This window comes from Fopius arisanus, unplaced genomic scaffold, assembly GCF_000806365.1.
Source record: "Fopius arisanus strain USDA-PBARC FA_bdor unplaced genomic scaffold, ASM80636v1 scaffold00024, whole genome shotgun sequence".
Lineage (NCBI taxonomy): Eukaryota > Metazoa > Arthropoda > Insecta > Hymenoptera > Braconidae > Fopius > Fopius arisanus.
In genome coordinates, this window is record NW_011887763.1 from 660,250 (window position 1) to 719,504 (window position 59,255).

A 59,255-nucleotide genomic window follows, 5' to 3' on the forward strand; every position below is an offset into this window, starting at 1 on the left:
GACCACTTCGACCAGGGCGACCACTCCCCCCAGGAGACGGCCTGAAATTCAAAAATATGAATTATTATCATCGAAGTTGAGATATTCGACATGTGGAAATAACTCAATCCTTCCGTTCCATAAGTTTATTAATTATTAAACTTGTAGATGGTATTTAGTTCCCTCAACTCTTAACGAGTCATACTTGGGGTTCGTCAACGCCTGCATTTCGAGCCTCTCCACAAAGTTTTAATGAAGCTCTTGCGATCAATCAAAATGGGAAATAACTTTGGCTTATCAATTTTACAATATCATCCTCTCGATACAGAATTAAACCCAAAGGATTTATTTATTATTTTTCCCGATAAAATCCTCAATTCCAATCCTCGAAAACATTTAATTGTTTCAAGAGAGAAAACTCCGCGACAAAAAAGATTTCCTAGATCCAAAAAAATATTCCTCTCAATTTTTAAACTCCTGCAATCCTCTGATGAATAATTCTTCCATAATAAGAGAACCTTTCTCCTCAGCGCTTTATTTCCCAACGAAAGAGCAAAATTATTTATCAGGAAATTTCACAACTAAAATCGACAAGAGGATGTTTTCCTTTATCAGAGAAATTCTCTTTGTCAAAATTAATTTATTCCGTTAGTGTCAATAAACTTGTTCATTCTTTTCACGTGAAATATTTTTTCTTAGCCGTTGATAATTTAATTTCCGCGAATGGCAGGTTTTTATTACAATTCCAAGTGAAATTCTCCACCGAAATGTCGAAATATGAAAGAAAGCGGTGAAAAATTAAGATCCAACGAGCGAGATGAATTTCTCAGTTCTCGCAGCATCCTCTGGAGTATCTCGGGTTCACGGGGTGTGGAAGAAAAGTTGGTAAGAGGTGAAGCAGAAACACGGTGAAAGATCGATGAGGGCTTACCCAGTGTAATATGTTACTTGGCGGATAGTCTCGATAGCGCTAACTGGCCACTAAGTGAAAAATCTAATTTCTTTAATTTTTCACCGTACTGTCGGATTACGTTAGGTCTATAAATTCACCAGTGATAAATTATCGACCATCCATTGCCAATTCAATTGAACCCATTTCAATATTGAATTCATTACTCCGTTATTATTCGTTATTATTTTCCAACAGCAACCCAAAAAAAAAAAAAAAAATAAACCCTCGAATCGCGTTATTTTCAAAATGTTTATTTTAAAAATTACTCAAGTTATGCGTAATAAATAATAGAATTATGAAAAAATAATGTGATCGATATCGCATATAAAATTGATCTTTTGAAAACTTGAATAAAAAATTCAAATGTAACAAAAAGTAAACAATAAAAATGGGGAAAAAAAATTGTAAAATCGATTTTGACGACGAAGTGGAGGTTTCCCCGACGTTTTGAAGATATTCGATGAGCAGCGACGGCGGAATTGAAGAGGGCGGAAGGGTAAGTCTCGGATGAAGTGGTTTTTCGCTTGAAATTTGTGCGTTCATCGATTGCCCTAGGAAGGCCAGTCTGTACACCCGTCTTGAAGCTCCACTTTGCCTCTCGATTAGTCAATGAATGCCTGATGCCCTTCCAACATGATGTTCCATCACTCGTGTCTATGGCCCTTCATTTTTCCCCCAGGGTAGCTGCACCAGACGTGGAAAAAAAAATTTTTTTTGTCCTCCATCCTAGACCAATGGACAGGGAATTTCAATTGATGGTACTTGGAGTCTTTCAATACGCCGGGATAATACGCTTGACGAAATCGAGAGATGCCTGATAAGGGATGGGATATACAAAAGGAGTCTTGATGGAGGAGTCTGGTGTCACTGACGTCTCTCTACCTTTCTGTCAATCGGGACGAGCGACTTGAGGATCTCAACGAGAAATTATTCAAATCCCTGACGACCTGGAGGACACGGTGTATTTTATTTCAAAGGGTTCGAATAAGACTCAAGGACCATCGATTCCCTCTCGGTCTCACCAGCTTGTCAATTCCAGAAATTAGTCCAGTCCTTCCACAAATTTCATTGAAAACAAGTTCAATTGAAGTTGAATGAAACTTCTCGACTGGTTCTTTCGATTTTAATTTCCAGGAATGGGAAATTTCCAAACTTCTCGATGAGTCCTCGGCGTCTCGGGGAGATTTTTTTTTTTTTCGAAATAAAACGAGAACGTTTTGAATTCTGCAGTTGATGGCGCAGTGGTTAACCAATACGTTTCCCATTCGTATTTCCAATCGAAAATCAATCTTACGTTTTACTCGAACTGAATGGGGGGTGGGGTGGGTTTGGGGGGTGGCGAAAAGAATCACAGAGGTTGGGAAAAGGTGGGTTTTCCATCAATTTTAACCGAGTCCTCGGGTTTGCATTATTCAAACGCCGTCTTGGTGGTTTTCGGTGGAACTACTTCTTGCTTCAACCGTCAACCCGATCGGGATAACTCCTCCCCAAGTCTCAGTACCCCACCGGCTTTCAACATTTTCAACGGGCCAAAACAACGGGGGCATTTCCTCTGTCACTCCTTTCTTCCTCTTGACACGTTCCACTCGCTGACATTCCTTTTAGGAGATATTCATTATTCCTCGTGTACATTGTAATTTCAGTTTGGGAGAGAATAGGTGAATAACCTCAGCATTTTCGGAAATGGCTGGTGGTGCTTGCTAATTTTTTTGGAACACTTTCAACTCGAGGGAATTTCATCCAAAAAATTCGTCGAGTGGGGAAAAAAATTTGGTGAATCTCTGTTTTTTTTATCGATTTATCTCGTAAACTGTCGATTTAGCGAGGAAATGTTAGAAGACCTTTTTTGGAGATCATTAGATTTTCGAGAAAAAAGGTCTTCTGGTATTTTTATTTCAAATCGATAGTTTTTGAGATTAAACCATTTTGTTAAAAAGTGAACGATATTATTTCGCATGTGCCTTCAGTAAAATTCTGTAAATTTATGTAAAAAGTTCGTGGAAAATAGAACAGCCGATTTAATAGTTTTGAGATGAAGTTTTTTAGAAGAGAGATGATTCACTTCATAAAAGAGTAATGGGAATATCCCGTTTGTTCCACCGGTAATGAACCTAAAAATTTAATGAATCCCAGAGTAGAAATTGAAGCCATTTCAAGCTCATTTTCCCTTGGGTTTAATAATTCAAGAAGAATCGCGAGGTTAGACTCGTATTGTTGTGTCCCTTCGAAAGTAAGGATAGTATTCTCCTTTCCATCCAGAAAATTCATTCGCAAATGTTCCGAAAATTAATTGAACATCCACCAAATCCCATATCCGAAAATAGAACGACACTCAAGCAATAACCAATTAATTAAACAATTTTGGACTATGGCTAAACCATGAAAGGACATTCCCCCGAAACCTAGAAAATCGATAAAATTAAAGAGAATATCGATTGATACTCCATATCTTCCCTGTCGTCTTCCCAGTGTCTCAGCCAATAGCCTCCAATCACTTGAAAGAGAAAAAAAGCCTTTGGTGATCAATAAATGAATAAACGACAGGCGATAAACCGTGAATATTCCCATTCCTTTCGGATTTCTCTTGACGCCCAACGCATGGACAATCGAAAAATCCAATGTCGAATGCGCGATCGTTACATTTTATACGAGAGCTGGAATAGGCTACTCTTTTGCCCACGCATAAAACACAAATTTCCATCGGTTATACTGCCGAAGAGATGCTGCATGTTCCGAGTCAAGTGTCCGTTAAATACGGAATGATATCCCAGACAGACAGGAACTTTATGACATTGTAAAAACCTTCTCGCCCGAATCTCTAACAATTTTGTTACTTTTTTTTTCCTCCTCGTCCTCCCTCTCACCCTTCATCTCTCACTGATTCCTGGCACTTTCCATTGTATCCTCCTTTCACGAGGAGACGACCACCAAACTCGAAGCTCAACTCCACAATAAAATGGATTATTCCCCTGTGTTTACGATTATAACCATATCGTCTTCTAGTTCTTCGCCTTTTCGTCGGGAGAATTTTCGCAGTTCTCTCGTGACATTTCTCATATCGGGAATAGACTTTACGGCCCACTTCTGTGATATGAGGTCCCGATTGGCTTCTGGCATCAATTCTGGGATGAGAATTAACGACACGAAGAATTCAGTGACGAAGGGGTAAAGGTAAAGGGTAATAATCGATTCAAGTTAATAATATCTCCTAATGAAAATGTTATCTCTCTCAAAATCGGAAATGTGCCGCGATAAATGGAAGATAAAGTCGATTATTTTTCATTTCTCCGGGAAAATACTTTAAATTCGTTTCAAAGGGAAAATCCCAGGGAAATATATACTATATATATAGATCCAGTTTTTATTGAACTGACTTTTATGAAAATCGGAATTTTTAGTTGGAAAATTTCGATAAATTCCCTCCGAGCGGTTTAATTTCCCCAAAGTCTGAAAAACTCTGGAATCCTATAAAACTTGAGGGCTTTCCCTTCAGCTGGAATATCGTCCAGTGATGGCATTTCGAACAGACTGCATTATTCAAGCCCTCCACCCAGAAATGGCGCCTCTCGGAGGGCAACCAACCGTGTATTTCTCCCCCTCAGGACGATTGTAGGTGTCAATTTGTTCTCTATCCACAAATCCCCGAATCACCTCTTTCTCACACCTTTTCCGGTGAGACAGACAGATTGCGTTCGAAATAGTTCTTGGGGAATAGACGAGACTCCTAAAGTCCTTCGGGTGGGGTAAATTAGACTTCCAAATTATTGAAAGCAACCGCCGAGGAAGTGGCTCCACTCTTCTTTAGTAATGGCGATGGAAAAAGGTTAGGCCACTTTGAGAAGATCTGAGATAACGCTATATTCGGAATCTTCTACATCTACCCCAACGGCTGGACATCGTTTCATCATCAATTTTCGGGGATGGGTTTTTTATCTGGGAAAATAGCCCGGGGGAATTCCGGTGGTGTCCATCCGATTATTTGAGGTCTTCAAATAATTCTCATCGCTAGAACAGCAATGATGGCTAATGACATCATTAGGGTACCATCGGGATGATTTTTCCTGTTGGAAAACATTACGAGATTGGAGGATGTAAATGACCGCGTGAAGGCGATAGTGTAATCTGAAATGAATGAGCATTTCCCCTGAATTCCATTTGATGGTCGTCTTGTGAAATTTAATTAGTTAATAAATGAGCGGTGAAAGTCACGTGGGGATACCTTTTTTTTAGTGATAAATTAGATAAATTGTCGAACGTTTCAGATTTGTTTCAAAATTTCGGAGAACGACTCGATCTTTCGTCTTACGTCAGGCGTTCTAAATTCGGACTGAATATTCACCCCCGGGAATTAAAATGTGAACCATAATTTTTTTTACGAAGAAACCACAACGATTTGGTCTATAAACAAAAATACTGAGTTGATGCTGCCAGATCTATTGATTAAACTCGGAATAGCGCGGCATCCGCAAACGTTTCATCAAATCCTTTGAACCATCTGTTCCAAAATACACAGATAAACAAAGAATACTCCCAAATTCATACGAAAATAACAAAAACATGGAGCGGTACATTCGTGTGTTGATCGTGTGTGATGCAAAGCGAGGAATTGCTGGAGCGTGAGGCACACAGGAAAACCTCGTTAGCTTTCACTGTACAAAGCACAAAGTTTAAACTAACGCCAGTGAGAAACTCACGTCAAGTCGCTTGAAGTGATTTCCGAATTGGATGGCCATTGCCTCTGTATTTCTACGGGCATATGCCACCATGAGTATCAACATCTCATGGTGAAAATTGTTTACAAAATTTCATTTGCCAAGTTGGTTGGCACACATTTACAGCGTGTAACGCTCGGTGGTTATGACTCCGGTGTTTAGACGATAAATTGCCAGCACTAGTGCTAAAACTGTTGGTAAGTCAATAACGCATTCCAAAAATTTTACCTGCCATGGAAATTTCGAGAAAGTCATTTAATCGAATAATTATATTAACAATATTCTTTGAACTTCAATTTTTGGCTCATCAAATCAAATCTATGGATTTTTCAAAATTTCCATTCCTTGCCGTTCCTTCACTAACGGGAATTAATCGAGAATAAAAATTTCGATTCGAGTAATAAAAGAAAAAAATAGTAGCGAAAATTTGACTAGATAAGACGCAACGAATATTTTTTCCCCCGACATTTTGAAATAGACGAATGACTCCACGGATAACCAATAGAAGTGTCTCTATAAGGATCGGATAAATTCAATTTCAAGATAAAGAAAAATACCAAAGTCAGAAAAATAGAGATACGTGAGGCTGAGTAACCCAGATATGTATCCTACCCTCACTCTCATCTCATTCGTTTTGTCTATCCCCCAACCCAACATTCACTATTACACCACTGAGATAGAATAGTAGAGGGATTCGCAAGAGACACACTTGCATTGGCAAAGTTAGTTTTATGCCACCATGGAGGAAAGACTCAACAATATATAAATATAGAGTGAGAGGGTGGAGTGAAAAGGTTGATGTGCAATCAGACCACGAAGGAAACTCCAGAAAAGAACGAGAGGATATCGATATTCACGCATGCTTCGATATTATTTCGTCCCTCCGCAAATATCGTATGGAAAATTCGTCAGGGGGGGGGGAGGGGGGACGAAAAAAAATAAATAAAATACATAACGGAAATGGAGGCTGTCGGAAAAAGTGCCACAGGGGCTTTTAGTTTTTATGTGTGAGCGAAGTTACATCAATTTAGTTTGCCTTTTGCATGTGTGCTATACCTGCTGAAGCAAGAATTACATAGGGGTAGAGAGAGGGGGGATGAGGGGAGGGCATATGCTCGCCGCAAAATGAAATATGTATATGAACGGGATTAAATTTGAGAATGGATATCTGCGCTTGATGGCTACTCACTGTGTTAGGGAAATTTTCACTAAAGTTGTGTTTATCAGAGGTATTTGACGGATATGTATCACTTGTGTTAGCAAAACTACTGCAGAAAATGCGTCGTGTTTTTCGCTTGCCAATGAAGCCATTCAAAAAGAAATTTTTCATTTTTTTGTGTTAAATCCACGATTTCACGAATTTTTTACTCTCGGTGCACATGTTTCTTCATTATTTTTGGATTGTTTGTTCACTCGACGTGTTAAGGCCTCAGATTATTGGGGGTTTTTGAAGGGCCTCGATATATTTGAAGATATAATTTGTCCTCTCATCGCAAGCTAATATTGATATTAAAATTCAGGGATATACGCGAAGTTCACGCAGTCTTTTAGAAGTTCTCAGTGAGACCCTGAAACGATGGGATTTTCTCCAGGATTTTAGTTCTACCAGTCACATGATCCTGGAAAAGCACATAGGGAAATGCGCACATCTCTCCGGTACCGACTGACTTTTGCAACGTACTTCAAACGAGGAAAATGGCACAGTGAGTAACAAGATGAAGCTGCGTTTCAATAGCAAGTGCACTCTGAGAACTTTATGCACTCGTCGTAAAGCTAAACGAGTGTTTCGGATATGCTGGGATACTTTGGGTGTTATGTATTCTGAAATATGGGGGCTGATAAACTTTTTAAATCGCTGGGATTAATATTTCATGAACTCCATCGTATTTTGTGTTGAAGTCAAATTTTTGCCGATGTGCATGATTTTGCAAATGCGAATTTTCTTCGCAGATATTTTTCATCGGGTATCAGAGGGTCTGTTTGTCCTGGAGAATAATTGTCACCAGGTAAAATCAATCGGTTACGCATGACACGTTTTTCACCATCGACTGGAGCCTTTTCTTGGCGTTTATGTCAGGAATTTTCGCTCCTATCTTCAGGGTACTGACGGCAGGTACGTTTTACAAAATGAGAGACGTTGCTTTTTACCATGAACGAGTGCAATATGAACAATGAAGAGTTGAAATGTAGAAAAAACTTGGGGTGAAAAAATTCTCGGGGTCACGAGTGTTAGTCGGTTCTTTGACACGTGTGCGACTCGGCGCGAAGTGGTTGCCAGAGGGAAAAAAATAATAAAAAATAGAGGAAAAAGGCGAACGGAAAACGTGAATTCCTCACCGAACTTTTGTACAAACCTCGTAGACATTTTTTCATCTCATTCCTCGCGTCTTGCTGGCTCCACACATTGGCAGAAGGGAATAATATTTTTCCAAGTGAATAAATTCCACGAAAAAAAAATTCTACGCGCTCTTTCTACAACGAAAACAATTTTTCCAGCGAGCGGTAGAGAAAATTGAGTTTGTACCTTCACCGTCGGCAGAAGATATTTTCGGTCCAGCCTGATCTTCAATTTTGATCTTCAGAAGTTTCAAATATATTTTTCAAATATTCATCAATCGATATTTCACTATAAAAAATTTTTCTTTCGAATATTAATCGATAATGAAAAAACAATCATCGCATGTAATTAAAAACTCAATTACACAGATTGTCAGAAACATTTAAATTAATTAAATCGATGTTCTATCGTAATTGATCGTTTTCCATTGAAATTTTCCTTTGAAATCGATTTTTCTATCGATATCGTGACCTCAAACTTATACAATTCCAAAGTTTCCTTGCGGAATGGCCATCGAAAATCATATTTTCTCACCACTTCATTCTCCCCATGAATAGCCGTGGATGTTATCCCGAAAACATCATCAACAGTGCTGTTTTCTCCAAGTGCAGCACCAACGAGGCACATCTGAAACAATAAAACGCCAATAAATATTAAAAAACAGTGAAAACTCCATCATCTCCACTGCTTCATTAATCCGTAATATTCCCGTATATTTTCCTGCGGTAATCCTCCCCACCGTAGTGCCACCGAAAATAGATAAAAATTGTAGAAAACAGAGAGTTTTCGACATTGAAGTCGTCAATGTCAAAATGATTCAATTTCATTATTCTTTCACGCTACGTACTGTTTCACGAGTGACACGAACGAGATTGCATGCAACTCGAATTGCAATTGCCGGGTTGAATCCAATTTAATTGTCTTCGCAGTTGGCTGGAAAACAGACACTTTTCGTATATTCACCGCAAAAAGCGTTATATCCACGAGTTTAAAATAACGAGTGCATTCCCTCCGGTGAGTTAACTATTCTGGTCTCGAGTAACGAGTATACGGATAGACTCTAGTAATAGAATGTTTAATTTTCCTCATCTCACCTGAAATATGGAGAATTTCTAATAAAACATTCATGTTTCATTCAAAATCACCCGCTATGGTAATCCATTAATCATCAAAATCACGGGATTGGAAGTCGGCCAAGTTTCCGCGCGAAAACATTACGAATGATAATTGATGATAAATTGGCGAAATATATCTTGCCAAATATCTCAAATTTTTTCAAATATTTATGTTTAAATATTAATATTCAATTGCGACAATCATATATACCGCTCTTCAAGATGATCCCGTCCATCAAAACTTGATTAATTAATCAATTCCCTACCTAATTACTATAATTTAAAAAATCGTATAAAAAATCGTAATCGTAATCTATACAAAAAAAACATGTAAATGTTTAATATTAATAAAAAATGCATTTTTTCTGTGCACAAGAAAGAAAAATAATTTCCTCCAAAAAAAATTGACTGAAATTCCTGAAATATCTGTCTAAATTTTTTATTCAAACCGATCTCCGCAAGTTAATGTGGACCGGAATTTATCCTTCACTAAAAACCACTAGACAATTGAAAAATCTCAAAATAATAAATCGTCGTAAAAACGCCCTGTAATCAAAAACCGAAATACCACAGACCGTTACCGATTCTCATCCAGCAATCCCGGTGTAAAATATTTAAAGATTTCCATTAGATCCCCATGAATCGAGCTATAACCGATAGTTTGTGAACCCTCGAGGGATCATTAATAATCCCCGATGGTGTTCATGATATATCCCAGTGTATTTAGTTTTAGAATGAAGATTTCAAATCTAGATTGGGGGTACTATTTAATGAGGTGTCGAAGCACCAATTGGTGCTCTCAGCGATTTCTGCTCGCCTCATATAATTCCCATGTTTGCACAGAATCGCGTGCCACGCATGCGGCAATCAACACGCCCGCTGCGTTTTAATTAATTTCCACGTAATTAAAGGGATGCATTCTGCGAGTACGTGCTTGACGAGTATTATTTTTTTTGTCATCGGTCTCTTTTTTTTTAAAACCATCCTCAATATTATTTAGCCCCGGGGAGTACTGGCCTCCGGGCGGAAGTCAACCTCTAATGAAGATGGGAATTAATAAAGAGGGAATATTTAAATGTTTTATTCGGTGAGTTGGGGAGAACGGATACTTCATTGATTGGATCAATTTCAATTGTGTAGTATGAAATTTTCTTAACCAATTGATCGTAAGATAATTTACTGAGAGAGGTGGAAATATTGAGATTTTTTTTTCCCTTCGTGTAGTTATTGAAAAATCGAGAAGGCAATTTATTCATCACAGATATTGGCACGTTGTTAATAAAAAAGGTAAAAATTCGTGTATAAAAAGCGGCGATTTAACCGGAGATATTTATTGAGTCGCCGGTCACGAAAGAAGTGGAAGAAAGGTTCTTTGGACAGTTCCCCACGGTGTTTCCGGCACTTGGACTTCTGCCAATTTCGCTTGCCATATCGTTTTTTCTCTCATCTCATTCCCTTCGAAGGAGGAGGGAAAACTTACGCACGATCGAGTTCACGGTTGGTCTACCACTTTTCCAAAAAAAATGTGTGCAAAGTTCTGATGAATGTAGAAATAGCGAAACTCATTTGGCTAAAAGTTATTTCCACTCTGTCGCCGGTTATTGTAATCCCGGGATTTACCATTGACGATTGGATTCAGTGAGTTTGGGATTTTTGAATCCATTTGTAAAATTATTCCAGTGATTTCTGACTGCAGTCTTTCCATCCACTGGCTGGCATATATCATCTCTCTTTTCAGTACGGGACATGCCCATTGGCTCAAAACTTTAACGGTTGAAAGCCGATATCCGGTGCCAAGTGACACTGCCATCCGGACACACCAGAAAATACACATGATGAGAAATCGGTTACCCAGTCACTCAATCTTTGACTTTTTCTACCCTTTCCGAGGGTCATCTTAAAGTAGAGTACAGTGTCATTGTTGTTCAAGACACGGTGACGTTCGTTGCAAAGAAATTATTGAAATTCAATAATTGATCAATACCAGATTTTTATAGGTCATAAAAGAATAGCCTGATGTACTCTTTGAAAATCTCTGCTTTAAAAATTCCTCTCGATTTTTTTAACCACGGAAATGACAAATAATTGGGGATTTTTCATTTCATTTTCAGATAACAATAGAATCCCAAGAAAATTAGATTAAATTAAAAATCCCATAAACCAGAATCGGAATATATCAGTAATAAATATTTTTCCTTTTATCCGCATATTAATGAACGTTTGCTTTAACTATTTTATTTATTTCTCAGACTTGCTAATTAATGGGAGTCATATACTTGAGATCCATTTCATGTACCGGGATGAGGGAATATTCAAACACTTCATCAAGAAACAGATGTTTTCCATTACAAGGTAACAACTGAGAACTGTGTACAGGCTATTGCGCTTAATGCTGAACCCTTATTTTTCATTTGGACACGGGTGTATACAAAGCGCGGAATCTGGAAAATTCGTGTAGTTTTGTTGTTTTGTACTGAATATAGAAGTCAACTCGACTCTTAACGCTCCACGAATTACGAAAACCCGGGCTTTCGAAATGTTGACGAGCGAGTTGTTACGGGAGAATTTAAACTCATGAGGTCTCCAGGTGTACTCCAATTATCATTACACTTGATTATTTACGGGTTTAATGAATACATCTCGTATGATGCGACATGTGTCGTTGAGCATGCGGTATTGTTTAAAAAATACCGAGCTTGATATTTTTGTTCTTTTGATTTTTATTCTGATATTATATCATTACCGGTTATTTTGTTAAATAAATAAATCCGTCTGATTCTCGATCGAATCAAGTTCTGATTGTCCAAATTTTCTCCCTGTTCTGGTAAAAGGAAAAAAAGTGGAATCGACTCAATTAACAAGTAAAATTAATCATCAACAGTTATCATGTAAATAGATCATGATCACGAGCACACGGTGGCACGACACAATCGTATTTTCATAATGGGCGGAGTGAATCACAATTTATGTATATCCTCATGCCCCTGGCCAAAACCCTGAGACAAGGACATCATGATAATTTCGAGAGCCGGATGAACTCCCTTTGAGCTCCGTTTATCCATCCAGACGAAAGATGTTTTCTTTAAATTATACAAATGGTACTTCATTAATCTTTCGTTCTAAATATTTGGGTTCAATTTATGGGGTAATTAGGGAGTTGTCTACTCGGAAGAAAAAATAAACGTGACATGTCGGAGTTATTAATTTTAATTGCAAACATGACTGTAATGCGATAGAGTTACTGGAGCGGAGAGTAATTTTCAATTTGGGGGAGACAATGTGTACACTCCTCGCATTTCTGTCAGCACTATTCCGCAAATATTCACTTTGCAACTGAAACATCACAACGAAATTCAAGGAATCACTAGCGAAGAGGTACATCTAATCAACTCTAGTTTCGCAGAGGAAAAACTTTTTATTTTTAGGGACGTCGCCTTAATTTTCTGGAATTTTCCGAAGGAATCTCCGATAATTTTCAGTGCTCTTCAACAAAGTTGTTTTCTTTTAAAAAGGTGTCCGCATAATTTACCCTGTTTTCCTAAAAAACAATTGGTTTTTAATAACAAAAAGTCATTCATTTCCCCTTGAGGCCATTTTATTTCGATAAATAGATATTTCTGGAACGTAAAAGTCACTCATCGCATTTTATCACTCAACAACCGACTGAACATTTTCCCCGGCTCTCGAAAAATGAAAAATCACGGTAATAATTAAATTTGTCATCCTCCAGCGATAATCTCTTCGATAAAACGCCGTGAGGGAGACCCCCCAGGTGATGGCCTGCAGGTATTAAGCCCCTGGTTACCCTCATATCCGAGATTGGCCTCCGAAAACGCCAGCCCCACGAAAAAAAATATTTCTCATCAATCAGTCCTCGGATGATCGATAAATTATCATGAAATTGTAGACAATCGTTCCCCGCTGTTATCTCCCGCGTACGTGTTATTTCCACTGAAAATAAAAAAAAAGCCCACGGGGTGCCCACCCCCGGGTTTCCCAGTGCATTCACAACAAAAGCCTCAGCCCCAGGCGCGTTTCTTTTTTTTTTTTATCCCATTTCTGACAAAAATTGATTTTCCATTGGATTCTTTCTCGGTGGAGATGAAAGAAGAACAAAGGGGGAATAAGGGATGATAAAACGTTGCCAAGTTGGCCTCGTGTTTCGTGCATGCGCTCGGCTAATTGGATATTTGCATATCGCATTTCCATTCCTTTAACGTTCGACTGAACTTTTGAGTGAGCGATGCAGCCCAGGAAATTGAAGAAAATTCACAGGATAGTTGAAATGAGAATAATAAAAAATTCAATTCATCGCTCCTCTTGAAAATATTTCCTTTCGTATTTTTTTTCTAATGGAGACAGTGGAATAGGACGGGTTCATGGGCGAGTGGTTGTTCGTTTTCAAACTTGTGATTAAATGAAAAGTGAAATCAAACCATAAGTGCATTTTCATTCTTTGTTCAAACACCCGTGACAACTGTCAACCAAAAAAAAAAATTTAAAAGTTTAGTCATTAATTCTTTCGAGTGAAATTAATTTATTAACTCGAAAGTGTCACAATCATTTTTTCTTGATTGTTGGCACAATATATTATTATCCTGATTCCAAATTATTTGAGGACTGATCTGAATTATCAGTGACAGTGATTCCACTAATGAATAGGACAACCAGGAAATATACTCTCACACCACGTCCCTGGTTCCACCATTTTCTTTTCATTTATCGTAAATTTCACTCGAAGGTGAGATAAGGAAAGATAAAGATCTCGGGTGCGATCTGTCGCGCCTACCTGGAACCGATATACCCCATGACATCGATGCAGCGGCAAGGGAATTTTTTCAAACAAAAACCCCTGTTTCCTATTTTATTTGTCTCCGAGGCATTGAATTTTCCGGGAAATTCCGGATGGTTGTAAAGGTTCTCAATGGGTTCTGGTACTCCGGGAATTTTTCATGGCGCAATATTCCAAAAACTCGGGTTATTCAGAACTTTCGATGTCCAGGACAAGTCCTCATTACTCTTCATCATCATCTTATCATGATTTCCTGAAAATTCAATTGATTACTCAGGATAATTGCTGAGGGTAATTCTTTGAAAATTCCTCACTCGTTTTAAATAACAATTTTCTTTTTCATTGTCAAAAAGTTATGGAAATAGTTGTGTCTCTCGAAATGGGAGTTTGAGATTTGTTGGTTTTAGGTCAGAATGACTGCAAATGCATTGGTGAAAGGTCGTGCCGAGTGGTTGAAAGTGCTCCTGATGGAACTCTGACGAAAATAAATTTGCGGGAGTAACGCGATCGGATAAGGGGTCAATGAAGGAGCTCTCTATTGCTGCCAAATTGCTTTTCGATCCATCGATATGATAACGCTTTACACGCCAATTCCCCTTTCGGCATTTACACCGAACCATTTCGAGTTTAATCAGTGTCCTTTATTATCTGAGGAATCATCGGTTCACTGTTTCGCCGATTCTTCGGAGCTATTCTTCGGAGTCACACGCGATCAATTATTTGTACACCCCCTCATTACCAATTATCAAATCATATAATCTAAAAAATTGAATAGATATATCCGAAACTGTCATGACAAATCTCAGGAATAGTCAATATCTTCTATCATGTTGATTGACTCCGCTAGGAAAATATGAAACTCTTGGAAAATGTGACAAGAATATTCTATTCAATGAAACAATTTCAATTGTTATTCCGCAGATTCTGAAACAATTCATTCAATAATTTATGCATAGCATCCTCACACCCTTCGTACTCACTGAGCAATGCAGATTCGATTCTCGTGAGTTTAGGAAGTCTCGCAATGTGCGACCAAATAAGTCGAAGAGCTACGTTTCCAAGATTCCAACAGTGTATTATGTTCCAAACTCAAACTTTCGGCACGTTACCACATGGAAACTTCTCCATGTACGTTGAGAGAATGGCTGTCAAGATATCTCTTTGTACTCTCGGTACCCTCCCCTATTTTTTTTACAGCTGTATGGATTGTTGGATACTATTCAATCCAACAACACGAAAGATTTCTTGTTTTGAGGAAAAGTCACTGCACGACGGGAAAATCTCACAAAAAAATTACGGGAGCACCGATATTTTTCATTTTTATGTGAATGTTACGCAATTCTGTTTTTCCAGATTTTCCTCTTCATAATTGGCATTGATAATCAGTCCAGTGCAAATTGCAATTTTTTCGAGAAAATTAAATCAATGTTGTATATAATATTTATGAAAAAAAAATTGTCAATTGAATTTTTTTGATTGATTGATATATTGATAATATTGATTGTTTCATTGGAAAATAATCATTGTTATGCACCAAGCTATTTTTGGAATTAAACAATTGGAATTGAAAATTAAATTAAATTTTGATTTTCGCGGCTGATCATTAGAATTTCGACTAGTCATAGAAATTTTTTCGGTGTGGAAATTCGAGAAATTTAACATCAGCACTATAAGATCCGAGAGGTTTAGCATACCTCTTGATGGCGTATGTCCGTGACAAACGATTGGCTAATAAATTCCAATGTTTCTTGGCTTAACGGTCCATTTACGTGCACAGGGGGTGTCACCCATTCTCACGAAGACGTGGTTTTGATGATAAAACGGGAAAATGCCAGATTATAAATTAGAGAATCCACGGGGTGGAATTCCGTGGTGTTTAGTCGACCTAATTGGGCAGTAAAATTTGTTCTCATGCCGGTTGGGGGTTGCGGTGAGGAGTTTTGCCGGTGGTTGACATTTTCACGATTTACGGAGCAATTGTTCTTGAAGGAACACCAGAAGTGGTGCCCCTCGATCAATTTTTTTTTATTCTAGTCCTTCGTTTATGCTTTCAGAACTTGGAATGGATATTTATGACTTCTCGGAGGCTAGGATTATCGCGAGATGCATTAATACGGTACCTCGGTTCTGGTGGCTATTATCTGAGGGGCTGATCGTATCGGGAGGATTTTACTCAAGGGGTTGAACGATTTCTCCGGGGCTATTGGCTCATCCTGAGATCTAATCGATTAATGGATCTCGAATATTTCTAAAGTACATTTTTACATGTCATTCATTCAATTATCGATACGGGAAAAATATTGATTTCGAGAGTCAATTTCCATTTCAATTAATAAAAAGCAATTATGTCCAATTGACTGTCAATTGGATATAATTGCTTTTTATTAATTTTTTTTGAAGACTTCGTAGAAAATTCTCAGGGTGTCTAGAGTCTAGACATTTTGCGTGAGTCGTTTGATTTTTTTCTCTACATATTCCTCTCCTCGGTAATCTATTTTTTACATTCACTCTTTCTAATTCCCGTGAGTGGGAAAATGAAAAGAGCTCGTTGAATTAATGCTTCGCGAATGAGGGTATTATTTTTATTTCGCTGGAAAACCCATTCAAGGGTTCTTTCCTCCTGAAAAAAAATGCGAGGATCAGCGGTTCCAAATGGCCCTCTACAAATCCGTGGGTAATGAGTCTTTAATTACGAGTCATCGTTTCTAGATTGCTAAACATAAGTGCCCCCCCGACAAGAACGCAGATCCAATCTTCAAGAGGATTAAATACCGACGGCGTTTTTGGAATTGACAGAATAGCAAAATCATCTTCTCTTGGGAGAATCATCGTGCGGTTGTAGATGAATTCGGGTGCTGAATGATTTATCAAAATCGGAATACAGAGCAGTCGTTAACGGTAGCACATGCAGGGACAACTTAATTCTCCCGGTACTCGTGAAAATTACGTAATGAAATTATAATTACCTCTTGTTTTCGATGGGTGGATTAACGATGGCAATTAGCGTCTCGCTCAGCCACATTTAGCTACTCAGCATTTAACAGACTAGTCCCGAGGGACAAATTCGCAATGGGAAAGCAACACATGTGGTCACACGTACCAATACTGTTGGTATTGAATTGATCTTCCGCGAATTGCCGATTCACAGGTCACCTGCCATTGGTTAATTGGATAACTCAGGCATTTGCCGATTTATTAACTGATAAATTCAATCGTTGCTATTTTTTATCCCATTATCATTTCACGAATTCTTTCATAATTTATATTTCTAGTTAATTCTCTTTACCGTGTTCTATTGAAACGTCGAAAGTACTGGCTCGATGTGAACTTCTCGCAAGCACCACCAAATGCACTCGATTCTGAATTGAGAATTATCAGTGCGTGAGTGGAATACGGCCTAGATTCACCCGTCATCTCCTGGGGTATGAATTCTTTCTTCCGTGGAATCGGATTTCTTGTAGACTTCACCGTAAAACCCAATTTGCGACTCTCGTGAGAATATCTTCACAGCATGACCTGCGTTGCTGAGACCAAAGGATACTTTAACCTCTCAGCTCGACCGCAATAACGAGTGCACATTCACTGATCTCATTTAAAATGTCATTTCTTCGCTTTCGTGATGTTGACATCCACGATTTAGTGGTTTGAATCTTTTACGGGCAGCCGTTGTTTCGGCGAATAAAACGGGGAGATGTGTAATCTCGTTTTCTCGAGGTTCACAGAATTTTCCAGTTCAGAAATTTTCATTTCCATTCTCACCATCAATTTTCGGTGGATTGCGTTAAAAAAAAATCCACGACAATTAGTCCTGCGATTTTTAACTAGTAATTTACAAAAAATTGATGTTCATTCTGTTTGCATTTGGAAAACAATCTCAGACGTTCGGTATAAATTTGAGTTCATCTCGGAAATCAGACATTTGCTTCACTTCATGAAATTATTTGTGATTATCTGCGGGATAGAGTTGTCAGAGATAAGATGAGGGTAAAAAGTACATTGACCCGCAGTCATCATGAGCCCCGGGGTCTCCAAAAATCTCAAACTCAAGAACAACCATCTGGAGCTTAGCCGACGATAATGAGATTTTCCCCCGGAATGAGCCCTCGTAAGGTGATAACTCGAGTTTCCCTTTATTTCGGATATCACTGTTATGGCTTGTGTCCCCAGGAGAGCATGATCCCACAGATTACGTGGACGAAACAACATTCCAGAATACCTTGGTACAAATTTTCCTCTCATACCAGAAATAGCTGATGCTCTAGATGATGTTCAAAATAAAAGAGTGATTTGAGTTTACCGTGAGGGCTTGAGTATTTAATTCTCAAGTCATCCAGAAAAAATTGCACGAAAAATTCACTCGGGTCGGAGTAATGAGAACAATTGGTTAATTAGAGATGTTCTTGAATGAAAGTTAATTCTGTTTTATTTCTTCGTCAATTTTTCGAGGGGATCCCACGGCGATACGGCAACTCGGATTTCCTGAAATTCGTTGGGTATAATTTTTGCGACGATATCGAGACGCGAGTGGAATTTCCGTTCAATCATTGATGGATAGACGAAATCGATTGGATGGGAGATGAATTCTGACTCTAAATTCAACGGTACCAATTCGTCGATCACGTAATGTTCCACCCCTCGTTTTTCCACCCCCTCGCAGCACTCTTTTCCGGCTCGTTGCTCAGTGGTTAAGGTACACAATTTTCTACCCCCTTCATCTCCCTCTCTCCACCCCCTCAACCAATTTTTTTATTATCGGAGGAAGTAGAATCGACAAGGCAAATTGAAGTCACGCGCCGATTCAATCATCCGTCAGTCTCTTTTCCCGACATATTTATAAATATGATAATTTTGAAAATTCACTCGGAGATTTTTCCACTGAATGAATATCGATTGAGTATTTATGGCATGAGGTGTATCGGAATTTCATCTGAGGCGTCCGGTCATGTCGAAATAAATTGTTCACTTAGAGCCTCGATAATGCTGAAAATAAGGAGATATAAATGAGGAATTCCGCAGTATTTTTATGGTACTATTTAGATTTCACTTGAAAAAGTGAAATATTCACGATTGTATCGAATTTGGCGCATTGAAAATTCAGAGAGATTTTCCTGAAAAAATTAACGGACTATTTTCCACTCGAATCGATGAAAATTCTGATGAATTTTCCAGTTGTTCGGAAATTTCCGTTAATCGTTTTTTAAATTCAGTGATTCATGAATTTTTATAACAATCTTCCATTTTTAAAGAACCGATTGGACCTGAACTTTAAGTAATAATTCAAAATGCTATGAGAGGTTTTAAAAAAATCTGCAATGCAGCAATTCCGACGTGTAATACTTGTCACCGATGAACTCTTAACCCTCCGTCTCTCCGACGTATTGTTCCATATTTTTTTATCGATTATGTGTAAATCTAATGTTGGACTGATACGTACAGTCTTCGAAACATTTCTCCCATTTCTCCCATTTCTCCCTCAATTTTTACCGTTAAATAATAGCCACTGGTGGCATAGATTTTTCATTCTGTTCACCTTTTGACCCTGCGGCATCGCCTCATCAAAAGCTACCGATTCCCAATATTTTCCCATATATTAAAAAATCAATCGGGATCAATCATTCCGGAATTATTAAAATCCAATCCACCTCCTATTTTTTCCCGATTCAATTCCGTCATAAAAATTTCCTCAATTACTAGAATTCATGTAAAAATATTATTAAAATATTTTCCATTGGAATTATTCATATAAAATGAATTTTTTAAGAAGTGCGTTAATTTCCTGTTTTATTTTTGATGATGAGCAATATTTATTTATTGGATGTTGTGAGGGGGTAATATTCTTTCCTGATCAGCAGTGATTCGACGGTATATAGAACCGAATAACGAGATAACCCCTTTCTCCGAGTGGCATTCAAACGCTCTCATTTTCCCGAAACTTTCCTTTTTGTCCCGGAATGGAACACTGGAGGGAGCGGACTGGAAGTTTTCCGAGTTTTCCTCTCCAATGTTTCTATTTTACCCTGAGTGCTGCCATTTTGTCTGGCTTGGACCCAATAATGCGGAATTCCAATATCTAGGGGATTTTCTCTGAATGATTTTTTTTTCCCAGGGCTTTTGTTTCAGTATCCCTGGCAGTTCTATTGATTTACATGTTCCGTTGTTATTGACGGCAGTCTAGGAAGTTATTTTTTGTAAATAATTTTTTTATTGGCTTACCGCAGCTGCCATTTTTGTTCAGGGGAAGTCAGAGTAAGTGTTTGAGGGTAAAATCATTTTTATATTGAGGTGCTTTTTATTTTTATCGGATTTTCATTCGCACACCTCATTATCTCCGCAACTTGGGAATGAGAAATTTCCAGGAAAGCTGGGGATATTTTTCCGCGCCACCGCATTGTCAACATTTTGCCCGTTTTATTCCGAAAGATATCTCCATGAGAAATTGAAAAGGACAAACAGATCTTTTCTCGTACGGTTGACAAAAGCGATCTGTAATGCACCTCTCTTGGAGCATTACAAAGAACCCCTTGACATGTCCACAAGACTCAGAATGTCGTAAAACGAAGACGTGATCTCCAGTTACATAAACGCGTGACACAATGTCCCCTCATGCCATAGAACTGAATTCCGTGGTGTTGTTTTTCTGAGAGTACCCTTCATCTTTTTTTTTTCCAAGTTTTGTTTAAAGTCTGGGAGATGTATCGCTGCACCACTGAAATATTGCGAACAGTCTCCAGGTCTTTTCATACTTCCGGCAGACATCTTGGAAATTTTTAAAAAGATACAGTTCTCTAGGAATTTCAACACTCGTCGAAAATTACTCTCAAAATTCTCGACAACGTCAAATTTACTTCTGCATTTTCATAAAATATCCCAGAAAAAATCAGACAACTATTTGTTATTGTCAATATATTTGAATAAAATCGCTAAAATATTTTCAAAGAATTTTTCTCCACATGAAGAATTCAATTTCCATTCACCATTTAACATAGAAAAATAAAAAACCATTTCCTGTCTCCACGAAAAATAAATAAATGCAGTTTTATAAACGAATCATCTCGTAAAATTTCCATGAATAGCGGACTAGATAATTGTGAAATACTTGGAGTAAAATCCACAGTCTGCAAAATAGCCCGAAGAGGATCGCATGGGGAGAGAAAATCCTTGGATAATACAAAAATAAAAATAAAAAGAGGCAGACTTTGAGTAAAAGTGCTGGGTCACGCGTGAACCGTCACGCCCCCGCTGCTTCCTGATTTATAGCGAATTCTTTCATTAGGTACCTAACATGCTGCTGGGAATTCGGTGCCATTGATGGGATAGTCTCGGGGGTCCACTGAGAAATTCACAAGAGAAAAAAGAGAGATGGCTCGATGGACTTGTAGGTGAGTTCAGCGATGACGCCTTTAAACCGCAAAAACCGCGAATCGTCCAGCTACTATCCGCATCTCCCCTCAGCATCCACCCAATTTTATAGCACCCAGTGAAATCCTCTTTGATAAATCCGCCGTTTCCTCACCAAGTCTTTCTACTTTTTATTCCTCTACTCCTGCATACAAAATCGGAGGAACTACAAAAGGCGATAACTCTGAGAGCTCGCATACGTTTTAAATACACTTTTTTATACGGTATAAAATACTTGATTTATACGTCTCGCCTCGGGCAGAGAAAAAAGAAGTGATAAGAAATGGGTGGAAGTGCAGAACAACGGATTTAAATCGTGGGAGTTTATGAAGGAATTATTCTAGAACTTGTTATCTCCTTTGGACGTTACTTACTCTCGATGGGGAATACCCGTTGTCGATTTTTATTTTAAAAAATCCACACCGGCTTACCTCATCCATATTAAACAGTTCGACTATTTTTGTAATTAGGTATCAATAATTATTGCGATGAATTTTTTTTGAATTTTCCGATGAATTACGATTCCCAAGAATTTCAAATTGTTGTAAACAACTCGCCGATCGAATCGTCACTCCGTGTATTGGAACAGTAACGTAAATATCGTTCATCAAGAAATCTCATCGGGCCAAGTATTAATTAATTATCAATAGACATCAAACAGCAATTCAAACATGGCGTTCCCCCGGAGAATCGCTCAGCTTTGTTCCCTGATTTTGACATGCTACGTACACATCTTTCAATACAACACGATTTATGAATCAGCCAAATTGAAATTTACCTATCTGCTTGAGAATATCGATCATCGAGCCATGGCCAATCATTAACTGCCCGCTGGGTTTTACCTCCCCCTCGCGGGTAATGCAAATGTATCTCAAATACGGAAATTGCGGTCATTGCCATCGAAACGACATTACATGCTGAATACATACGACATTTTAGAGTATCTGGAAATCGCGTGTGTCTGTGTCGCACATCTAGAACTTCAGCCAATTGGATTCACGCCATATTATCAAACTTCGATACCGTTTTATGGTCGAGTGCTTTATTACAATGAGTGAAAAAGTTGGATGAAAATCATTCCAGAGAGCAAGAAAGATAATCCGTCTCAAATTCATTCAAACGGATAAAAAAATTCTGTATTATTCCCAAATGAAAAATATGTAATACTATAATTCTAATTATTTGATAATAATATATGTTGCTGGAAAATAGTTTCCACTGAATGCGTCTCTGGAATGAAAATTCCCTGTGGAAATTTCCCAAGCTTTCTGATGGTACCGTAAAATCCAATCTCAAGCTGGTGCTTTCTCGATTCCCTAAACTTTACGATCAAATCCGAAAATTAATAACACTGGAGTCTGGTCTTGAGAGGATCCCCGAGGACTTGTAATGATTGTGGAAAATTTCAAACTCGGTTCAATTTACCATCCTTGACCATCTCAACACTAATGAATTAATATTCACCAAGGCATATTGAAGATGATCTCTTTCTGCAAAGTTGAGCTCGGCAATTCATATTGTTCCTCGTAACCGCATACCCGGTGCTTGTGGCTATCTTCGAGTTACCTAGTGGGCCATTAACATTCTCAGTTTCTATCCTAATCCATTAATCGCCAAAGTGTATCGGTATTTCGTCGCTCAAATCAGTTGGAAAATTCAGGGTAAATTGAAATCTCACGCTAAGAAATGTTTTTCCATTTGTGTCAATAATTCGCGGCCGACGGGTGACGTGCCAGTGGTGCCCCATCAACCGAGGAATAGTTGATGTCTTTGATGATCGATAAATCGATACACTTCCACAGCGCGATGGCACGCATTTGGCCGCGTGGACGTTGCACATGGTGGCGGGTTTTCCTCCTCAGGTATTTTCCGCATTGAACTGCGTTAATATTGAAGTACAGCGGTCGCTCTAGGTCGGTTATTACCCGTGTATTCTTGGTCGCCTAGGGGACGTCAAACCCATCAGATATACGAGAATTTACGACTTTTTACCGATGCAAGCCGGGAAATCTCCGCTACTAGAGAACTATCGACAGTAATACCACTGGTACTTTAAAATTATCGCATATTTAGGGATAGCTCCGTTGCCTAGGGACGATTGTGTCAAATTTCGGAGGTTGAAAATTCCGATCACCAAGCACGATAAGTTTCTCTCGAAAAATTCACGTTTTTTTACAGAATTTATAATTAATATTTATGCTATAAAAATCGTTAAGTGGTTTGAATCATCAATGACAATTTACTTCATCAGTTTTTTAAAGTTCCATTAATGAAATGCCGACGACCATTTAAAATAACTGAGAAACTGCATTGTTAAATATTCCGCATAATCTCTGAAATTCTCTGAAAATCTCTGTAAATAAATGGCATCATACGGCAGCTTTACTGACGACCTGACTTTTTTAATGATGAATTACGAAAAAGTGCCGGCAGAATGGATGAGCGATCTAAATGAAGACAACTCCATTCTCTATCGATATTCATCAGTTTCAGAGGTGAAGAATACGATGAACATTGAGGTGAGTTATTCTCAGAATGATCCCTCAATCTATGAAAAGCTCTGCCAATAGCATATGGATCTTTTTAATTTTTAATTGTCCACTCACTTCTGGCGAGTACTCCATCGATAGTATTTTTTTATAGCCCCCCTATGATGACATTAGCTTCGACATTTGATCTCCGAGTGCTTTTATTCATCGGAATATGTGTCAAAGGTGAGCATGACTTTCTCGTCATGCCGTTGTGAAAGGATTTTCCGGGTTTTTCCACCGACGGAGAGAGATAAGATATTCGGAAAATCCGATTATGCAATAAAGTCGATAATTTCGTTGACTCCCGACGCGAATCTCTGGAGCTTCTCTCAATACGGAAATTTACCTAGGAATTGGAATAAAACGTGTCTTGAGGCGATCGATAAACCATGTTCCCAGCTTGCAATAATTAATTCACTGATGGACCTTTCTCTCGGTATGATATTGTCGCGTGTAATTACCGAGCTCATAGTTCAACTTGACAGAAAATACGATCACTCACTGGTTTTCACTGTCTATGTATCCGCAGATACATAATACCCGGGGGTTACTTACTGCGGTTTGGTAGTCATGGAGATAAGTCGTCTAGGGTACTGGGAAGGGTGTTTGCTCTGGTAAATGGAAAACGGATGAATTTCGTGAGGGTGCAAGCATTGTCAAATGTTCCTGAATAACTCAATGACTCCAATGGATTTGTCATTATCTCTATTCAAAAATACCCTTAAAAAATTCCATTGGACATTGCAAAAAGTAAAGACGAAAATTTATCGTAATCCTGTAAATGGTATTTTCATGATGAACGTGAAAAATTTTATTGAACTGACGGATTTTTTCCGGAGCGTACCGTAATTTTTATTGAATATTTCTATTCGTGAAGACAAATTGGAAATTATAATTGGTGACAGTTGTTGGATGAAATTTAAATAAAAATTATGTAATGGTGAATTGAACTTTTGTCTTCTCTTCTGAATGAAGAAATTTGACGCAATATTTCGAAACAATTAGTTCTCCTCATCTGATAATTTCTCGACTGCAAATCCCCACCCCCACCGCTAATTGATCCGATTCTCCACAACAACAAAAGCAAGAGTAAAAGCTGAAGATCCGGATCTCACTTAATTGGAAGGCTTTTCCAACTTATCGAGAGGGCTTTAGTTTTGATAAATCTTCATCGCGAGGATTCATGGAAATAAAGTGTCGGGGGGGTAGAATAGAATGGGAGAGACCGACAAAATTTCACCCCCTGGTGTCCCCTAAAGGGTGGATTTAACGGGATGAGGCAGTGGAAGTGAGACGGAATGATCGGTGGAAAAAGTAGAACGAAAGGGAGAGATGTGCTGAGGAGAGGAAACGGAATGAGAATAAATCCAGAGGCGCCAAGGTGCCGTCCAAACTCGTATCTCGTGTCGGGGTCGTGTCGTTGTCGTTTGGAAACCGAAGAAAGAAAAACTGGCGGTAAATTTACCGAGATACACGGGTACTTTGATCTATTCTCACGACTACGTTGCACTTTTGAGGAGTTTTATTGTGCAAGGAGAATAGAAATAGTCGTCAGTCATAGTCGGTGCTCGCTTTTATCTCGAGTACTTTTTTTTCATCTTGAAATCACGGAAATTCTTCTACCATGTTTATTATCATTTATCATTCATTATCTATCATTTATCCATTATTATCAATACAATATCATTCAAATAATAATTATTTATTAAAATTACTATTTTCCCAATTTTTTCATATTTCTCATACGTTCATTATGTATTTTATTATTCATTACAATTAATTAAAAAACTGGAACTATAAAAAATATGATTTTAAATGATTTTATGAACGGCAAATGGGAAATCAATCCGGAAATTTCGTGAATCTAGATAAGAAAATAATTGCAAAATTTGGGATTGTCTGAGCGTCTCCAGAATATAGTTTCGTAAACAATTTAGCGAATGCCTATCAACGGTGATGGAAAGACGGTGAAGATACTTCTGACGTTTACGTGACGAGGACGGGAAATTTAGCCGAAGGAAGAGGCCCTCCAGCCGGCGACTGGTACCGGTCGATCACCAATCGATATAATCTACCGTGCGACGGTTTGGGGTACGTCTGAAGAGACCGATAAGTTTCGTCAAACGAGGTATCATCAATCTGATATGCTCGCTGTTTCCCAAAATGTGGCGTTATATCAGAGAGTGAGAAGGGGGAGGAGTGGAACCAGAGGATGAATCCAGGGATATGTGACAGGACGATGCCAACGGGCAGTGCCAATTCCGTGGGCATCAACTCATACCCAAAAGCTCATATACCCTGGGTGTCCTGTCACTGGCACCTTCCACCGTAACTCCTATTTCCGACGAAATACCGCACCGACAGACGTACCCCATTTATCCCCCAATACCTGAACCGATTAAACAATCGATTATCCATGCCTTTGGTCTACGAACAGCTGTTCCGACTACGCACATTAATTTCAACCGTCATTTTCCATTTTTGCCTTCTTATAATTAAAATTAAAATAATTACATTATTAATTATTTATAACTCTTTATCCTTCCTCATCGTAACACTATGAAGTCTCCATTGAATTTAATTGTGTCATGATTTCGTTCGTAATTACTTCCCGGATAATTCAAAATTATTGATAATAAAATGAATATGAATCTTTTATTTTGGAGTGCTTTTAACTATCCGCAATAATTGGGTAAAAATGGTACATCGAGAAACGAAGTTGAAAATCCCTTAGAAATAGAAAGACCGGAAATTTAATGAATGGTGATTTTTAATTGACTTTCGACATGCAGATAAAATTTGCAATTCCATGATTTTCCATATAATCTCATTTCACTGCGTAAGCCAATGATATTTGATGGGATTTCCATCGCCTTTATTAAACCCGACTTTTCTCGCCAAGCACGAACATCATATTTCATTCTCATCTCGTTGGATGACCCGGGAATTCTCGATTTTTTTTTTTGCTCCTCTTCCCTCTCCCTCTCCCCCTCGTGGAATTCTTCAACTACCCCCTGCCCCTCTTGGCACTTGTGAGAGGGAATATCGACCTAATTGTCCCTCTCCCTCTGGAGCTCGTGGATACAGCCATTCTGGCGCCCAGAGCACATTTACAAGGGTGTGGATGCATTGGGGGTGGAAAAAATAGGGGGATGACTGAAAGGGTGTGGGATTTTTGGCATTCTCGTAGACAAAGAGAACAACTCTGGCGCAACTCCCACTTTTACTGTGAGGGGTTCATCTGATAAGAGAAATGGGGACAACTCAGGATAAATCGTGAGTTTGCTGCTTCAATCGTTCTCAATACGCCTTTCACTTGCTCTTTTACAGACAACAATTACTCGGGTTCATTTATTTATACGATTTGCACTGGTGGAGAATTACACATTCTTATTGGAAAATCCAGATGTAACGAAATTTATTTGTGGACTTTTCTCCGCGGAATGAATTTCTGTAAAACGATGGGACAAAAACCGAGACGATGCGCCAGGATGGGTTACGACTGGCACAGCAGGAGCTCCCGTACACCATCTTCTGATATTTGATATCGTACAGTATTGTAGAGCCTAAGAATGGACGAATCCCGTAGCAATATCGAGCGCTATTTTATCTACTCGGATTATCCTGTTAGCTCGGGATATAAACTTCGGAGATAGACTACAATATTGGAAAGTTACTCTTGAAATTTCAAGCGAGTTACTTCAACGACGATTAATTTACGTCAAATTTACCTTCCGTTGTTCATTTAAAAATTAATCTATGCTAATAATATTTAATGAAACAGTTATCCATCTGAATATAATTCAATTGCAATTACGGTAACAGAGAATAAAAATTAAAAACATAATTGATGAAAAGAAATGGAAATTGAAGGGGAAATTGAGGGGGCATCAGTCAGTCAATAATTAATATTAATGAATAATAATTAATAGTAATGAATAATTAATGAGTTGTGGTGCTTGTTTTACTTGGATAATGTATTATTTTTTGTATGTTAACTATGAGAATAAAAAATACGATTTATCTAAAAATATTTGATGATAAATATCTATGGAACAAGGGTGGAATACTTGGTAGGAGGGACAATTCCCCAGTGTATAGGGAATGTTTCACATTTTAAGACGAAAATTTGTCAAAAAGGGCTTTCCCCATTCTCCTCAGCCATTTCCAAGATTTATGCGTTAACATAGAGATTTTGCAGTACACATCGTCAGAAATGGGTTTTACATGGCGCCAATAATTCAAAAGAAAAAAAAAAAAGAAGCAAGAAAGTTTCGTTGCGGAGGCTATTCCAGGGGAGTTACGCGCCTAGTGCTCATTTGAATAAGACGGCAGTTAGTTGTGTTTATGATGCGAAACGCCCGTACAAACGATTACAAATAGGATTGGGTGGTGGTATCGCACGCGAACGTGCCCCCGAGATTTTTAGGCATCTCAATTATGTTAATGAAGACGACAGTTGGTTTTGGTGATCGATGGGAGTTTGATGAGACCACTGGATGTCATTTTCACGTCAAGTTGGGAGAAATAGAGCGAATCCTGACGGGGATATTCCAGTCATCTCTTGGGGGCCATCGCTTTGGATGATGTAACCAGTTTTCTACCCCTTCTACTGGCGTCCCGGCGCTCTTTTAGGCGCCACGACGGCTGCCTTTCAACGACACACAACCTCGTACCCATCCCCTCAACAACTTGGGGTCGATACTCCACTAGCCGCGCTTCGTCTTTCTGCCGAACCAATCCTCTCTACATTCCGAAGTATCAGCCTTTTATCGAACCCACTGCTGTCTTTTCGTACTATTATTACCGCTTTTTATTTCTTTTTATTTCAAGTGATCTTGCCAAATTTTCGAGCTACTAGTACACCACTGGGGATTTTTAACGCGAATGAAAAAATTATTCGGGTAAATTTTCTGGATGAACTTCGATATTCTACATTGTTGGAAATTTATTGATATTTTAATCTATCGATTATTTGAATTTTTCATTATGTATGGGGAATTTAATGTTAATGAAAATGATCAGTGAATTTCAAAATTTATTTTTGGAAATTTAATTTTCAGTGGAATTGAATTAAAATTTCATTCAAGCTGAGATAATTCATAATTTAAATAATTTTCTGATTGGAATTTAAAGAAATCATTGCTTAATTTTTAATTTCTCATTTAACATGAATATTTAATGTCAATTTGCTATAGATTTGCGGTGAATTTTCCTTTTCTTCTGCTCCGCCCAAACGAAGTGTGAAAACATTTTTTTTCATGGCTTAATATCGTGCCACGGTGCCAGTGAAAAAAGTACTTTTTATCACTCGTACCGTAAAAACAGTTTATGATACCTATTGGTGAGGAAATGGACTATTCTTTTCACTTGGAGCGTAAAGAAAATTTATTGGTGTTGATTCACGTGGAAAAATTTATAATGTGGAACATGTTTTGATAAATATTTTCCATTTTTCCGTCGGGCAAAAATGAAATCATTGTTTAGCCATTCGGATTCCTATTATTCGAATGGAGAATATCCTTAAATTTTCAGTTTACCCTGCGGGTGATTTTCGGCTGATGTTAATGGAATTTCGTGATTAAAAATTCATATTTTCATGAAAGGATCAATGAAGCCTGGTTCAATTGAGTTATTCTATCGAAATTTTAAAAGTTCCATTAAAAATTTAATTACTTCGCGAAATTCTCTTCAATTTCCACAGGAATTTGAAATTTCATGAATAACTTCCTTCCCAGTGGATCAAATTAATGCCGCTCCTGGCAAAATAACGATCAGAACAGCTTTTTTTCTCCATCGCCAACCGAAAATTGTACTCGTGGATTAAAATCCTTTTAATTGTACTCACCAATAAAAGAAGGGACTGCATTTTTCACAGCGATGAGTTATAATTTCTCGATTCAATCCAATTAAAAACACGAAGTTATCATTTCTGTAACAAAAATAAAAAGCCTTCGTTATTAAATATGATGAAATGCCGGACCTTCAGTTGCCGCCGTGTTCTATTCTGAGATCAAAGAGAGATACGAGACACAAAGTTCAAATAATAATTGAAACAACTCGAAACCGAAAGAAAACTAATTCTCAAATTCATTAAAAAATCTCAACGAGATAGTAACGGTTGAGCACTCAAAAGCAATCCCCCACGAATCACGAAATATCTCAAAAACCGAGACCCCCACAAAAATTCCGGTAATAACCTTTTCCACAGATTTAATTGCGCACTTCAAAAAAGGTCCCACTAAAAAAATCTGTATCTCCCTCAGATTCGAAGATATCCGCTGACAAATCATCACTACGAAATGAATCGATGGTATTCGAAATTTCAACGGCGATGACCACACTTCCGGTTCGAAAATCCCCCCGTTAATCACACCTGCAATTAAAATCCTTCAAAACCGTCACCGATAACGCACGCGACTCAAACTGAACTAACAAATGAAAAAAAAAAAATGGATAAAACAACGAGAAAAACACGGGGAAAGAAAAACAGAGTTTGTTTACACTGGAAATGGAACAAGGGGAGTTGAAATAACATCGGAAGATCTTTCACCTGACGATAAAAGCCGTTCGGGCAAAACCACCATGGGGATACACCGAGGGATGTCGCTCTTACAGCAGAACTTGGTAACGAAATAAGTATCACGGAGGAGAGTATAAAAAAAAATCAAGTTAAAAAGTTTCCTCTCGAACGAACCAGTGGCGTTTAATAAAGTCTTTGGAGAAATCTAAAAGAATAACATATTGAACATGGCCACCAGGGGCCACCGGATGTTTTAAACTTTCCAGCATCATCCCTTCAGCGGTGTTTTTTCTCCAGAGTTACGAGTGCACCGAGAAATAAAATATCATTTGAATTATCAAGGGGATGGGAGCACCAGTGATCATGTCCAATCTGATTAATAATTACATTAATATTCTTTTGTGTAATCCTCCGAAAAAATTAAAAATTAAAATGTTGACGCTTCCATTGGTAAATAAAAAAAGCAGTATGTTAACGTCAACATCTGTGAAACCGAGAACGACGTAAATATGTTGAAATAAAAAATCTCCACTTCATAAACTCCCGTGTAAAATCGCTGGCAACCACGTGTGGAATACGGGATTTTTCGTTGAAGCCAGGGTGCAAATAAAATATCGAACGAGTGGGCTAGTGGTCTCTGGGCGCTGGGATTTGAACAACTCTTCAACTCCCCCTGGAGTAGGGGGTAGATTTCACCAAATGGTATTTAGTATTCTGCCTGCGGCACCGGGTGGACTTTGCAGAGTAACTGCAACCACTGTAGTCTGACGGAAGTGGCAAGTAGCTTCTGTGTTGGTGAAGAGTCGTGGAAGAAAATTGATGCTGGTGGGGGGCAATGAGCTAGCACGTTGTGCAGAGGTGTGAGGTTGAAGCTCAAACCGTACACCATTCTCACGCTCAACCGGTGTGCAAAGTTCCTGGCCCACCAGGAAGACTCTGCGTCCCCAGGGCTAAATTCCATCCTCTGCTTTTGCACGACATTCGTGGGGTAGTGGAACTGCTGTCCAACCAAACGGACCAGCGATTTTAACATTGTTCAAACCCTTGTGACTCTGATTACTCACAAAACTAACCGCGGAGTACATACGAAAACACAAATTATACAATTTTATGAGTGCCACTATCAATTTTAAGAACAAAAACACTCAACTTCGATTATAAGTATGAAAAATTACCATTACTTAATTTGTATTTTATTTATCTTTCATGGAAATTGAGATTTTTAAAGTACATATCCGAGAGATTTTTATTAATTCTCTGGGAAAGTTGTTCTTTAATTAATTATCACTTGAAAATTAACCAAAAAAAAATTTGCTGTCAGCGAAAAGAGTGTAGGTAAGCAGTGAGATCCTGGCATAGACACTTTCCCAATAAGAAAACTTCTGATTGAGACACTACAAAATTTTCTTGCACCAGTTAGTCTCCCATTACCTTCCCCAGGACGAGTGGAAACGCAGAATTCCCAGTGAGAATTACCGAGGGCTCTGTTAACCTCCCAAGACCCGTATTAGGTAGACGGGAGATGATCACCAAGGGTTTCCTTCAGAATCGGGTCGCGCTGGGGCTCAACAAACTTGAACTTTCCTCAACCCAGTAACTTGAACCCCGTTGAACCACTGAGAAGACCAACTACTTTTCACCCAGGAGCGTTTACAAAGTATGGGAAGAGTCTCTTGAAGTTTTTACGCTCCATCTTTTGAGTTTGCGGTGCGATTAACGATGAGGGTTGGATAACAAGATCCGAGGGTATGGATCCTCAATGTTGATTGCAGTTTGTTTCATTAAAGTCAATTAATTGTCGCAAAAGTGCTCAGCAAATCTAAAAAATTCACGTGATCAATTTAACTTTCATATCCTCTGTTAAATCCCATGAATCGACACGATTCAGAAATTTCTCCATTTATTATTGAACATATTTATTTATTTATTTCACATTTACTCTTTTTTGTTTCAGTCACCGAATTATTGCTGAAGACCGATAAAGGCGGTCGGAAGTAATCATCAGAGAATCATTTAATTATCATCATAATCAAGGCAAAATTGAATATAGAGTTCTTATGGTGTTGACGAATGGAGCGGTTTTTAAATCATTAATGAGAATCATTAAATCCTGGAATTATCCAGTGTCTATGTGGTACCTGTCATAGCGGAAAGACTTCGTGCCCATGATGAACATGGAATGAATTATCCAAGAGCTTTGGTGACACCGGGCCAACGACCGGTCATGTGCTTATAATCGAAACTAGCCCAGCGGCAGGAGATGTCGAGCTTTCTCTACTCCATTGAGGATACAGCCAACAGTCCACCCTTCATTCGATTCATTAGGAACATCTCGGATATTCCGAGGGAGCATCAACTGTCGGCTGCAGACTGCGCTTTATTGGTGGAATAATTGTACATCAAACTTTTGAAGAATTTCATTTCTCTCAAACTGTTTCGGATTTCACCAAAGCGACCTGAACTTAAATTTAGCAGCAACATTTTAATCATTTTTAATTAAGAAATTTATTTTAATTCCCCACGAGATTAAGTCCTCCGAATGAATCCTAATTAAATAAATCCTTTCATTGAATCAAACAAAAATGTAATTTACTAAAATAGAAACGAGACAAATAAAATTGATGACAATTTCTTTTTTCACCTGACATTTCCAAAACAATCAATTCATACGGAGGCACGTAATTATCAATGGGTAATTGCAAAAATGTCTGTCTCCCTGACAAAACGTCATTGCGTAATAATAACCCAGCGATTCTCATCATCCAGCGAACAATTTCGCTGCATATGAAAAATTTCTCATCGACAGTACAATGGCAGCCAGATTAATTGAAAAATGAGAGAGCACTCGGAATAATAATTTACGAAACAAATGTGAATAAGTATAAAAAAACAGGGAGGGAAATGTTGAGCCTTTTGATAGGCGCCTGATCAGCTTTGAGCTGAACGAATATATCCATGATGGGCGCTGAGGTTTTAATTGGGTCTATTGGAAAAAACTTTACTGGCTACCGTAGTCGACATAGCCAACCTCCTCCCACCCTAGGCCCGACGTTTCTACGTCAACGAGTGGTTGGACGTGGTCGATATATACTGTCGAGATCCACTAGTTTGTCTGCACCCACTCGTACTTTCCTTCCTCGTTTCCACTTTTCCACCTTATTTTTCTCTTTTTATCTTAATTTTCTCTTTCACCTACTTTTTCCTGCACCAATTTTCGGTACATCCCCGTTCTGCAGATCTCATCCCAATAGCCAATGCAGTATTCATGGATTTTTTAAGGTTTTATTTGAATTTTTTTTACTGAGGCCGAGTTTATTTCTGAGTTATTTAGGGAGTGGATAGTTTTTGAGAATTTATTCATGTGGAAGGTAAAAAAGGGAGAGTTACTGGGAAAAAATTGTTGACACGAATTGATCGGAATTTATTTCGGGATCTGTCAACTTGATTTGAGACTTCGGGATTTTTGAGGGTGAGACTCAACGGATTTAGAATAATATTTTTATTTTGTGAGGATTCAAATTGATGAACTTTAAATTAGTCAAGTTTCATTTGAATTAACGGAAATTCGATTTTATGTTTGGATGCTATTTTGGATTGATGAGATTTTCCATGGCATTATCTGATGCTGTATTCAGAGGTGCTTGCTTATTTATTTGTGGAATAATTTCGGCAATGTGTATTTTCGTAGAGTTGGCCAATTAGTAAGTTTCACAGATTTCATTGTTTCCTGATGCGACGCATTGCTCATGTGCGCATAAATTGAGCCGCTTTAATTATAAGTTAGTCTCGTGACGCGAATAGACAAAGGCCGAGAGCGATGAAAATCGTAAAAGTTGTGGATAACGAGAGTAAAATAATAATTATGAGAATGCGGTGGATCGGTGACAGGAGAACACAGGGCCATTGAGTAATTCGCGTGGTAACCACCGCAATTTTAATGACATTTTTAATGATTGTGATTTTGAATTCAATTAAAAGTTGAGAATTTCCTCTCACGGCACTGAGTTTTTCATGACAATGAGAATTTCGAGTTTTTACGCAGCACCGGGAAAAATCCTTTTACGTGAAAAGTTAACCGTTGGGAGGAACAATTCGCCGTTCCTCAATTTGTTGGACAGTTACCATTGTACGGGGGACAATTTGACCTCAAAGAAGTTTGTCCGGGGTTGTTAAGCGAAATACAAAAATGGAAGCTATTTCAAAGACATGAAAGCCAGTCTGGCTAATGAAGTTTAGTATTTTAATGGTCTCCTCTTCAGCTTTTAATGCACAGGGCCAGACTGTTCCTGGGCTACATTCTGAGGGATGCAATTCTTTCAGAATAAATTCGTATGCGATTTTAAAAACATTGTAATCATTGTTTCAATTATATTCTCTACAATTTATCTGTTTACAGTGAAACTCTGTAATTTTCTTCATAAATTGAAAAGCTTTGAAGCATTAAATTTCTTCCGGAAAAAAAGGAATTACTCCACAATAATTATGGTTTTAAAGATCAGGGTGTTATTTTCGTTTACATAATTTTTAATATCATTCTTTGTGCGATAAACTATAAAACCAATCATTCCCACCTGTTCAATATTTTATAACATCTTTCCAATTTTCATACCAAAAAATGACCATCTATTAGATTAAATTGAGCGAATCGATTCCCCGACTGCTCGATAAAATAATTACTTAACGACTCTTAATTAACTCCAATGAAATTCACGATAACATCTGAAAAATAACAATCAAACTCCATGAATTGCGTCAATACCTCCCCATAAGGAGTGCCACAATTAATTAGCGCGGTTAATAAAATTCATGACCCGAGAAAATAAGCAAAAGCTAAATACTAAACGACACCAGCACTGAATCAATTATCTCCTCGTCCATTGTACCCCGCACCCTTTAATTTTTTTTTTTTTCATTTTATTTCTCCACCTTCACCGGTGGGTGAATAATACCCGAGTAAATGAGAGTGGAGGAGGTACCGAGTGGAAAACAGTCCCCGAGGATAATTGCCAAGATGCACCAGTGAGTGCAACGAGAAAAGTGAGTATCACCGGGGAAGAGGTACAAGTCCACCCAACTGCAGCGAGTTTTAGTTTGAAGGGAGTTGGCCGTTTATGAACGAGAAAAACGAGTGGTATGGGGTGGATAGAGGGGGTAGGAGAAGGGCAAGTGAAAAGAAAAAACCTCAATGTACCTAAAGATGAGATGGAAAAGTTTGTTGGCAACTTCGTCGAGTGCCGTGCTAATTTCATGGCCTAATAGGAATTGTCCCGTGGTAAGTCACCGTGTCCATGGTGAATTTTTAATTGCAACTGAATTTTTCGAAATAATTAGGGCAATTCTGCCCCTTCAATTATTTTAATACAATTATAGAGTCTATTTTTAATGGTGTAAATTCGAAATTCGAAATGAGATTTAGCTACGATGACGTGGTGACGGAAAATTTGAAATTTATTATGGATTGTGGAAAAACAATTGTTTGCAGAAGTGAGAGGCTAAAATGGTAAACGATGTTTGGAGTAAAAGGTTGAGATGTTTATTTTTGGTGCTGTTTGTCACGTATGTAACGAGAAATCACAATTCACTAGACACTCGGTTGGAATTTGGAATGAAGTGAGTCAGGGAAAAATCGTGGGGTGCGTAGAGGCATGAGTAAAAATGTTTAGACAAAGCGATTTCGTTGAAAAGTATTTTGATGAGGGAGAGAATAAGAGCAGATGAAGGAGGAAAGGAGACGTCAAGTAAGCATGCAGAGGAATAAGAAGAATTCAATATTTGTAGAGCTCTTTGATAAGTTGCCGGGAGGCATCACCTTCCTAGATTTTTTTTTCAGACTCCCAAACTGACGTTGAATGCTCTTAAAACAGAATTTTCATTTCCCGTCATATCAAGATGCCAGGAAGTTCGAGGAAAAATGGAGATGTAATATTCGTCGCTCCACTGCAGAGACGAACGAATTGTAATAATAGAAGGGATTTTCTGGGGTTGAGAATGATGTCGATTCTTACGTTTGGCGAAAATAGAAAAGAGTTTTTTCCATTCCGCGACACTAACGAAAATTGAAAATCGAATTGATTTTTCTCTTCGAAAAGAAGTTCAAGAGAATTAGCTTCTGATCCCTAACAATCGATCTCAATCAACACGACGCGTTCATTTGGGTCGAAACATATCGAAGTCAACCTGATTGGTCGATGAGTCGCCTGAATTGAGCGCTGAAAAAAGCGCGGCATTTTCAAACTCTAAATTTCTTTATAAATTCCCTCATGCCATTTGTCTCTCATTTAATTATTGTTCTCTTTTCTGGTGAGCGTCCTTTTTATAATTTCCACAGACCTGAGTTTTTCCGCCGAAAGAAGCCGCCATAATTTGCCCCTGAGTTTTTTGACAGACCGCGGGTTGGATTCTCATCGGCGGGGTAGGTGGCAATGGGCGGCTGGCAAATGAGGGCAAAAACCTGGACTCCCGTGGAAAAGGTTCTCTTTTTCGCCGAGGTTTTCTCGGTCGGGCATTAAGGTGTCTTAAATGGGACAGATAAGATCTATCATTCGGGTAAAGAGCATCAGGGTCAACAGACACATCAGTGGGTCTTCCATTATTCACCAGTGGAGAGGGTTAACTCACGGAACTGGTCAGCATTATTGATTCAACAGAAAAAAAGTAATTGCATCATTAATTGACATGTTCGACAAATTCATGAAGAATTCATTATTTAATTTTTTCCTCGAAACACGAAAATTCCCGTTGGGCACACGACCGTGGTCTCACTACTATTGCATTAATAAGTTGATGTTATTATGATTGAAATTAATTATGAATGCAGTTGATGTTGATTAACAATGGAAGTTACAAACATGAGTTCAATGGAGGAATGTAATACCACTCGACATTGTTGAAAACTCATGGCACTACGTACCCTTCACACTCCCTCAGCAACTGCGGAGGCTTTTCCACAGCTCTCTGTGTTGATTACCTACCCAGTCTGACACAAATTAAATGCCGTTAATAAAGCCGACTCCGGGTATTTTCCGGGGGAAACCCGGGGCCCTTTGGAAGGCCTCGGTAACCACCTTTTCACACTCCAGCATTCTCCATTGTCCGCGATTACAGAAATCCCTCGGATACTTCTCGCCCGTGGACTTGAACTCATTTAAAAGTTGGGATTTTGGTAATCGCTTTATTTTGAAAGGGTCGTAAATTCCAGAGCCATGGCCACAATTCTGGGTCGTTATTAATTTCATAATGTACTGAAATTTCGGTTCTTGTATTCTTCTCGCAAAGATCCCAGGGTCTCAGGTTAAACCTTAACCATTAAGGACATTTCTCTTTTCATTTTCACATTTCTTCTTGAGAGTTGCATTGTCACCTACGAACAACTCAAAATGGACGAGTAAAATTACAATAAATTGGGGGTACTGAAAATAGAGTATCTGAGTATCCACTACAGTTACAGATAAAATCAATCAATAAATACAATGAAATGTAAATATGGAGAGATTTCTCGGTGGTCGTCTCGTTATCGCGTGAGTCACAGAAGAGGCTCAAGAGTATCTCCCATAATTTTGAATCTGTATGCAACCAAAGAGAGAAATCCTCAAGCCAATAACGCCCCAGTATTATTATGCAGATTGTGGCGTAACCCATATTAGTTCGTTATCGCGCCTACATCTTGAATAAGTCAAGACCGCCCCTCTCTTGCTGCCTTGTGCACGCGCGTCGATTCCCGCCCCGTTCACAAGAAAAAAAAAATCTAGAGAAAAAGAAAGTAACGGAATAACAGTACGAATGAAAGGGAGAAAGAAAAATAGATGGTCTTGGGTTGTACAATGGAGTTTCAATTATGCGTCGAGAACGTCATCATTGTGCAGCATTTCGTCACGATACCAAAAATTTCTTTGTTGAAATTCTCGTGTCGATGTATTTTTATTCATTTCACTCCATGGACTTCTGCCTTTCATCGTTGAGGAGATTGACGATGTGTTCCACATAAAATTGTCATTTGTAATCCTTAATGGCCTCATAAACTAAAGAATAAATGAAATTCCATGCGCCCGTCCTAAAAAAATCTGCTTTCACTTCATTTTTGATCCTCTCAGACTGAGATACATGTCGGGAAGTTAATTAACATCGAAATTTATGGGAAATGAAAAAAGTACTGATAATATTATCAGAATTATCAGATTGTATATTTAGAACTTTATCCTTATAACTAAAACAAAAAATGTCATAATAAAAATATAATACTCAGTGGAATAAATTTTGTAATTGTTTTAATAATGATAATCTTCATTACGAATCCCGTATTTGCATGCGATAAAAACCTAAGATTTAATAATCGATTCCGAAGATAATTCCGAATAATTCTGTAAAACCGAGGAAAAAACAAAGTCCAAATTCGCCGATACTCCAGAATACTGTTCTCCACGTATCGATTATGTATCGGAGCCTTCGCCATAATACTCCACCGGTAGTTCGTTCGTCGGATAGACCCAGTGAATAGAAAGCCCCGGAGCACGTGCAACACCTCCACACACCCACCACCCACCCACCCACTTTTCCATGCACCGGGGCATTCTGACTCCAGCAGACGCGCTACGTATTCCAACTGCATCCGAGGGAAAACGCCGTTATGATAGTGACTCCAAGTTCTCCCTCTGCCCTCCACCCCAAGGGATCCAAGAGTCTTTGGGAAAGAGGACGCAAAAGGTAGATTCAAGAACGCGAGGAACCCAATGTTCTCCTCACCAGGAGTGACTATTTTTTTTTTTTTATTATTCTGCCAAAATGGCTGTGAAAATAACGCTGGAAAATACTTTGACGTGTAATTTCAGGAGAATTCGATATCTCGGGGGCGGAAAGTACTTTCGGTGAGAGGGATTTTGATCGAAAAATGTCATAACCACGGGTTGTCCATGCTGAGAATCGACCCGTCAAACTAAACACGGAGTTGGGACTCTGGGAAACGTGCGGAGACCAACACAAAGCCGTCCAAAATGTCCGCAGTTCGTATGTCAATTTGGCCGCTGTACAATGGCTCAATCAGTAGGCAAACAACGCTATTTCACCACGAGGAGAATTGCATTTTGCAGTGGGAATCCTCAATGTAAGCTCTGCGGAGGATCCTCCTACGGGGTTTTATATTGAAATGTATCGGAGCTATTGTTGAAGATTCTGATTCGAAGAGCCTCTTCCCTGACAACACGATATACAACCATTCATATTATTGACTGACAATAAAATTTACGATATGTAACGTAAAAATTTTTCAACATAAAGAAGATTAACTGTGCTTTTCAGATTTTTTTTAGGAGTGGTCAAGAGGTTTTTGACACACTTGACCGTAAAAAATATCAGGACAGCTGTAATTCCGCGAGGATGAGAATCGAGGGCGAGGAAAAATATTCCATCCAAAGCTGAAAACTCGGAGTGATGATAAAAAGGAATCTCAAAAAGTACAATACCCATCCCGAGGGATTACTCCACCTTTCAATATGCTCGCACACACCTCCTTTCATTTCTCGAAGTGGCGAGGAAACCTTTCGTCTTATCTCAGCAACTATAGATATAAAAAGGCGCATTGCGAGCGTCTCAGAATCGCGGCTGAATATTCTTCCATTTCCCCCGTTTTCCATCCTTTTTACCCGAGATTTTATCGAGGAGCGAGCGATGAATTTCCCGGATATGCGACAACTCGAAAAAAAAAATTCACTGATTCCAGTCGATTTTCGGCTTGACTGAGGATGACTGATTTTTTAATCTGATTGAGGATAATTTTTTGCGGGTGTTCTTCCCCTTTCAATAGCGAACAATTAAAAAATATGGAATACCCTGTGGATGGGGCCATTGGAAAAGTCAAAGGGAAGGGATTTTTTTTTGTTCTGTACAATCGGATAGAATCCAACATGAATACACCCACATGCGAATGAACTCCATCACAACCAATTACCCCCAATTTTTTTCTATCACTATTGACCCCCTGACAAAAGCCCGCGCGATAATTTTTACAGTATCGTTACCAACCATCTCCGGGTCGAATCTACCAATAACAATAACCCTGGAAAATGTTGTTCAGCCCCGATTTTTTACCCGGTGGAGTGACTCGTTGATATGTGGAGCAGAAACACGGGGCATTGAGTATTGCAGCAAAAGGGTACGTCGAAGGGAGACATTTCACCCACTTGCTGCGGTGACACGAGAGCTTTTGGCATTCGATGCAACTGAAATGCCATTCGAGGTTTTTCCGGCCCGATGTTCGGGAGAGTCAACAACTTGATTTATTTTCATTTTGCACGTCGGAATAAAAAAAAAATATTCCTGGAGAAATGGCGAGAAATACTCCAACGCTTTTCAGCCAAGTGGACACGCACAAAAACTTGGTCGAATTGCCAGATAGTTCAATGGAAAATGAAAGTAAAAAAAAAATATATAAAAACAACCAGTAACTTGAGCCAAAAGTGATTTCCACCGTGAACAATTATAGGAAACCAATAAATTGTTCCTTACCCACAGATAAATGAATTCCCTTGCGTTGAATAATGATGATCCCGCTCAATAAAACCCTGAGACAGGTGGATATTGCATAAGTCAAGGGTCCCATTGACCTACTCACAAATGTTTTCACACATGGTGGAAGCACTCCACCACCAGCACACGTGACGAATCGTGTTCACCCGTCGACTTACAAGTCCCGCGGCACGTTCGCCATTCGTCTGGCAGCGAAACTCCCTCACGCGAGCAATCGCACACACAGTGTCAGTGGGAAAAGGGTTTTTAACAGTGCTGATACACCGCAGTTAATACCTTTGAGATACACTCCTCGGTGTTGGAGAGCACCACTTTGCATGTGCATGCTTTATGAGGCCATCGTGTGCCAAATGTTGATACGTAACATTGGCCGTTACATCCCGCGGGATTTTCAATTGGTTCGACCACTGGACGATGCATGTGACCACTTGCAAGCCACCCTTTTGAATTTCTTTTCATTCTGAATTAAATCGGCGTTAATGCTGCTGGGAATTGACTCGGTTTGTCTGACTTGAGTTAAGAAAAATTTCACTCAATTTCATTTGATTTAATTTAATTAATTAATTGTATAAATAAATATATAGGATAAATTTAATTTATTAATTTAATTTCATTGAATTTGAATCAATTTCGACTTGACTCAAGTCAAGTTCCATTTCAACTTGAATCAAGTTGGAAATTACTTGACTTGAAAAGACTTGAATCAAACAATATTCTTCGGTGACGATAATACCGTGAATTAAATTGCCACACCCGAAACTCATTTAATGATGAAAATATTCAAATTGACTCCAGCCTCCATTCAGAACGTTCAATTAAAATAAATAAGCTTGATAAGTATATCCCCACCGAAATTATGCTTACGTTGCGAGTAAAAGAAACCAACTTTTGTCCCAAGCCCACACATAAAGCTCCCCCACCGTCAGATATACGAGAACTCCCTCGAGATCTCTTCTCTCCCTCGTATCTACCCACTCAACGAGTCTTGAATTTTTCACAGGCTGATCTTGTCACATCCGAGTGGTTATTCGCAATCGCACGACGACGAAATAAATATATAAATTCTGTCGATAGAGGTACATCATTTCCGGGGGAGGCCATCCACTAGGGTAGGGAGGGATTGGAGAAGGGGGAATCGGGGAAAAGTGCTGGGAAAAGCGAACAGTAAATCTTTGTGGAATAAGTAAAGTGTTGTCCCGCGGGCGTCGCGACGCCTCTTATAACTCTTGCGGTTGAAACTTATCCGGTCAGAATCCACTGGGCACATCTCGTATTTAGTTTTTTTTTTTTTTGAAAATTGAGGGAATTGGTTTTTGGAATTTTCGCGGTAGAAATTGATATTTTTAGAAATGATAATGGATGTCGAAATATTTAACGGAGACAAATGCATGAATTTTGTTGAAAAATTTGAATAAAATAAATTGGATTCGACCCATGAATTGAACCCCTCAAAAATGCAAAACCCCGCAGCCATCGGATTGAAAAAAAAAGCAAGAAGAATCTCCCCCTCCGTCAAAAATATTTCACTCTCCTTTAATCCCACCTCATAAACTACAACACTTTTTACGAGACATTTATTGTTCTTCCGAATGAAACTCCTCTGAGAGAAAAAAAAACATGGGAAGATCCAAGAAGCGGGATTAATTCCCAGGTGTCATCCTAAAAAAACTCGGCCTGCGATATGTTCTGGGGGATTAGGAAAAAAGTATTCTCACTGCACCAAAAATATCTACGAGTGAGTGACATGCGGTATTAAGACGTCATCGAGATTCTAAAATAAAATCCCGTGAATTTGTCACTGCAACACCATCCGATAAATGCCGAATACCCGGAAACTTTCCCCAGCTGATTCCTAAATAACTAAATTGTACCCAAGCTGTATCCCCAAGCCCGCAAATCCCAATTTATGTATCGAACCTCGAAGATGAGAGATCTGAATATGGAACGGAACTCCTGACCCTCTCGAGCAATCCTTCCCCCATAAATATTCGAGTTGTCTCCATTTTCGTCGGAATTACCCGGATTTTCTCCGTTTCTATCAACAGCAACGAAATAATTGAATAACCTATTGAACAGTTACTTTCAACAAATCGATTTTCAGATTCGTTAAAATTTATTGGAGATGGAATTAACGACGATAAATGTTCCCCTGATTTTCCTATTAAATGACAATTTGCCAGTGGGAAAGCCCCCGGAATTTTCGTCAAGCCTTCCTTGTTCAAAATTTCCACCCCTTGCCCATGAAATTCGGATGAAAATTGCCGAGGGTGCACGCCAGAATTTTACCCTCACGCCATTTCCTGAATACTTTCCAACCCCGTTGATAAACAGTTATGAAAATCCAGTGCGAATATAGCCCGCGGAAGATGCCAAAACGTTTTGACCCGGTTCCTGGGATCCTCGGGGATGAGAAAGAATGAGGGAAAGAATCGAGTTGATGGTGGAACGAGTATGAATTTACCTCCAGGCCACTGTCCTAGGGGCTCACGTCGATCGCGAGATAATCGGATATTTTCAAACACCCCACACCGAGTCCCCTCTGAACATCACCATGAGAGATGTCCTCTAGATCCACTTATGACCCTGATTTATCGATCATTCTTATAAATATGAGGTAGTGACAACGTCGAGAATAAAGTAGCAAAAATTAGCCCTCCGGATCGACAGTGAAAAGAAAACTAATGGAAGCTACAGATTACGATTGGTAATATTTACATGGTAATATTTACTTGGCAGGAATATTTAGTTTAATATTGAATTTTCGATCGTTCTGTTGAATTACCCGAGAAAATCCACAGAATTCGACACCCCTATCGTTATATTTTCCCGAGTATATTTCAGGTTGAGGTAATATGGCACCCAACCGTGGCTATAATCGCCGTATACCAAGTGCATTCATACCGGGAGTCATACGACGAAGGGACGAATTATGGTCGACCCGGGTCGTCTATTTTACGAGAGTGTAAAGTTTTAACTGTGTGATATATATGTCCAGGGTGCCGCATTGCTCTGTCGTTAGACTTTTCAGCGATTGTGAAAATATCCACATCACCGTCGACACATGTGACTAAATAACGAGACCGACAAAATCTCAATTACCATTGAATTCATTAAGCTTCATAATTAATCATTTGAATCAACTGATTTCACAATTAACTGGTGCAATTCTACCGTCTCGACCTCAATTTATCTCCCGATTTTTCAACCCCTCGCGAAAAATTCAACAGAAAATGTCCGGAAAAAACCGGTGGCCACTACAATGAACTGAAGTTTTTTCATTCCATCCGCACCTTTTTTTTTGCTGGAGTATTTACACGGGGTAATTAATGGTAACATTCCCTTCTCGTAATAAAAAAGAAGAAAAAAATCAAACAAATTATACCCCGTGAGCGAGGAGTAGAGCGTAAAATCGCGTTGGTGGCTTGAAAGAAATAATTGCGTGTCCGATCAATGTAATAAAAAAATTACTGTTCGGGTTAATGGCGGATGAGCCGCAAAATGCAGTGTCCCAGGTAGTTATTTCTCGGGGTTCATTAGTGGATTTCAATTTGTTACAGGGTTAAAGAAGTTTAGGAAAAATTAACCGAAAATTCTGATAATCGAAAATAGTCGACACTCGAGAGTTAAAAAAAAACTAGTTATTAAATAGTTTGAATAAAAATGGAAGGGTTTGTAAAAATAATAAAGGAGGAATAATAAAATAGATAAAATATTTGTTTTTCGGATGGGAGTGATTTTTTGGTGGTTTTGAGATTTATTTTCGGAGACGAGTATAAAATGGAGAGAGATGGGAGATTGGAGGTGGGTAATTTAAGACGTGACTCCTGTGTATGAAGAAAAGGTGAAGGTCCACCGCGGGTGGGCAAAAGGTAAGTAGGCGGCTCAGGATAGGTGTTTTTCAATGGTATATATTACCCTCATGTTACACGCTCTGTGCAGTTGGAGAGAATTAATTGCATCGTGGGGTACACCGGGATACCGAAAGTTGGTCCGAGTTGCATATGCGGTGGAAATGGTAGAACGAGAGAGAACCAAGAGGCGTGTAAAGAAGTCAGGTGGAGAGATTCGACGATAACTCGGCAATTGAAATTACCAGGGAAACTAGGAAGTAATAACATGGCCCAGTGGTTGGCCCAGGGGGTGTTGATCCATCATTTATGCAGAGTGGAATCGAGTCACGAAATGGCGGAGGTTAGCATTACCCCAGCATGAGGGATGATCATTGAGGGCTCGAACATATCGATTAATAACCGATTCTTTTTCATTTAAATTCGTGCCGGAGAATTTCCTTGCGTGAGGAATATTAGTTCACCCATGTGGGGGGAGATCCAAGAAAATTACCGGAAAATTATGCTGATAATTTGGTATTGGTCATTTATTCCAGCAATTTTTATTTGAATTTTAGGGATCGTCATGGGGATTCTACCAATAAATCGCTCGGTGAATTTTAATTATGATAATTTTAATTATTTAATAAGAATTAATTTAATTATACAATGAATGAACGAAGTTGTTCTGGAAATGTTGAGAGGTGGTGTAAAATCGATAGGAAAATAATATAAATGGAAGAAGGAATTAATTTTAAAAATTGGGAACTTGAGAGGGGAGGATCTCGAGGGTCATCTTCTTCGGGAAGAAAATGTAAACAATGAACCCTTATTGTTTATCGATACAGACGGTAAACTGGCCGTGGCCTCACGATCGTCTCGAGAGGATCTTTCCCACTTTCAAGTTTTATCTTTCTCCCGACGCCTCTTAACCCATCACTTCACGGGAGGTGTGAATTCTCGTGACACGACACCATTTTATTGGGAGGAGAAAATATTCGAGAGGAAATCGTTGTTGTGAGGACGCTACACGCCGTGCAGTTGTTTTATAGGGACATCCATAAAAAATCCGTTGATCCGCAATCGCGGATAGGATTTTTTTTTTCGATTTCCTTCAAGGGTGGGAATTTTCTTTAATTCAAAAAAAAAATTATTCCGTAAAATTTTCCTGAAGTCAGTGAATTGCACAAAATTTCTTTACATTTTCCAGAATTAATTTTTCCCATAATTTTTCTGGAAAATCAGAGATTTTTTTTAATCAGTTGACATAGAGAGAATTTTCAGAGTTTTTCCCAAAGGAAAATTTGTTTTCATGAAAAAAATATTGATGGCGTAGAATTTTGAAAGGGATTATCTCCACAATTATTTCTCTAATTCTCGGAATTCTCTAATCATTAGAACGCCAAGGACGTCAATTCCACGTCCATTATCTTCCTGATTGACATCAAAGCCATCTACATTCACTGGACAATTATTGGTCTTCGGTACCAGTAAGACACAAGTGGTAACGACTGAAGGTACAACCGACCGCAATCCCTTCGACCTTTCTCTCATTTCCCTCCAGTGGAAAAATGAAAACTCCGGTGTCACCAAGAACTCTAAAAAATTTGCAACATTTTCCAGAAACAATTTAATTGAAAAATCGGGACTTTCCATACTTTTCGTATGAAAAAAACGAGAAAATTTCCCCTCAATGAATTAATTAACTCAAATATTATCTCGGCGAACAGTTCAGCGATTTCCTCATTTTCCCGAAAAATTGTAATAATTACCTAAGATTAGAGGGTTTAATGTTCTTTGATCTAATGTGGAAAATCTCAATAAATACAGAGATTTCCCGCTTATTTTTCCTTTCAGAGCGGTTTTCTTGTACGGATTAAAAGTCAGCTTGGGGCTGGTTTATTTTCGATGTAAACACAAGTCGGTAAACTCATCCGATCTTCAAAGAAAAAGGGACTAGTGGAAATGCAGTGGTTTTATTTTCGTCCGATAATTTTTTCTTTGATCTCGGGTAATTATTCAGCGAATCAATTAACCACCGGACGATTCACCCGAGGATTCACTCTCAAAAGGATAAATTTCTCTGAACACTCATGAAAAACAAATACGTGAAAAAATATAAGGAGCTGATAAAATGGGGGATTTTTGTTTCTCTCTGGGACTTAAATGACTCAATATTTAAACGGAATTCCGGGGATTTCATCACAGATGGACGATAAAAAATTCAGCGTCCGATGAGAATCACCGAATGGAAGAGTATTTCTTCGCACCGAGTATCAGCTCTTAATTTCGTCAATCAACTATTGACATTTTCATAATGAATCCGCGAGAGGCATGTCAGTTGAATTGATGATGGGATGAGAAAAATGGGACTGATGATTGACGGGTGAAAGGGTCAATATTGCTAATCGCAAATATCGAATTGATGTCGAGTGTTAATTGACCACTGGAATCTTGAATGTTTAGAATGTATCTCCAGAGAATATAGTATTACAATAAATAAAGACAGCGATAAAAAAAAATTGAAGCCAGTGAAAAGTGTAATTGCAATTCCGAGGAGTGACTTCTCCTGTTAATTAAGATTGTTTTACTGCTCACGTCTTGGGATCGTTTCGGTATTACGTTCCTCCAGTTTCTATTTTGTTAAGTTACGTACCACTTGATCGGTTTATTACATCTGACAGGCTTTTATTCACCCAGGTAATTGTTTACCGTAAAAAATATAATCAAACCGAGTTGATAAACATTATGTGACGAATTAAGATGTTGGTCGGAATGGGTCTTAAAAAATAGGTCGCATAAAATCCCCGACAAATTAATTAGCTGACTGACAAATAAATTATTCTTGAATCAAACGAATGAATAAATCGGTAAATAATTGAATTCTGAATTTATTAATAGACCAATGTCTTTGGTGGAGTTTTTTTATTGGACCTTCATTCCAATTAATTGAAAGATAAATTAGTTTGATGGATTAGTTTTATCATTGTTGGTCTATTCATCCGATTGGTTTCGAGAGTCAAAACTGAGTTCAGTAAATGAAATCGTATTGGGAGTGATTGAAAGGGGCTGTATTGAATGAAATTAATTCGACAGAGTCAATTGTGGCATAAAAAATTCCCCACATTCGTTCCCAATATTCCCAGTGAATACAAATTGTTTACGGGCTTCGATTCGTCTTCTGTGGTATTTACTCATCATTTTATTCAGCCTGGACTACAAGCGAATGCCCATAAAAATCATTAAATTTTTCCATGACTCTCGAAAGTTTTCAGGGAAAGCAAAACGCAAAATTCATTTGGGAATTATTCCACTCATTACTGGGATGATAAATAAAAAATTGCATTTACCATCCACTCATTTATTCATAACTATTATTATTTTATCTTCGAAGATTTTCGATCGGCAAAAATATTTATATAATAGAATCGTTCAAATGTAATGGAATCGTGGATTCTTTTCGTTTCAATGAGAGTAAATAAATTATAGCAAAAGATGAGTTCATTAATTTCAAATAAATCATGTTGTGGGTAAATGGAAAATCGTGAGAAATGGAAAAGTAAAGAGGGGCTAATTAAAAATAAATATCTGGTGACTTGCGTTGGGTAAAATCGGTCAATTGTTGAAGAGACAGGTGACCCAGGGGAATTTCCCGGGTCAAACTCGTCAAACTCCTCAGTGTCATGCTTGCTGGGCTGCCAAGTGGTGCTGATGTGCGGTCCCTTTGACCCCCTAGGGGATGCGAAAAGAGGGAAAAAAAATTCTCCAAGAGGAACAGGTATCACCGGAAAATTCAGGCGACGAGAGTCAACAAAAGGACTGCTTTGACAATGGGGGGCGCGACGCTCACCACAAGGGGCCCCACCTTCCTCTTCTCAATGACCCCCGCAAAATTGACTGGCAATAAATGCCAGAGAATGGCTGGACCCAAGGTGCAGCTTTATTTTTTACCAGTTAGACGAGGTGAGAAATGGCCGAGTGGACCTCGAGAAAACTGTCCCCTCATTCTCACCGTTTCTAGAATTTTTTTTTTTTTTTCATCTCCAACTCTGGATCTATTTCCTCGACGCAACCTTTCTCCGACGAGCCCTAGGAGAAACGTTTCACTTTACGCCCGGGGGAGACCACTCGAGACAAGAAAGAAAATTACTTCTCGAAATTCCATTTTACGGTTTTTTTTTCCCTTCCTTTTTCGGGGCGAACGGATTTTTTTCCGAAGTCGAAGCACTTTTCGAGGATTTTTTCCGTGACTTCTTTCACCTGCAGGATATTATGATTCGTTTTTTCATTTCCAATGGAAAATCTTGAAGATCAAATTCTCTCAAATTACCCATTTTAACTTGAATTTTAGTTTTTAATAATAAATAAAATTATCTACGTCGAACGAATAATTTATTGATTTCTAATGAACTATTTTCTCAAAAGTCGCACTAATTGGCGGAAGACGCGGTGTCAATAATTTATTAATAAATGGAAAATTGGAATTATTGCTTTTCAGAGTAATTTAAAGTAAATAACGGAGTAATTTTGGAAAATAAAAAAAAATGTGATGTTTACATTAAATTATCTCGAAATAATAACCATAAAAACCGTCTAAAATCACCAAGTTAACGAGGTGTTAAATTTTCTTTCGGCTGAACTTCCGAGGATATTTTTTCCGGAATGCACCGATGGCAGGGGAATCCATATTATCCGAGCACGCGTCGGAAAACCCCGCAAGAAGGACTTATCGAGAGTCGTGAGTTGAATCGAGAGCATCAGAGTTGACATGCCGTCAAACTATCGTCTCGAACTCCATCTAAAGACAGAGATAAAAATATAAAGACGATATATCCGGCTGAATTCCGGTAAAAATGACCACGAGTCTCGATTTTCGAGCACCTGAGAGCGATTAAAATGCCGATCACCAAGTGGAGATCGACCGCTGTGGGATAATTTGCCCGGAATAATGTTACCTCGAAATACCTGCGATAAATATAACGAGATCGCCCTTTCAACCAGAGAATCCTTTTTCTACATTTTTCCACCGCGACCGATCGAGTTTACCTTCGATTTTATATCAATATCCCGTGAAATGCACTTTCGATACGGCCAACCTAACAGCATTAAATAAGATATCGTTAGAGGCCACAAAAGCGCTTTCTGGTGAAGTCAATGAGATGAAGGAGCAAAAACGTGTGTTATCGGTTAATGCACAGCGAAACGATTTTAATTCCCCGAATGGACCGATTTTTTGGTTCAATCCTGGAATTAAAGACGAAAATTCCACTCGATTCTTCTTATTCCTAAAATCCAAGGTCAACGAAGAGAAATCAGAACTTTTGGTAATATAAAATTAATATAAAAATGACCGGGAAGTTGACACGATTTTTCTGAAAATCGGCCATGTTTCCGCGATGGAAATTTGTCAGTGTTATTCACCGGTCGTTCGATTGCGGGAACGAATTTCTTCGGGAAAAAATTTGCAATTAACTTCTGAAAGCAATAGTTTTTTTTTCATCTGTGGATTTATTATTGAAACCCTCGGTCGATCCCCTTTTCTCCTCGAGACGCTAGTCATTTCCTCTGGCCCCGACCCACACGATTTTATTGATACCGTTGTATTAATTTCTTTGGGATTTCTTTTATACGAGACCCTTTATTTCATCGCTTTGATGTCAATACCATTTTTATATTAATAGGACAGGACAATACAGGAGCGGTAGAAAAATGCAATTTGTCCGTTATTTATTGAAGTAGAAATGTGTTATTTGATGGATTTTTCCCAGGGGCAGAGGAAAATTAACGCGCAATAATTAGAAGATAGAATCTGAATCTTCGTATATACGTTACATAATTTTTTGTGAATTATTCTCCGGCCAGAGATATTGAAGATTGAACCAGATAATTCCCTTCAACCACCATTATCCCAGCATTTATCGGTATCTCTTTGCGGTAATTAAACCGTTTGGCGCCCAATCATCGGACGAACGATAATAATAAATCGATTGTACTCACGAAAATCCGGAACAGCGGAAAATCCATAGCTCCAATAAACGTAATTGAATGGTCCTTCGATCGTAAACACGTTGATACCCCAATCTCCAGTTTACATTTGTTGTTTCCACTAAGAAAAAACAAAAAACCAAAAAAAAAAACGTGTATCAAGTTTCACTTTGATCCCCCCGAAACTCCCAATATCCCGCACTTTTAATGCACAACAGTGGCCCCAGCAAATGGATGAAGAAATGCCATGAAAAAAAAACTTAAAAAAGTCACCACAAAGGGACTTCCGTGGATTTTGTTCTCGAGTTCACTTTTTTCCCTTCTCACTCTATCCCAGAAATTCGTAGCACTGCGACTTTTTTCAAGTGGCCCCACCACTCACCCCCACTCTCTTTCACTCAATTCTTTGCTCAATTTTTTCTTTTCAATTTTTCCTTTTTATCAGCCACCCCTTTTCGCCCTCTGCCCCTCTTACAATGCACGACAAATTTCCAAATCTCGTATCGTCGACGTCACGTGAACTCAAATCCACTGACCGACGTGTGTAATTTCCCCCCGCGCCGGGGGAAATGTCAACAGCGAAGCTTTTCCGAACGAATTCGCGGAAAATTCGCGGGCTATCGGAATTTTCACGAAATATTTCGGGGTTGTTTGGGCTTTTTTGGTGGTAATTTGGAGGGACTTTTTTCTGGAGAATTGTTGGGGCGATTTTGGGGGTGGTTTTGGGGTGGATTTACCGCGTGGTATTGACAACCTGAGGAGGTGAAAATGATGGTCTCGATGGGATGTTGTCGGGGCGATGTGCGCCACACGAGTGGCCGCAACAGAAAGCGCCTGACGTCGGTGGCTCCTCGCCTCGGGGACGAGGGCAAAAACGATGTTGAAGGTGGGGGTTGGGTGGGAAAATGGGTGGTGGAGGGTTGCCGAAGATGGGTAACTACAACTACACTTGTCCGCAATGGCCTTCCTCTCCCCCCGCGGCCCTTTGCACCGTCAATTCAGCCGCGGACCACCCACTTTACGGTACCTCAAAACGCCACCCGATTTCGAGGGGGCGTACAATCCGCAAGGTCAAATCTATATATTTCGATGGCGCGGTATCTCGGGTTACAAATTACACGGGTCATCGACACACCAAAGGTCCCGGTAGCTTTTTTATAGATTTTTTTTCTCTTTCGAGGGTTATGCGGTTTTCGGGGGCTTTATTGCCACCCGACGCTACCAGTTTTTTCATTTTGGGGTACGACTATTCATAGGGGAGTACTATTGAGACTGCTCAAGGTCTTTCGCGAATCACGTCTATCCAGAAATATAATTTCCCTATCGAGAATCATTTAATTATTATTGTTGGATTCAATTTTCATCGTTAAAAATCGAACTTTGTTATAATGATATACATTAAATTTGAAAAACATTGTTAAAATCTGTGAATATATTATGATAACGATAATTTGAAATGTTATGACAATGATTTCATGAGATTTCATGTGACTTTTATAATTCAGAGTGACGCAGTGATTTCACCGATAATTAGCCCCTCGATATAAGTAAATATAAATTTCTCGTAGTGTAAAATTCGAAGGTTTATTTGAATTTCAAGGGCTGTTTCCTTACGGTAAAGTCGAATTGTTTGCAGATCGTTAGTCGTTGAATCGACTCTGAGCGATTGGGGCAACGAAGAAGAATAACTCGAATCCCGGGCCCTCGGTTTTCCATTACCCGTTCTAGGTGCTGTACTTCTTTGAACTTTCTTCGAGTACTCGTCGGACAGAACGGAGATTCTACCCTCATTTTTACCGGTTTTTATCATCCCCCGACTCTTTTCGTGTATAAGTTTGAGGGTAGAATGACGTACGGAGTCCGTAGGTTTCCGCTCCCTTCCAATCTTGAGTCAGTCATAAAGTCACAGGGTCTACATGATATTCTTTCAAACTTCTTTCTGAGAAAAGGAAAATTCTTCCGTTTACCCTCGGCGTGTGAAAGAAGGAGAAATTAATGCAGAGAATTTCAAATTTCATTTGAATAATGAGAGCGAAAATTCTCTGTACTATTTCGAGACAATTATTCTTATCCAAAAAATTAATTTGGTTCATTTGGTAATAATAACCGTAATTACGAGAAAGGGTAAAATTTCGATAAAAATACAATTATAAATTTTGTCCTCATATAATTATTTATAAAATGAATACAACTCATTCAATTTTTAAGTGAAATTTCAAGCTTTAGTAATTAATTTCATACGAACCATTGGCCAATGAGAATTGAGGATTAATACTGAAGAGATTTTAATATATTACCATAAAAAAAAAACTTCTGCGGTGGTTCTTCTCAGGTTGATTTGAATTTTTGAGAGTGTTGATGATGAGATACAGCATCACCATGGCGACCCATCAGGGCAGAATAAGAGGATCTTTTGAATTTTCTCTTCGGCAAAGTGTGTGCACTGTTTTTACGTTTTTTATCCCCTCAATCCCTCTCCATGAAAATTGCTAACAGCCACACGACCCAGACTTTATAATCCAACATTTTCGTATGAAAGAGGGGGAGACAGGGGATGTATTCGAGCTATTCTAACCGTCGAGAAGCTCGTAAACTCGGAATGAGGGGATGTATACGATAAGCGAGTTCTTTTGAGAGGCGAATACACTCCAGTGTCTTCTGGGTGGACGATCCAGTGTATATTTTATGTTCGAAATATCCAATAAAAAATTACGCCCAATTCATTAATCCGCATAATTCCTGGATCGTTGCACTCGATCAGATGCGTTTCATTACGGTTTTAATTGCACGGTGCGACATGTCGTTGCGATTGGCAATTAATCTAGCTTTGATCCTCGAAATTGACGAGTAATAAAATAAAAATAATCTCTGCAAACGCAAATGGCGAGTGCCGCCGCATCAGGCACTCACAATTTCACAAATGGACAGAGGAGAAAAAAAAAAATGGAGTGGCGTAAAAATACCTCGTGTACTTTGGCAATTTGGGTTTGCAGGTGGGCGACGGAATAACGGGTGACGTTATCCGCGTTATCTCGTATACATGCACTTGTATCATTCTCCCGACGTTGAGCCAACATTGCGCCGGCACGCGTCACATTCGTTGCTTTCATTGCAACCAACAACACTCGGATAGGAGAGATATGAAGACGGCAATCGTGGCTTTATCACCGTTTACTCAGAGGAGCTAACATAGAAGTCTATTCCGGGCTTAACTTCTCCGACGTGTGAATCGAGAAGATGCTTTTAATGAAAACATCACTCCAATCGTAAATGCTGAAATAATGAGAGGAAATAAATAGCGGGAATGAATGCTCAATGAAATTTCTGCGGGTATCAGAATGAAACAACTCACAATATTAAATCAAACAACCACAACGAAAAATATTGCAATCTCTTGAAAAATAATTGAGGGCAATCATATTTTACTAGTATAATACTTCTGCGCAGTAAACAATTTAATATAAATTCATTTGAGCCCAGAAAACAATAAAAAAATAATCAGAAATCGGACGTTTTACGTGTTACCCTAAATAAAAATGATATAAAATTTTTATGTAATGTGAAACGAATAAATTTTAAATGAATACTAAAATATAATAAAAGGATTCCCGGCTTTCAGGGAATTCCAACGAGAGTCGGTGTTCACGGAAAACTTTTATTGCAGTTGTAATAAAGAAATCGTGAGCGTGAGGAATTTGGAATTAATTCTGAGGTTTTTGCTGCTTTGAGAAATTCAGGGATTTATTGTAGTCATCTCCACTCGTGCATCCGGTGACATCTTTATTATCGGTGGGACGTGGAGAACGCCAGGGACAGGGGAATAAAATAGTTTTGTTGAGCTGTTTTCTTAATTCAGTGGAAAAATCTGGATAGCGATAATCGGGCGTGGTGGACCGGTTGAGGAAAAATCCAGATAAATTTCCATTGCTTTTTCTTGAAATATTTAGACTAGTGAGAAACAGTGCGCAACATTTAAGACTGATGACGGATCCTGTGAATAAATTAATAGAATTAATTAATGAAATTAATTGTACACAATATATGAGGGGGAAAAGCTTCAAAAAGCGTTACAATGAATTTAAAAAAGAATTGTCTTCAATTCTCAAAATGCCTGGCAGCATAACCCGCCGTTAAGATACAACATTTGCCGGCGTGTTCGTTGGCCAGTAAAATTATTAAACTTTTACTCCCCATCGAAGTTCGAGGAAAGTACTTAGACTCGGAGAAAACTCGGTAACATCAGCGGTGTTGCCCGAGGCCAATCCTGAAACACATAACCGTGAAGTCCCGTGTAAAAAGTACCATCCAGCTATCACGTCTTGAGGAGAGAGAGAGAGAAAAAAAAAGCTTGCCCATTCCCTCGAGTAACTCCCAGTCAGTAATACGTTAACTGGTGTTAAACTTTGAGCATCCGTTGAAGAATTGGACGAATTCAAGACGAGTGAATAATCACACGCCCGAATAACTTCACTACCATTTTTCCACAGTCAAATTATCTGATTTCTCATTATCTCATTAATAATCGGCGAACGGACAATGCGAGGGAATTGAGAGTATTATAATGGTTTTACCTGGGAGGTAATCGTGCAGGTCATAGGTTAATTGGGTTCAACATCTCGGTATTTATGGTACGTGAAGTGGGTCATTATTGACCGAGAGGTGATTCCTCATCTCGGTGACTATTTATACGACTAAATCAGATTAAACTTTATATGTTACTCAGGATCGACCTCTTCGTTTGATCCCCTGTCAGATATACTGAAATTTTCAAGAATTAGGACCCACTGATTTCACCAATCCATCACCAATCAATCACCAATCCATCACCAATCCATCCCCCCAACGACTGATTATTTATTTGTCATTTTATTTTTTATTTGATCCGCTGAAATTATTGAAGTATTTTTAATGAAGGAATTTTTCGAATCGTCGAGAGATTGTAATAATTACCGGAGGAAGTCGAGGAAATGAGTTGTTTCGCCAGATGAGGCATCTTCTTGTGCGTTTGGATCGATGGGCAGTGGCTCCAGGATTCCTAGCCGCAGAATCTCTTCTCTCTCGTGCATTGGAACAACGGGGGAATCAAACCACGGGAACAACCGCGAGTCCGGGAATCGGTCTGTCGCACAATCTGATTCTGACAATCCAACGAGACTCCACCATGTCCTTCCATACCGATGGGAACAGCTGGATCCGGGGGTAAGAATCCTCTGGCTCGGTCTGTGAATTTAACCCGGATTCCAATTCATCGGGCGCTCACTTACGTCATCATCCGTCGAGCATACCGACGTCACGGGGAAGACGTCGGATATGCATGCGTCAAACTTTTCGAGATAAATAACATGCCCAGATTAATGTGCAATTCCAGTCAAATCGAAATGATTATTCAAATTTCATTTTCTCCAATAAAATAGATTATTCAAATTTCATTTTCTCCAATAAAATAGATTATTCAAATTTCATTTTCTCCAATAAAATAGAATATTCAATTATCTGAAAAAGATTGTTTATTTTAATGGCATTATTATCGTCAAATGTAATTATTTTCCACTAATTGTTTATACCGTTTAGACCTGCTGTTTCAGTTTCAATAAAAATTTTCAATCAGTCAAATGCGTTAGTAATAAAATTTTAATTCATAAAATCGCTTAACGCCGTTAAAAAATTGATGAAAATTAAATAAAAGGCGCCCGTTGATGTTCACTGAATAAAAAGGGAATACAAATTCCACGAATAAATCTGCAGCAGGACAATTTCATTATGGAATAATCAACAAATGAGACAGAATTTCATAAACTTTAAAAGAGCAATCAATTGTGATTCTAGAACGTGCTTTAATATGCGGAAGAGCAAAACACGAATACTTTTAATTCTGCTGTTCCTCAAATTCAATCACTCTGATCGCCCACTTATTTCAATTTCAATTCCATCGAATATTCAGTGATCACTAGAGATCATTGATCCGGTCGCCATAAATTATTCACCCGACTTTTTGGTAATTTTATTAGTAATTCCAGATGATACATCACAAATTGCTTCCGCTGCCATCCCCGACATTTTCTGAGAGAACATGCGTATGTTATTCTCAAGGATCCCCTGCCAAGGGATAAGATTTGTGGCGGGTCTCAACCCCAGGACAGCTCCCACACCCCAACTCCACCCTCAACCTCGTTTATCAAAACTTCGTGTGTATTTTTCACAACATCATCGCGCAGCGCAATTGCCAAGTGGTTACGTACCAAGATAATGAATATTCCAATTGTTCTCAAAATCTTCGTAATAAAAAATTAATTTTCCTTCGCAATGTGAAATAACATTTCAACGGTCAATTTTCTTTCGAAATCAGAATATTATGAAAAGAAAGAATAGCTTCCAGCAAAATTGGAATATCGATTAATTCGGCAGGTCATTGTCCCTCCGGATAAAAAACTGATGATCGTTATAGATTCTTTAGCTCTCGTCACTCTAAATAATTTATTTTATCCGGATAAAACCGTTGCTTTTACCGCACATTAACCAGGGAGTAATCTTAAGTGCTGGAGCACGACTACCGGAGAGCCCCAAATGTTCCTGATATGACTAAGTGTCTCTCCTCTTTCATGGCGACATGTTCCCCGGACTGGTACAGACCCTGTTAATGCCCCCAGATGAATCATCCAATCATTTTTCCTTCCACAAAGCAATCGACCTGTCGTAGTCACTTGATAAGTGTCTCTAATGTAATGCTGACCCCATTCGCACCTAATATTCAATTTCTCTAAATTCCAGAGTCGAAGTATCACCTGAATTCTCAATTATCAATATTGAAATTCTGTTTCAATGTTCACTGAATTGAATTACTCATGAAATTTCGAAATGACACATCAATTCTAAATAAATCGCGCACTCAGCAAATTTTCCACATCAGACGAAAAATTATTGCTTACAGAATAAATGCAGATGTAATTATTTTTATTGATTTTTTTCTTTTAGAATCGCACGTGTGGAGTGAGTAATTAATGCTTTGGGGAATCTTCAACGCTCTTTGATGAAATTTGTGTATTTCTCACACGTCAGAACGACTTGTCATTAATCCTGATGAACAATGCCTCAACCTTTAATCCACCTTGCTCTTTTCCATGAATTCACAAGTATCGTGCGAGTGAGCCTCGAATGAGCCAACAATGGATCGTTGAAGTTGATAGCGTGCATCAAGTTGCTGTACCACAATGCCTGCAACTTTATCACAATCACGTGCACCAGCACAAGTGTTGTGAGATGAACTTCAAAGCTTCTCATGATGAAATACGCATCGCCGCTCTTTCAATATTAAGTGGGAAAAAAGGAATCGCCATTCATGCACAGCTAGAGAGTTTCGATAAGCTGGGAAAATTACTCACGGGTAAATGCAGACCAATCACGTCATGGATATTCAGAGTTAGTGGGAATAAACTCGAGACTCGAATCAATTTTTGCAATTGGGGAGAATTCATCTGCAATGGAAATTCTGTATTGATTTTAGTCGCTGTTTATTCTTCATCGGTGATCTCTTGGAAATACAAAGTGCAGAAGAAGGGAAACGTCAAAGGACCTAGGTGGTACAAAGGTAATTTAATGGCGTAACGATCAATCTATTTCACAAAGAACAGAAATTTATTTAGGGACTTATCTCGGAAAATTCAGATGAAACTTTCTACATCAATGGAATTTCGTGAATACATGATTATTAATTATTTTAATATATGATTAATATGTGTATTAATATTATGTAATATTATGTAGGTAAATAATATATACGATTAATATATGATTAGCAAAAAATAAATTGAATAAACAAGTGCGTTAATAATTACTTACATTGGTGGCACATCTCACAATGAGATTTTTAGGATTCGATTTTTGATTTTGTGAGAACTCATTTCTGCGTTATCAGAGGTAAACTTGTGATCGTTGAAGTTTTGGAAAATATTTCCTGCGGGAAAATATTACGTTGTAAGGAAGTGGTTGGATCGTTGAATATTGTACCGGTAACTAAACAAGCGACCTACTTCAAGTTTAGAAAAGCAAGTCTAACTCGAGGAACTCCCCCTGCAATTGCCCACCCCTTGACGATATTCACAGGGGAAACTAAATGAAACTCCAGGTGAATTAAAACTGAAACTTCTGAAGTTTTGGGGATCAGACCCGTTGAATTATTGATAAGTTAGCGCAATCATCATTTTAGTGTCCGTGTAGTTATTAAGAAAATAATGCCGAAGTAGTAAATAATTTCTCATGACACGTCCAGTTCTCGTAATTGGGGTAATTATTAAATAGATCTGTAAATTCAATAAATTCTTTCGATCCTATTTCTGCGTTTTCATTTTCATCGACAAAATTACGATTTTTTCCTCTGAAAATTTCAAAACTTTTCAAGAAAAAATTTGGAATTTTCTAGAAGACTGAAAGTATGTCATAAATCGGAGAAATTCATGGAATTTCTTGGAAATTAATGGAAATTTCTGTAATTCTCTAGAGAATCGAGGATTTTCCGTGAATTTTCTGTTGATCTGCAGATTTTGGGATTTTGTTTAAACAATCACGATTTTTTTAGAATTTCTTTTTCC

The 59,255-nt window shown here is 38.6% G+C and overlaps 1 long non-coding RNA gene across 1 annotated transcript; it reads right to left on the minus strand.

Moving 5' to 3' along the window:
* Nucleotides 1-8,520: 8,520 nt before the first annotated feature.
* Nucleotides 8,521-51,470, minus strand: LOC105264628 (uncharacterized). The gene is made up of 3 exons (XR_892005.1): nt 50,683-51,470; nt 29,666-29,749; nt 8,521-8,608 (listed from the first exon to the last, which is right to left on the minus strand). It is a non-coding gene; the product is annotated as an uncharacterized lncRNA (long non-coding RNA).
* Between the last annotated feature and the right edge of the window lie 7,785 nt (nt 51,471-59,255).